General features: G+C 44.7%; 1 long non-coding RNA gene across 1 annotated transcript; it reads left to right on the forward strand.

Moving 5' to 3' along the window:
• The first annotated feature begins 11,214 nt into the window (after window positions 1–11,214).
• LOC140200880 (uncharacterized) lies at window positions 11,215–54,619 on the forward strand. Its single transcript, XR_011886747.1, has 3 exons — window positions 11,215–11,303; window positions 49,109–49,282; window positions 54,139–54,619. It is a non-coding gene; the product is annotated as an uncharacterized lncRNA (long non-coding RNA).
• Window positions 54,620–72,089: the final 17,470 nt, after the last annotated feature.

Here is a 72,089-nt window from a genome sequence, read left to right on the forward strand (position 1 = left end):
TTAAAGGACTTGTCACTCTGTGAATATTTTTCACTAGAGCTCGATGAATCCCTGGATGTAATGCAAACAGCTCAGCTTGTTGTATTTGTCAGAATGGCTTTCCAGGATTTTGCAACAAAGGAGGACTTCCTCACTCTTTTGCAACTAAAAGAGAGAACGAGAGGTGAGAATATTTATAATGAGTTTAAAAAATATATCCGTGAAAATGACATCCCCATTCATACACTGGTGGCAATTACTGCTGATGGGGCTCCAGCAATGGGCGGTGTACGCGTTGGTTTTACAGCACTGTGCCGTAATGACCCTCATTTTCCCAGCTTCCTGGATTGTCACTGTGTGATTCATCAGCAGGCCTTGGCTGGGAAGGTCGTGGACTTTTCTCATGTAATGACACTAGTGGTCAAACTGATAAACTTGATTCGAGCAAAAGCGCTTCAGCACTGCTTATTCAAGGTGTTATTGGATGAGCTCGATGCCGCTTACGGAGACATAATTCTTCATGCTGATGTTCGGTGGTTGAGTCGCGGCAAAGTGCTGCAACGATATCTTGACTTGCTGCTTGAGGTAAAGACTTTTCTGTCAACAAGAAACGAGGAGCATGAGGAGCTGTCAGATGATGCGTGGCTACTGGATTAGGGTTTCTGACAGACATAACGGCTAAATTAAAAGCACTTAACAACGAGCTCATGGGAAAAGACCAACACCTAACCCACACGATAAGTGCAGTAAATGTGTTTAAGGCCAAGCTCAGTGTTTGGATTTCAAATTTAAAGGATGGGAGGCTGACACACTTTCCCAACTTGGAAAAAATGTTACAGGCCATCAAAGAAAAAAATGTTTTTCGCCCTGAGCAGTACTGTGCTCACCTAGACAAACTGGCAATAGAGTGCAATTGACGTTTTCAGTAGTTAAATGTCATAAAAGATATTGCTGCATTTATTTCAAACCCATTTTTGCTGATCTATATAGGACAGATAGCAGCCACATTCTAGCAAGTATTTGGTATGCCAAGTGATACTGAAATGGAAATAATTGATTTGCAAAATGACATCTAGCTTAAAGCAAGATCAAGGGACAGTGACTTTTGGGGGCTTGTCAGCAGGGAGAAGTTTCCTCATTCACCACATGTGCACTAAAAATCAGTGCCTACTTCGGGTCAACTTATCTATGTGAAATTGCATTTTCACAGATGAAAATTATTAAATCTAAGTACAGGAGCTCTCTTACTGACAGACACCTCACAGACTGTCTCAGACTGGCTGTCTGTAGTTATGAGCCAAATTTCAGGGAACTAGCAGAAAGTATTCAGCCCCAGTTATCACACTGAGTGCAACAGTCAATTTTTATTCATTTGTTTTTCGCGTTGAAGTAAAACTAAATAATGAAACTTAGAATTAAAGGTGTGAAGTATTGTAATATTCGTAAAGAAAGACAGCTATGGCCTGTTAGATATGCTAGTTACAGTGTTTTCTTGTTTGAACTAATTTGAAAGTTTGACAAAAGTATTTTGTGTAATTCAAATACAATTAGCCCAAATAAAAGGCCTCAAATTGGAAGTACAATCTGAGCCGTGTTTTCTCTAAACAATTTAGTAGGTAGATCTTGCCTTTCGCTAAAGTCGAGGTAGGGGATCTTGGGCTTAAAAAGGTTGGTGATCACTAGTGTAGAATGTGTTCTGGGGCCATGAGAGTTTTTGTGAGATGTGCACTCCCAGGAGTTCGAAACTGCTTGCAGTTCCAACTGCTGTGCCGCTGATGTAAACCGGGGTCTGAGTGGTATGAGTTCTCCTGAAATCGATTACCAGCTACTTTGTCTTGTTGACATTGAGACAGAGTGTATTTACCTGGCACTGAGCATCATGTTCTTCCACCTCCTGTCTCTAGGTCATCTGGTGTCACCTGCGTACTTGAGTGATTACTTAAAGTCCCATAGTGAACCCTTTGCTTCCGAGATCTCCAAGGAGAGGAACTTCGAGAAATGTGAAGTCAGTGTAGAATTATCTGTTGTGCTGGAGCATGCTGAGGTTAAGAAAGAAGAAGTGTTGTTGCTTCTGTAAAAGATTAGTATAAATATACTAGGTAACTTTGGGAAGCAAGGGAAGAGGGGAAGGGACTGCTGGTGCAGTAACAATTATCTTTGTGCCTCCCTGGCCACAGGAGTAGTACTAGAAGATTGGGCAATGCCAAATGTTTTCCTTTGTTCAAGAGAAAAAAAGGGATACCCCTGAGAATTATAGACCAGTGATTCTTATGTCAATGGTGGGTAAGATGATGGGAAGGATTCTTAGAAACAGGATTTATGGGGATTTTAAAGTTTACATTCAAAGTAAATTCATGATCCATGTGCATATACGTATGCCACCGTATACAACCCTGAGATTGATTTTCACAGTAAATACAAGAAACACAATAGAATCAATGAAAGACCATCTCCAACCAATGTGCAAAAGACAATAAAATACAAAAGGGAAAAAAGAAATATTGATAATAATAATAATTATAATAATAACAACAACAATAAGTGAAAAATAAGCAATACATATTGAGAACGTGAGATGAAGAGTCCTTGAAAGTAAGTCCATAGGTTGTGGGAATAGTTCAGTGACAGGGTCAGTAAAGTTATGTGAAGTTATCACCTCTGGTTCAGGAGCCTAATGCTTGAGCGGTAATAACTGTTCTTGAACCTGGTGGTGTGAGTCCTGAGGCTCCTGTACCTTCTTCCTGATGGCAGCAGGAAAAAGAGAACATTGTCCGTATGGTTAAGGATTCTCTCTTGTGATAGTGTTCCACGTAGATATGCTTAATGTTGGGGAGGGTTTTATCTGTAATGGACTTTACTTTTTATAGGCTCTTCGATTCAAGGGCATTGGTGTGTCCATACTAGGCTGTGATGCAACCAGTCAATATTGTCATTGCCATTGTCAGAGAAGCATTGTCATATTAGGGATAGACAGTACGGCAGAGTGGGGGCAGCTCCTGCCTTACAACTCTTGTTAAGCGTTTCAAAGAGGTGACAAAACAAATGGATGCAGCTAGGGTGGTGGATGGTGGTGCATATGAATTTTAGTAAGGTATCTGACTAGGTTTCCAATGGTTGGCCTCTTTCAGAAAGTCATAAGACACGGTCTCCATGGAAACTTAGCTGCATGGATTTGGAATGAGCTTGACCGCAGAAGAAGTACTAGCCAGCTGGTGGTGTAATGGCATCAGCACCCGACTTCGAGGCTTTCTGTACGTGCTGGGTTGAGCATTGAGTTGGCAACCCAGCCTCATAAAAATCAGTCAAATGCTATGGAAGTGGCAAAAATGCTTCCTGATGCGCCGCAAGACATGTAAAGAAACAACAACAGGAGAAATAGAAGGCACAAATTCTAGCAACACACATCAAAGTTGCTGGTGAACGCAGCAGGCCAGGCAGCATCTCTAGAAAGAGGTACAGTCGACGTTTCGGGCCGAGACCCTTCGTCAGGACCAACTGAAGGAAGAGCTAGTAAGAGATTTGAAAGTTGGAGGGGGAGGGGGAGATCCAAAATGATAGGAGAAGACAGGAGGCGGAGGGATGGAGCCAAGAGCTGGACAGGTGATTGGCAAAAGGAATATGAGAGGATCATGGGACAGGAGGTCTGGGGAGAAAGACAAGGGGGGGAACACAGAGGATGGGCAAGGGGTATAGTCAGAGGGATAGAGGGAGAAAAAGGAGGGTGAGAGAAAGAATGTGTGTATAAAAATAAATAATGGATGGGGTACGAGGGGGAGGTGGGGCATTAGCAGAAGTTAGAGAAGTTGATGTTCATGCCATCAGGTTGGAGGCTACCCAGACGGAATATAAGGTGTTGTTCCTCCAACCTGAGTTTGCCTTCATCTTTACAGTAGAGGAGGCCGCGGATAGACATGTCAGAATGGGAATGGGAATGGGATGTGGAATTAAAATGTGTGGCCACTGGGAGATCCTGCTTTCTCTGGCGGACAGAGCATAGGTGTTCAGCGAAACGGTCTCCCAGTCTGAGTCGGGTCTCGCCAATAAAAGGCCACATCGGGAGCACCGGACGCAGTATATCACCCCAGCCGACTCACAGGTGAAGTGTCGCCTCACCTGGAAGGACTGTTTGGGGCCCTGAATGGTGGTAGGGGAGGAAGTGTAAGGGCATGTGTAGCACTTGTTCCGCTTACAAGGATAAGTGCCAGGAGGGAGATCAGTGGGGAGGGATGGGGGGGGACGAATGGACAAGGGAGTCGCGTGGGGAGCGATCCCTGCGGAAAGCAGCAGGGGGGGTGGGGGAGGGAAAGATGTGCTTAGTGGTGGGATCCCGTTGGAGGCACAAATTCTACCTTGATGCCAATAACTAGTGGTGTTCTGCAGAGATCTGTTTTATGGGCCCCTGCTCTTTGTGACTTCTAGAAATGAGTTGGACAAGGAAGTGGATTTGTAGGTCAGTAAGTTTGCGGATGACATACAGGTTGGTGGTGATTTAGGTAGCGTTGTCATGGGTTAACATGGGATGTAGAAAGAATGCCCAGCTGTGTAGAAGTAGCAAGATGGAGTGCAGGCCAGAAAATATTGAAGTGATGATCGAACTTGAAAGCAGAATATAGAGTTAGTACAGTTACTGTGATAAGGAAGGCAAATGTAACGTTAGCATTCATTAAAGAGGAATAGAATATAGAAGGAAGGATGCAATGATGAGACTTTGTAAAGTATTGGTTAGACTGCACATGGAGCATTGTGAGCTCTTTGGGGCCCCTTATCTAGGGAAAGTTATGCTGGCATTGGAGAGGGTCCAGAGGAGATTTGTGCGGATGATTTCAGGAACTCGGGAAGAGCTTTTCCTTAGCCAGAGGTAGTGGAATTGTGGAATTCATTGGCACAGACAGCTGTGATGCCAAGTCAATGGATATATTTAAAGTGGAAGTTGAAAGGTTAGGGCATCAAAGGTTATGGGGAGAAGGCAGAAGAATGGGAATTAAGAGGGATAATAAATCAACCATGATGGAATGATGGAGCTGACTTGATTAGCTGAAAAGCCTAATTCTGCTCCTATGTTTTATGGTCTTATGGTCTTGTGGTTTATTTATAGAAATCCATGAGTATTTTGAGACATACTAAATCTCAAACCCCAGGCGGAGAGAGGGTGGTGGATATCTGGAATGAGCTACCAGAGGATATGGTGGAAGCAGATACAATTACATTTGAATGGTGTTTGGACAGGTACTTATAGGGGAAATAAATTAAGGAATACAGGACTAAAGCAGGAAAATGGCATTCACATCACAATTGGAATGGATGGGGTGGGTCAATTTCCAGTTTCGTCGTCATTCAACCATAGATGAATACCCATGAATACAGCCAAATAAAACAGTGTTACTCCAGGTCTAAGGAGCAAAACACAGGGCACGTAGTCATGTAAAGCACAAGGCACCTGTAGCACATATAAAACAGCAAACACGTAGAAGATATCAGTAAAATACAGTCACGGAAAAAAATGTAGTCGAGGACCCTGAGCCCCATGAATGTTGCAGCAGTCTGCAGTCGAACACAATGCAGCCTGTCTTCTTCTGAGTGAACACTGGGGGCAGCACTGACTCCAGCTTGGATGCCGTGCCTTCATGCTCCGTCTCCTCCGACCCTTCCCTGACACAGGGAGCAGGGTCGATCAGCTCCGAGTTCAGCTCTCTGCAGTTTCTCTGTCAACGAGCAACCTGCTGATGGGATAGACCTGCAATACATTAAGTTCTTCATGTCTAGTAGGGGCTTGCGATCATCAAAAATACATATAAGGATTATAACACCTTCAGTAGGCCCTGTAGAAGCCTCCGTGGTCGAACGTGCTGCTATCTTACCAGAAGGAGCTCAAAGGATCCCATTTCTGTGCTGTACTCTCCGAGACGCTATAACTTCCCAAGTGCATCCATTTCTCAAAGGTCCTGCACGAACTCTAAACTCCTTTGCCTTCAGATGCTCAGTGGCACCAAATTAAACAAGCAGGCCAAGTGCTGAGCAATACGGGGTTGGCAATGGGGCGGGAGAAGTCCAATGAAAGGGACACACTGAGTTGAGTCTCACCACACCAGAGGCCCAGCGCAATTCTAACCCTGGGGTCTGTGCTGTGGAGCCTGCACATTCACCCTGTGAACTTCTGGGTTTTGCTTAGGTGACACTGTTCTCTCCCACATCCCAAAGGTGTGCTGCTTGCAGGTTACCACCACTGTAAGTTACCTCTCACTGATGACTGGCAGAATCTGAGTGTCGCTGAAGTGGCATGGCGGCGTAGCAGGTCGCGTAATGCGGTTACAGTATCAGTGAACAGGGTTCCATTCCCTCCGCTGCCTGCAAAGATTCTCCCGTGACCATGTGGGTTTCCTGTGGGTGCTCAGGCTTCCACTCACAGTCCAAAGCATACAGGTTAATTGGTAGCATGAGTTTAATTGGGTGACAGAGTCTCATGGGCTGGAAGGGTCTGTTTCTGTGTCATATCTCTAAATTAAAAAAATAGAAGTGGATGCGATGGAGCAGACTCGAGCGGCAAAATGGCCCATTGAGTGCTCCTGTGTCTCACAGAATGGGGATTAATGCAGGATTAGTGTAAATAGCTGTGTGGGCACGTGGCCAAGTGGTTAAGGTGTTCGACTAGCGATCTGAAGGTCGTGAGTTTGAGCCCCAGCCAAGGCAGCGTGTTGTGTCCTTGAGCAAAGCACTTAACCACACATTGCTCTGCGACGACACTGGTGCCAAGCTGTATGAGTCCTAATGCCCTTCCCTTGGACAACATCGGTGTCGTGGAGTGGGGAGACTTGTAGCATGGGCAACTGCCGGTCTTCCATACGACCTTGCCCAGACCTGCACCCTGGAGAGTGAAGACTTTCCAGGCGCAGATCTATGGTCTCGCAAGACTAACGGATGCCTTAATTAATTTTAAGTGTAAATAGCTGCTTGATGTCATGTGTGGATTCAGATGGTTGAAGTTTCAATACTTTATGACATTCGCCAGTGATAAACCTGATTCTTTCTCCGGCTCTGATTAAACCTAGTGGACTTCAGTATCCTAGATCTGCTTACACAGAAATATATTGCATGTTATATTATCTCACACCAGAAATAATTTACAGCATGGGGATAAAACCTTCATGCCTGGGACATTCTTGGGCATGTTCCAGTTTGCTGACAACACCACTGTTTTCAGGCGAATCGAAGGTGGTGATAAATCAGCACGGAGGAGAGAGATTGAATGGTGCCAAAACAACAGCCTCTCACTCGATGTCTGCCAAACCAAAGAGTGGATTTTTGACTACAGGAGGAGGGAATCAGGGGTCCATGAACCAGTCCTCACCAGGGGAATTGGAGGTGGAGAGGGTCAACAGTTTTAAATTTATTGGTACTATCATTTTAGAAGATCTGTCCTGGGACCAACATGTAAGCGTCTTTACAAAGAAGGCGCCGCACCGCCTCTACTTTCTTAGAAGTTTATAAAGATACAGCATGTCCTCTAAAATTCTGACAAACCTCCACAGACCCACAGTGGCGAGTATCCTGAATAGTTGTACCATGGCTTGGTATGGGAACACCAATACCCATGAACAGAAAAACGGACAAAATGTAATGGATATAGCCCAGTCCATCAGAGGAAAAGCCCTTTCTACCACTGAGCACATCTACAAGGAACATTGCCACAAGAAGGCACCGTCCATTATCAAGGACCCTCACCATCTAGGACATGCTGTCTTCTCACTGCTGCCATCAGGAAGGAAGTACAGGAGCCTTGGGTCCCACACCACCAGGTTGAGAAAGAGTTTAATCATCAGACTCCTGAAGTAAAGTGGATAACTTCACTCAACCCGATACTTAACTGATTCTTAACTTATGGACTCAGCTTCGAGGACTCTGCAACTCATGTCCTCCATATTTAATTAGTTATTTATTAATTATTATTATTTTGATTTTTTTGGTATTTGCACTATTTCCTTTTGCACATTGGCTGTTTGTCTGTCTTTGTTGTGTGTAGTTCTTCATTGACTCTTTTACTTTATTGTGATTACTGTGAATGCCTGCAAGAGACAGGTAGCTGGGTGACTGTCAGGAGAGGGAAGGGGAATAGACAGAATGAGCAGAGCACCCCTGTGGCCGTTCCCACCAATAATAACTACATCATTTTGGATACTGTTGATGGGGATGACCTACCAGGGACAAGTTGCAGTGGTTGCGTCTCTGGCACCGAGACTGGACCCTCAACTCAGAAAGGAAGGAAGGAAAAGAGGAGAGCAGTAGTGATAGGGGATTTGATAGTTAGAGGGACAGATAGGAGGTTCTGTGGAAGAGATCGAGAATCCCGGATGGACTGTTGCCTCCCTGGTGCCAAGGTCCATGATATCTCGGATCGAGTTCTCAGTATTCTCAAGAGGGAGGGTGAGCAGCCAGATATCGTGGTCCATGTAGGGACCAATGATGTGGGTAGGAAGAGTGAGGAGGTCCTGAAAGGTGAATTTAGGGAGTTAGGCGCCAAGTTAAAGGACAGGACCTCCAGGATAGCAATTTCAGGATTGCTACCAGTGCCACATGCAGGCGGGTTTAGAAGTAATAAGATAACGCAGATCAACCCGTGGCTGAAGACATGGTGCAGAAGGGAGGGCTTCAGATTTATAGATAATTGGGCAGTTTTCCAGGGAAGGTGGGACCTTTTCCGGCGGGACGGTCTACATCTGAACTGGAGGAGGACAAATATTCTTGCAGGTAGGTTTTCTGGAGAGGCTCCAGTAGATTTAAACTAGATACGGGGGGGGGGGGGGGGTGGAGAGGGGAACCAGAGCGTAGGAACAGATGCAAGGGAGAAGGAAGATAAAGAAAATAGCAAAGTTGTTTGCACTGTTAGTGATAACCAGAGAGTAAGAGGTGGAAAATTTCTTAAATACATTTATTTTAATGCTAGGAGCATTATAAGAAAGGTGGATGACCTTAAAGCATGGATTGATACCTGGAAGTATGATGTGGTAGCTATTAGTGAAACATGGTTACAGGAGGGGTGTGATTGGCAACTAAATATTCCTGGATTTAATTGCTTCAGGTGTGATAGAATCGGAGGGACAAGAGGGGAAGGTGTTGCATTGCTTGTCAGAGAAAATATTACAGCGATGCTCTGGCAGGATAGATCAGAGGGCTCATCTAGGGAGGCTGTTTGGGTGGAATTGAGGAACGGGAAAGGTGTAGTAACACTTATGGGGGTGTATTATAGAACACAAAATGGGGAGCGAGAATTGGAGGAGCAAATTTGTAAGGAGATAGCAGATATTTGTAGTAAGCACAAGGTTGTGATTGTGGGAGATTTTTATTTTCCACACATAGACTGGGAAGCCCATACTGTAAATGGGCTGGATGGTTTGGAGTTTGTAAAATGTGTGCAGGATAGGTTTTTGCAGCAATGCATAGAGGTACCAACTAGAGAAGGGGCAGTGTTGGATCTCCTGTTAGAGAATGAGATAGGTCAGGTGACAGAGGTTTGTGTTGGGGAGCACTTTGGGTCCTGTGATCACAATGCGATTAGTTTCAATATAATTATGTAGAAGGATAGGTCTGGACCCAGGGTTGAGATTTTTGATTGGAGAAAGGCTAACTTTGAGGAGATGCGAAAGGATTTAGAAGGCGTGGATTGGGACAATTTGTTCTCTGGGAAGGATGTAATAGAGAAATGGAGGTCATTTAAAGGTGAAATTTTGAGGGTACAGAATCTTTATGCTCCTATTAGGTTGAAAGGAAAGGTTAAAAGTTTATAGAAGTAAAGTTGTCTCTATGGATTTCAGTAAGGCCTTTGACAAGGTTCCACATGGAAGGTTAGTTAGGAAGGTTCAATCATTAGGTATTAATATTGAAGTAGTAAAATGGATTCAGCAGTGGCTGGATGGGAGGCGCCAGAGAGTAGTGGTGGATAACTGTGTGTCAGATTGGAGGCTGGTGACTAGTGGTGTGCCTCAGGGATCTGTACTGGGTCCAATGTTGTTTGTCATATACATTAATGATCTGGATGATGGGGTGGTAAATTGGATTAGTAAGTATGCAGATGATACTAAGATGGGTGGAGTTGTGGATAATGAAGTAGGTTTTCAAAGCTTGCAGAAAGATTTAGGCAAGTTAGAAGAGTGGGCTGAAAGATGGCAGATGGAGTTTAATGCTGATAAATGTGAGGTGCTACATTTTGGTAGGACTAATCAAAATAGAACATACATGGTAGGGCACTGAAGAATGCAGCAGAACAGAGGGATCTAGGAATAATGGTGCATAGTTCCCTGAAGGTGGAATCTCATGTGGATAGGGTAGTGAAGAAAGCTTTTGGTATGCTGGCCTTTATAAATCAGAGCATTGAGTATAGGAGTTGGGATGTAATGTTGAAATTGTACAAGGCATTGGTAAGTCCAAATTTGGAGTATTGTGTACAGTTCTGATTACTGAATTATAGGAAAGATGTCAACAAAATAGAGAGAGTACAGAGAAGATTTACTAGAATGTTACCTGGGTTTCATCACCTAAGTTACAGAGAAAGGTTGAACAAGTTGGGTCTTTATTCTTTGGAGTGTAGAAGGTTGAGGGGGGACTTGATAGAGGTATTTATAATTATGAGGGGGATAGATAGAGTTGACGTGGATAGGCTTTTTCCATTGAGAGTGGGGGAGATTCAAACAAAAGGACATGAGTTGAGAGCAGAAATTTAGGGGTAACATGAGCGGTAACTTCTTTAGTCAGAGAGCGGTAGCTGTGTGGAACGAGCTTCCAGCAGAAGTGGTCGAGGCAGGTTCGATGTTGGCACTTAAAGTTGAATTGGATAGCTATATGGACAGGAAAGGAATGGAGGGTTATGGGCTGAGTGCAGGTCAGTGGGACTAGGTGAGAGTAAGAGTTCGGCATGGACTAGAAAGGCCGAGATGGCCTGTTTCCATGCTGTAATTGTTATATGGTTTATATGGTTATAAGAACATGAATCTCTGGTGACAGAAATGCACTTTTCTGTGTGTATTCTTGGGCATGTTCTCTTTACCATCAGACTGCAGTGAATATATTGAGAACTCCCACCTCTGGCAACACTACACTGCTTCTGAACCACAGGTGGCAGCAACAGCTAGTATTTCAACATCATCTAGCACACTACTGCTTCAAGGGGACTGAATTCGTCTTACGAGTCCTACTTACTGAAATATTTTCTCTTGAAGAACAATTTCAAGAGCGCATGCCTTGTGAACGACGGCTCTAGAGATACATTGGCAAATGAATAGCTGCAGCTGGGTTACCTGTCGGGGTACTTCGAATGGAATCTGGGGTAGATTCAGGTAATGAATAGGTTGTTTTAAAGTCAGAACCTACTCTGCTTATTCAAAAGGGCATCAGTGGAGAATAAAGCAGAGTTAACATTGTATCATGACTTGAAAAGTGAGGAAATCCTTGCTTGGAATTTGCAAAATGGAGCTGTGGAAATAACAGAAATAATGTGAAAGGGTTGAGACTAATATTGCCTAGCTAATAGAAAATGCTTTCAAAGCTGCCTGAGAGATTAAGGTGAATGCTTATTAATCATAGTTGAAGACAGTGTAGGTTTAAGGAGATGAATGAGGGGATTAAAAGAAAATAAATAATTTTAAATTGTAGGATGAGATAGTTATTCATAAAGAGAAAAGATTATGCAGATTCTGGAAATCCAGAGCAATGCACACAGCATGCGTGAGCGACCCGATAGGTCAGGCAGCATCTATGGAAAGGAATAAAGAACTGATGTTTCAGTCCAATGCTGTTTGTCAGGACTAGAAAACAAGGGGGGAAGAAGCCAGAATTAGAAGGTGGGGGGAGCGGAAGAAGTCAGAGATCACACCGAAGAGTCGTGAGAGAGGGTCTCACTGAAATTCCACCTAAGTGAAGATTTAAACTTCTTCCAGCTAAGCATACTTTGAAGAGAGTTGGAGCAGAAAAGCATAAACACACAGGAATTCAGTAAGGGCATGCGTCATTACTTCCCTTCTGTGTCCAATATTCTCACAGGCAGGTTTACTAGAGTTGTTGGGAGTGGTTTAAACTAATATCAGAGGGGATGGGAACTAGCATGATAGAGCTGAGAATGAGCCACCAGGTTTACAAGTAGATGATGTATGTAACACGATGTAAGGAAGGACAAGCCAGTGATTGGGTACGAATGCAGACAGAGCGAAGAGTTAAATTGTACCACAGAGGCAAATTTCATAAGGGCGAAGGATACAGGACTGAGGGTGTTGCATTTAAATGGGTGTAGCATTCAGAATAAGATGTACGAGCTTGTGACGCAGTTAGAGATTGGTCATTATGATGTTGTGGACATCACTATGTCATGGCTGAAAGAAAGTCATAATTGGGAGCTTAACATCAAAGAATATACTTTGTGTCAAAAGGACAGGCTAGAAAGCATAGGTGGTTGTGTGGCTCTGTTGATAAGAGGTGGAATTATATCTTTAGAAAGGGTCAGAGAATGTTAAATCTTTGCAGGTGGAGTTAAGAAACCGCAAGGGTAAAAAAAAACATTATGGGAATAATATATAGGCCTCTAAGTAGTAGCTAAGATGTGAGATTGAGATTGTAAAGGAAGCTGGAAAAGGCATTTAATAAGGTTACTGACACAATTGTAATGCGGAAGATTCAATACGCAAGAGGATTGGGAAAATTAGGTTGGTGTCGGATCGCAAGAGAGGGAATTTGTTGAATGCCTAGGAGATGGCTTTTTAGAGCAGCTTGTGCTTGAGCCTACTGGGTGAAAGGTTATCTTAGATTGGATGTTGTGTGATAACTCAGATCTTATTAGGAAGCTTAATGTAAAGGAACCTTTTGAAGACAGTGATCATAATATGATTGAATTCATACAGCAATTTGAGAGGGAGAAGCATAAGTCAGGAAGGCACAAGAAGAGCTTCTTCCCTGAGGCTGTGACCCTGCTGAACCTCACATCACAGCATTAAGCAGTATTGCACCTATATTGTACTGTCTCAGTACTTTTACATTCGTGTGCTGTAGCACTTATTTTTTATTCACAGTTATTTTGTAAATAACATTACTCTTTGCATTTCTGGTTAGATGCTAATTGTATTTCATTGGCTTTGTATCTATACTCGGCACAATGACAATAAAGCTGAATCTAATCTAATCTAATCTAATAAATCGCATGTATCAGTATCGCAAAAGGAATTACAGAGGCATGAGAGAGGAGCCTGCCCAGGTGGATTGGAGGAGGATTCTGGTGGGGATTATGGCAGAGCAGAGATGGCTGAAGGTTCTGGGAATAGTTGTACAAGGTGCAGGGTAGATATGTTCCACAGAGGAAGAAGTTCTCAAATGGCAGGGGTAGGCAACCATGGCTGACAAAGGAAGTTAGGGACTGCATAAAAGCCAAAGAAAGGGCAAATAAAGGTACCAAAAGTGAGTTGGACATTGGATGATTTGGAAGCTTTTAAAATCCAACAAAAGGCAAATAAAAAAGCTATAAGAAGGGAAAAGATGAAATATGAGTGCAAACTAGCCAGTAATATAAAACAGGATACAAAAGTTTTTTCAGTTATATAAAGAGTAAAAGAGAGGTGAGAGTTGATATTGGACCACTGGAAAATGATGCTGGTGAGGTAATAATAGGGGACAAAGACACGGCAGATTAACTTAATGGGTACTTTGTATCTGTCTTCACTGTGGAAGACATAGAAACATAGAAAATAGGAGCGGGAATAGGCCATTCAGCCCTTCGAGCCTGCACCGCCATTCAGTATCATCATGGCTGATCATCTAACTCAGAACCCTGTACCTGCCTTATCTCCATACCCCCTGATCCCTTTAGCCACAAGAGCCATATCTAACTCCCTCTTAAATATAGCCAATGAACTGGCCTCAACTGTTTCTTGTGGCAGAGAATTCCACAGATTCACCACTCTCTGTGTGAAGAAGTTTTTCCTCATCTCAGTCCTAAAAGGCTTCCCCTTTATCCTCAAACTGTGACCCCTCGTTCTGGACTTCCCCAACATCGGGAACAATCTTCCCGCATCTAGCCTGTCCAATCCCTTTAGGATTTTATACGTTTCAATCAGATCCCCCCTCAATCTTCTAAATTCCAGAGAGTATAAGCCTAGTCGATCCAGTCTTTCATCATATGAAAGTCCTGCCATCCCAGGAATCAATCTGGTGAACCTTCTTTGTACTCCCTCTATGGCAAGAATGTCTTTCCTCAGATTAGGGGACCAAAACTGCACACAATATTCCAGGTGTGGTCTCACCAAGGCCTTGTACAACTGCAGTAGTACCTCCCTGCTCCTGTACTCGAATCTTCTTGCTATGAATTCCAAGGCACTAGCAGTATGCCAGAGGTTTGTGAGTGTCAGGGAGCAAGAGTGAGTTCTATTGCTATTACAAAGAGAAAAGTCCTTGGCAAATTCAAAGGTCTTAAGGTGAATAAGTAACCTGGTCCAGATGCACTACATCCCAAAGTCCTGAGAGAGGTTGCTGAAGAGATAAAAGATGCATTGGTCATGATCTTTCAAAATTCACTTGATTCTGGTGTGGTCCCAGAGGACTGGAAGATTGCAAGTGTCACTCCACTCTTTAAGAAGGGAGGAAGGCAAAAAAACTGAAATTATAGGACAGTTAGGCTAACAGTGGATGGGAAAATATTGGAGTCTATTATTAAGGATGAAGTTTCGGGGTACTTGGAGACTAATGATAAAATAAGTCAAAGTCAGCATGGTTTCTGTGAAGGAAAATCTTGCCTGACAAAACTGTTGGAGTTCTTCAAGTAACAAGCAGGGTGGAAAAAGGAAAGGCAATGGATGTAATTTAGTTGGATTTTCAGAAGGCATTTGATAAGGTGCCAAACATGAGGCTGATTAATAAGATAAAATCCTATGGTGATTCAGGAAAGATACTGGCATGGTTAGAGGAATGGCTGAGAGGCAGAAGGCAGGGAATGGGAATAAAAGGGACTCTTTCTGGTTGGTTGCCAGTGACTAGTGGTGTTCCTCAGGGGTCAGTATTGGACCACTACTTTTCACATTGTTTGTCAATGAGTTGGATAATGGAATTGATGGCTTTGTGGCAAAATTTGCAGATGATACGAAGATAGATGGAGGAGTAGGTAGTGCTGAGGAAGCAACACGATTGCAGAAGGACTTAGACAAATTGGAAGAATGGGCAAAAAAATGGCAGATGGAATACAGTGTTTGGAAATGTATGATAATGCATTTTGGTAAAAGGAACAGTAATGCGGATTATTATCTAAATAGGGAAAAGGTTCAACCATCAGAGGTGCAGGGGGACTTAGGAGTCCTCATGCAGGATTCCAAGAAGGTTAAGTTACAGGTTGAGTCTGTGGTAAAGAAGGCAAATGCAATTTTGGCATTTATTTCAAGGGGAATAGAATATAAAAGCAAGGAGATAATGCTGAGCCTTTATAAGACACTAGTCAGACTGCAGTTGGAGCATGGTCAACAGTTTTGAGCCTCATATCTCAGAAAGGATGTGTTGTCATTGGAGAGAGTCCAGAGCAGTTAATATATGTGGAGAGCTTGACAGCTTTGGACCTGTACTCACTGGAATTTTGAAGAATGCGGGGGGATCTCATTGAAGCCTACTGAATGTTGGAAGGACTAGATAGGTTGGGTGCAGAGAGGTTGGGGCACCCAGAACTAGACGGCACACCCTTATAACTGAGGAGCAATCTTCAGAACAGAGGTAAGGAGGAATTTTTTAGCCTGAGAGTAGTGAATCTGTGGAATGCCCTGCGACAAACTGAGGTGGAGACCAAATCCATGGGTATATTTAAAGCTGAAGTTGATAGTTTCTTGATGGGTCAGGGCAGCAAAGGATATGGTGAGAAGGCAGTTCTATTGGGTTGAGTGGGATCTGGGATCAGCCATGATGGAGTGGAAGAGCAGACTCGAATGGCCTTATTCTGCTCCTATGTCTTATGGTCTTACAGTATTATGCCCTCTAGTTCTTCATCCCCAGCTCGAGGGAAAAAAAAGACTGTGTGCATTCCTATCCATGCCTCACATGATTCTGTGCATCACCCCTCATTCTCTTACATTCCAATGAAAAGAGTCTCAATTTTGCTCATCCTCTCTCAGTAACAGTCCCTTGAGCCTTGACAATAATCTTAGAAACCTTTTCTACAATTGTAGAAATTTCAGTATCTTCTGCAATTGGATACTAGACTTCTTAACATAAGGCCACAGTCAGTCCATGTGGGCAGCAACGTCTCTCATCCCATTACGCTGAGCACTGGCGCTCCCCAGGGCTGTGTGCTCAGCCCGCTGATGCATGACTATGTCGCAGGATCCAGCTCAAAACGTTTCATCAAGTTTGTGCATGTCGCAACAGTGGTTGGCCTGGTCAAAGATCGGTGACAAGACAGAGTATAGAAGAAGCAGAGCACTTGGTGGATTGGTGTGAGAAGAACAACCTAAACCTGAATGTGGAGAAGACAAAGGAGGTCATTGTAGACTTCAGCAAAGTGCAGACAAACCATTCCCCTTCTGTGAATACATGACTCCTTCATAGACAGAGTTAAGTGCACCAAGTTCCTGGGATTTCACATTATGGATGACCTCTCCTGGTCTCTTAGTATCTCCTCCCTGAACAAGACAGCACAGCACCACCTCCACTTCTTAAGAAGTTCCTATCAAGTCTTGCACCCCCCCATCTTAGCTGATTTTTACAGGAGCACTGTTGGGAACGTCCTGGCAAGTTGCATCTCCATCTGGTATGGGAGCAGACGAACATCACACCAGAAGTCTCTACAAAAGGCTGTGAGAACAGCTGAAAGGATAATAGAGGTCACCCTACCATCCACCAGGGACATTTATCAGGAGTGCTACATTATTAAGGATCCCACCTATCCATCCAGTATCATCTTTGACTTTCTACCATCACACAAGAGACTATGATGCATAAAAGCAGGAAAGGTCAGGATGAGAACCAGTTTCTTCCATTAGCAGCATTTAAGAAAGCTATAGTTAGGGGCATAGATGATGGAAAAATGGAGGGCTATGTAAGAGGGAAGGGTTAGATTGATCTTAGAGCAGGTGAAGAGGTCAGCACAGCATCTTAGGCTGAAGGGTCTGTACTGTGCTGCAGAGTTATGTTCTATGTTCTATGCTCTAGGATCTCATAGACTAGTTACTCATACATTCTCCACTGTAACTGCTAGCAAGACAGCAGGAACCGGGCAATTGAGATGACACAGAATGGGATTTTGAGGGTGAAGTAATGGTCTGGTAACTATTCTGGGTCCTATTTCCCTCCCACTGTCACAATGGGGGGGCATTGGAAACAGATCCAAATGCAAGACACAGACACTGAAGTACCAGGAACAGGAACAGACAAAACTAAATGATGGGACAGTACACAGACTAGGAGTAGGGACAGGAACACAGACTAGACTAGGCTAGGGAAGCAGGACCAGGACAAGGGACTGGGAACAAGGAGCCTGGGTGTGGACTCCAAGTCAGGGACTGGACAAGGACTCAGAACCTGGGTCTTGACACAGGCTCAGACCCCAAAACTAGGTGAAGACGTGATGAGGCTTGGGTTCTTGGAGACTAGACAAGGACATGACAGAGTAAGGGTACTTCAAGGCAACTCCTGGGCAGGACACAGGACTCCACCCCACAGAGGCAAGGGACAGGAAGGGACAGAACCAATCACAGGGTAACAGCAATCAGCCTGGCTTACCCAACAGAGGCAAGGGACAGGAAGGGAGCTAGGTCCCAGGTGGCTCCAAGACTTGAGGCAGCCAGTAAACTCAGCAGGCTACAGAACAGCCAAATCCATGTCTCAATGACTGCACTAGCCTTCCACCAGTGAGTTGCTCCAAGGGAAGACTGACAAGACAACCTCACAACCACACCTAGTCACAGGGCCACTTATATTCCCAGCCCCAAGATGAGCATCAGGTGCTTATGGTTAAGTCCAACTGGAACAAGGGACAGCCAGAAGACCTGGAGTCTGGAGTCCATGGACCGGACCGGGATCTGGAATGCCGACTTCGGACCGGACCATGACACCCACAGTCCAAAGAAGTACTAAAATGTCCTCTTTCTTTAAGAATCGTGGTTTCCCTTCTCCTGTCATCAATGATGCCCTCACCCACATTTCCTCCATTTCCCACACTTCAGCTCTCACCCCATCCTCCTGCCACCACAACAGGGACAGAGTTCCCCTTGTCCTCACCTACCACCGCACTAGCCTCTGGATCCAACACATCCTCCGCAACTTCCGCCACCTTCAACAGGACCCCACAACTAAGCACATCTTTCCCTCTCCACCCGTCTCCGCCTTCCGCAGGGATCGGTCCCTCCGCGACTCCCTGGTCCATACGTCCCTCCCCACAGATCTCCCACCTGGCTCTAATCCCTGTAAGTGCAAGTGCTACACCTGTCCCTACACTTCCTCTCTTGCCACCATTCAGGGCCCCAAACAGTACTTCCAAGTGAGGCAACACTTCACTTGTGAGTCGGTTGGGGTCTTCTATTGCATCCGGTGCTCCCGGTGCGGCCTCCTCTACATTGGTGAAACCCAATGCAGATTGGGGGACTGCTTCGTCGAGCACCTCCGCTCCATCCGCCAGAACAGACAGGATCTCCCAGTGGCCACCCACTTCAACTCTGCTTCCCATTCCCATTCGGATATGTCCATACATGGCCTCCTCTACTGCCATGATGAGGCTAAACTCAGGTTGGAGGAGCAACATCTCATATACCGTCTAGGTATATTCCAGCCCCTTGGTATGAACACAGAATTCTCCAACTTCAGGTAATTCCCTCCCCCTCCCTTCCCCTATCCCTATGTCACTCTGCCCCCTCCCCCAGCTGCCTACCACCTTCCTCTTGGTTCCGCCTCCTCCTACTACCCATTGTGTTTTCCCATATTCTTTCTTCACCTTTCCTGCCTATCACCTCCCTGCTTCCCTTCCCCCACCCCTTTATCTTTCCCCTTACTGGTTTTTCACCTGGAACTGACCAGCCTTCTCCTTCCCACCCTCCCCCCACCTTCTTTACAGAGCCTCTGCCCCTTCCCTCTACAGTCCTGACGAAGGGTTCCGGCCCGAAACGTCGACCGATCTTTTCCACGGATGCTGCCCGACCTGCTGAGTTCCTCCAGCGTGTTGTGAGTGTTCCAAAGAAGTACTGGTTGTTAGATTAATGGGTGATTGTAAATTGTCCCGTGATTAGGCTAGCATTAAATCAGGGGGGATTGTTGAGCGGTGCAGCTTGAAGGGACAGAGGGCTTACTCCTTGCTGTATGTCAATAAATAAATAAATATGCTTCTCATCAGTGAACGATTATGAACTCCATTGGCTTGAAATATTAGCTCCTCAGTGAATTTCCCTCCCTGCTGACTGCCAAGGTGACCTTTAGTTTGATGTGTGCTTTATTCTCAATTTGTGTTACAACATTAGGTAGCAATCCAAAGGCTTCAAGGTTCAAAAAAATTTTGAAAGTAAAACTTATTATCATATATGTCACCCCATACAACCCTGAGATTCTTTACCCTGTAGGCATACTCAACAAATCTATAGAACAGTAACTGTACACACGAGGAAATCTGCAGATGCTGGAAATTCAAGCAACACACTCAAAATGCTGGTGAACACAGCAGGCCAGGCAGCATCTCTAGGAAGAAGTACAGTCGATGTTTTGGGCCGAGACCCTTCGTCAGGACTAACTGAAAGAAGAACTAGTAAGAGATTTGAAAGTGGGAGGGGGAGGGAGAGATCCAAAGTGATAGGAGAAGACAGGAGAGGGAGGGATGGAACCAAGAGCTGGACAGGTGATTGGCAAAAGGGATATGAGAGGATCATGGGACAGGAGGCCTAGGGAGAAAGAAAGGGGGAGGGGGAATCCCAGAAGATGGGCAAGGGGTATAGTGAGGGGGACAGAGGGAGAAAAAGAGAAAGAGGAAAAAAATAATAATAAATAAATAACGGATGGGGTACAAAGGGGAGGAGGGGCATTAATGGAAGTTAGAAAAATCAATGTTCATGCCATCAGGTTGAAGGCTACCCAGATGGAATATAAGGTGTTGTTCCTCCAACCTGAGTGTGGCTTCATCTTGACAGTAGAGAAGGCCGTGGATAGACATATCAGAATGGGAATGGGACATGTGGCCACTGGGAGTTTCTGCTTTCTCTGGCGGACAGAGCGTAGGTGTTCAGTGAAACAGTCTCCCAGCCTGCGTTGGGTCTGGCCAATATATAGAAGGCCGCATCGAGAGCACCGGACGCCGTATATCATCCCAGCCGACTCACAGGTGAAGTGTTGCCTCACCTGGAAGGACTGTCTGGGGCCCTTAATGGTGGTGAGGGAGGAAGTGTAAGGGCATGTGTAGCATTTGTTCCGCTTACAAGGGTAAGTGCTGGAAGGGAGATCGGTGGGAAGGGATGGGGGGAACGAATGGACAAGGGAGTCGCGTAGGGAGTGATCCCTGCGGAAAGCAGAGGGGGGGGAGGGAAAGCTGTGCTTGGTGGTGAGATCCCGTTGGAGGTGACGGAAGTTACGGAGAATTATATGTTGGACCCGGAGGCTGGTGGGGTGGTAGGTGAGGACAAGGGGAACCCTATTCCTAGTGGGGTGGCGGGAGGATGGAGTGAGAGCAGATGTGCGTGAAATGGGGGAGATGCGTTTGAGAGCAGAGTTCATGGTGGAGGAAGGGAAGCCCCTTTCTTTAAAAAAGGAGGACATCTCCTTCATCCTGGAAAGAAAAGCCTCATCTTGAGAGCAGATGCGGTGGAGATGGAGGAATTGCGAGAAGGGAATAGCATTTTTGCAAGAGACAGGGTGAGGTGAGGAATAGTCCAGATAGCTGTGAGAGTCTATAGGCTTATAGTAGACATTAGTAGATAAGCTGTCTCTGTAAACAGGATCAATGAAAGAACAAGAGCATAGAAGACAACAAACTCTGCAAATGCAAATGTAGGTAAACAAAGTAAATAACAATAAACAATGAGAGCATGAAATAACTAGATAAAGAGTCCTTAAAGTGAGATCATTGATTGTGGGAACACCAGAAAGAGAATGAGTGTAGCTATCCTCTTTTGTTCAAGTGCCTGATGGTTGAGGGGTAGTAGCTGTTCTTGAACCTGGAGGTGCAAGTCCTGAGGCAACCGTGCCTTCAACCTGATGGCAGCTGCAAGAAAAGTTCATGGCCTGGGTGGTGTGAATCTTTGAGGACGTATCAATGCTTGCTTACTCATTCAGAACTGTTCTATAGAAGTGCTATAGATGTTTGTTTTTCTTATACATAGTGCAAACAAATTACTTCAGGAATTACAATGAATTAGTAGCAAGCGTAGGTCAGGAAATGATTCATTGACGTGTTACATGCAATGGAAGGGAACTTGAAAAGTGAAGTATAAAAAGTAGTTAATGAATCATCTAAAAATACCTGGATGATTCTTGGTTTGTGTTGATGTTGTAGATTAGTGTGAAGAAGGAAACTTGGTTACTAATGGGGAATTTTATTTTGTAGTCTTTTATTCTTATTGCCAGGGAGTTCCCAAAGGGAGTATACATTGCACAGCCATTGACTCTGTCTTCTCTTCAGCTGGGAGATGAGGCTGAGGCTGTGAATGTTGGGTGGAAGGTCCCGATGGAGTACCTGGTAAGGCTCAGAAAACCTCTGCCAACCAACTAGCAGGAGTATTCAAGGACATTTTCAACCTCTCACTGCTACGGGCAGGTTCCCACTTACTTCAAAAAATCATACCAGTGCCTAAGGAGAATCATTAAGGCTGCCCTAATGACTATTGCCCGGTAGCACTCACATCGACAGCGATGAAATGCTTTGAGAGGTTGGTTATGACCAGACTGAACTCCTGCCTCAGCAAGGACCTGGACCCATTACAATTTACCTATTGCCACAATAGGTCAACGGCAGACACAGTCTCAATGGCTCTCCACACGGCTTTAGACCACTTAGACAACACAAACACCTATGTCAGGATGCTGTTCATCGACTATAGCTCAGCATTTAATATAATTTCCACAGTCCCGATTGAGAAGTTGCAGAACATGGGCCTCTGTACCTCCCTCTGCAATTGGATCCATGACTTCCTAACCGGAAGACCACAGTCTGTGTGGATTGGTGATCACATATCATCCTCACTGACGATCAGCACAGCCGCACCTTAGGGGTGCGTGCTTAGCCCACTAATCTACTGTCCATATACAGATGACTGTGTGGCTAGGCATAGCTCAAATACCATCTATAAATTTGCTGACGATACAACCATTGTTGGTAGAATCTCAGGTGGTGATGAGAGGGCATACAGGAGTGAGATACGCCACAGCAGCAACAACACAGCACTCAACGTCAAGTAAGATGAAAGAGTTGATTGTGGACTTCAGGAAGGGTAAGACGAAGGAGCAGATACCAATCTTCATAGAGGGATCAGAAGTGGAGAGAGTGAGCAGCTTCAAATTCCTGGGCGTCAAGATCTCTGAGGATCTAACCTGGTACCAACATATCGATGTAGTCATAAAGAAGGCAAGACAGTGGCTATACTTTTTTAGGAGTTTGAAGAGATTTGGCATGTCAATAAATACACTCAAAAACTTCTATGGTTGTACCGTGGAGAGCATTCTGACAGGCTGCATCACTGTCTGGTATGAAGGGGCTACTGCACAGGACCGAAAGAAGCTGCAGGAGGTTGCAAATCTAGTCAGCTCCATCTTGGGCACTAGCCTACAAAGCACCCAGGACATCTTTAGGGAGCAGTGTCTCAGAAAGGCAGCATCAATTATTAAGGACCTCCAGCACCCAGGGCATGCCCTTTTCTCACTGTTACCATCAGGTAGGAGGCACAGAAGCCTGAAGGCACACGCTCAGCGATTCAGGAACAGTTTCTTCCCCTCTGCTGTCTGATTCCTAAATGGACATTGAAGCTTTGGACAATACCTCACTTTTTTTTAATATACAGTATTTCTGTTTTTGCACATTTTTTTAATCTATTCAACATACGAAATTGATTTACTTGTTTATTATTATGTTTTATTTTATTTATTATTTTTTTTCTCTCTGCTAGATTATGTATTGGATTGAACTGCTGCTTATAAGTTAACAAATTTCACGTCACGTGCCGGTGATAATAAACCTGATTCTGATTCTGAATGAGCATCCACTTGGTAGCCTTTATCTTCCGTGTCTGCTCTCGGCTCTATTGGTCTGTTCTACCTGCTAGACGTGCTGAGTATGTCGAGCAGATGGTTCGTTGCTCACATTCCAGCTTCTTTCTTTATTTATTATTTTATTTGGAGATACAGCCTGGGACAGCCCACAGAGCCATGCGGTCCAGCAACCAGTGGATTTAACCCAAGCCTAATTACAGGACAACTCTGAATGGCCGATTAAACTACTAACTGGTATATTTTTGGGCTGTAGGAGGAAGTTGGAGCTCCCAGACAAAACACACACTCACACAGGAAGGATATATAAATTTCATTACAGAGAATACTGGAAATGAACTCTGAGCTGTAATATCATTGTGCTCGCTGCTATGCTAACATGCTACTCCCTGTAGTCACTTGTGTTTCCAGAACAGCCATATTGTTTTTCAGTCATTGTGACTGAGAGATATATATTCACAAGAATAATGAGCATAATCTACAGGTCCTTATATAATGTAATATATTAACTCTGGTTCCTTAATGTGGTTATAGCAGGGAGTGGTACTGGGGACAAGCTCCCACTAGCTATTAAATGCTCCCAATGTGTGTACCTCAAATAGCCTCTGACAACCAAGTCCAGCTCCTGGCCTTCACGTGTGGCTTAGCTCCTAAGCCAGGCAGAACTGTTCCTACTGACAGGAGAAGGGGCAAAAATTGGTTACTGGCACCTTAAAACCAATCGCTTGGGGCAGATGGGGTGCATCAGCTCTGGTTAGTGGCCCTTCTAGGAGAAGGAAAACTCTGATCTCAAACCTCCACTGCCTTGTGGCTATACTCACTCATGGGGAAGGATTCAGGAGCAAACCCTGAAAGAAAATCCAGAGCTGGAATCCCTAAGGCAGTCGTACATTGAGTTCTATGCTGACTGGCAAATCCTGCAATGCTGCTGGTACTAGACTGTATCGGTCTCTAACGTTACTTTGCGTTCATCAGGTGTGTGGAGAGAGGGAGCTTGCTACATGGGCAACAGCTCGCTCTCCATATCATATTGTCCAGGCTTGTACTTCTAGGACAGCTAGGACACAATATCCATGGTCAACTTGGACTGACGGAGGTCCTCACCTCACCTCACACATTAACACTAATATAAGTGCACCTGCTACATCTAACAGAGAAGCCAAAGAGGTCCATGCCTTAACAGTTCATTCTCAAATTGATACCTTTGACTCAAGAGTTGTGTTAAGATTCTGACAATAATTTAGTTCCTTTTAGTTCCTTAATGATGGTATTTTGTTCAGATTTTATTCATTTATATCATTTATGCATTTAATGCATTTGCTTACTAAACACTTAACAGTGTCATTGAGTGATAGAACACTACAGCACAGAAGCAGGTCCTTCAGCCCATCTAGTCTGTGCCGAACTGTTGTTCTGCCTAGTCCCATCAACCTGTGCCTAGATCACAGGACTCTTTACCCATCATGTACCTATCCAAACTAAGTTTAAATTAATTTGGCAGGGGTATTGGAACCAAAATGATAGGGCTAAGGATAGGGATATTGGTTTACAAGCAGAGGTAGTGTATAGTGAGACTGTCAATAAGGGCAGGCAGATGATAGGGCAAAATTGTAGTCAGTGGGATGGATAGCAGTGTAAAATGAGGACAAAATTGAAAAGGCTGACAAATTCACAGTATATGAAATAAGGTAGACGATCTTGTAGAGCAGTTAAAGATAGGCAGGTATGACATTGTGGGATCACGGACTCGTTGCTAAGGGACGACTGTAGTTGGGAGCATAATATCAAAGGACACACAATCTATCGAAAAGACAGAAAGCTAGGCAGAGGGGTTGGTGTGGCTCTGTTGGTAAAAAAATGATATTAAATATTTAGAAAGAGTTGACATAGGATCGGAAGATATTGAACCCTTGTAGGTAGAGTCAGGAGAATACAGAGTTAGAAGACCCTGCTGGTAGTTATTTACGGGTCTTTGCATAGTAGCCAGGATGTGGTCTATAAGTTACAGTGAAAGATGGAAAAAATCTGTCAAAAAGATAATGGTACATTAGTCAGGATGAAGGGTTCTGGCCTGAAACGTCGACTCATCGTTTCCACTGATGCTACCTTACCTGCTGAGTTCCTCCAGCGTGTTGTGAGTGTTGCTTTGACCCCAGCATCTGCAGATTATTTTGTGTTTGAGAGAATTTGTGGAATGCTTCTGAGATGATTTTATTGAGTATAATGATGTCCTGCATGACATTTAATAGTGTTGTACAATTTACTGTGGAATTCCTACTCTCTTTAGTCACCCCAAGACACATCATCTTACATTTGTCAGGATTAAATTCCATCGCCATCGTTCTCTGAGATTTTTTTTAACTGATCTATATTATGCAGTTTAGACAAGCCCCCCCACTCCCATTACCAACAATGCCACTGCTTTTTCTGTCATCATACAAAATACTTCAGCAGTTCAATTCCCACTGTTGTCTGTAAGGAGCTTGCATGTTTTCCCCGTGACCACTTAGGTGTCCTCTGCTGTAGTAGCAGAATTAAGTCATTTGGCACATTGAGTCTGCTCCACCATTTCATCATGCCTGATCCATTTTACCTCTCAATCCCAATCCTCTGCCTTTTCCTGAATCCCTTCATGCCCTGGCAAATCAAGAATGTAACAACCTCTGCCTTAAGTATACTTAAAGACTTGGCATCCAAAGTCGACTGTGATACAGAATTCCACAGATTCACCACTCTCTGGCTAAAGAAATTCTTCCTCACCCTCATTCTAAAAGAGCACTCCTCTAATTTGAGCCTGTGTCCTCTAGTCCTAGGCTCTCCCACCATGAGAAACATGCACTCCACATCCACTCTATCGTGGCCTTTCAACATTTGATAGGTTTCAATTAGGTCACATTTCATTCTTCTGAATTGCAGTGAACACAAGCCCAGAGCCATCAAATTCTTTTCATGACAAGCTGTTCAATTTTGGAATCATTTTTGTGAACCTTCTTTGAATCCTCTCCTGTTTCAGCACATCTTTTCTAAAATAAGGGGCCCAAAACTGCTCACAAACCTCCAAGTGAGACCTCACCAGTGCTTTATACAGCCTCAACATTACATCCTTGCTTTTATATTCTAGTGTCTAGTCCTCTAGAAATGAATGTTAACATTGTAGCGGTGTGCTACACACAGCGCTAAAATAACCACACGTAGTCGGTGAGTTGGAGTTGCAATGAAAGAGATTTATTCAAACTTGGTGGCCTGCTTTAAAGCCTTCCCATTCCCGCCCTCCCTGGGCGGGACTGCTGTGGGGAATGCATATTCCCAGACCCTTTCCGTGCGCGGATTTTCCCCCTGCTGGTGAAGATGGCCTGGCGCCCTTTTTGGGGCCGGCCTTCTGCCTGCGCGCGCTGTTTCGTGAGCCGGTTCGTGTGTGCTAGAAAGTGGGTCGCCACAACATCACATTTGCATTCCTCACCACCAACTCAACCTGCAAATTAACCTTTAGGGAATCCTGCACAAGGACTTCCAAGTCCTTTTGTGCTTCAGTTTTTTTTTGAAATTTCTCTCCATTTAAAAAATAGTCTACCCTTTTATTTTGACTGCAAAAGTGCACTTTGTACACTTCCCAACATTGCATTTCACCTGCTACTTCTTTGTCCATTCTCCTAAACTATCTAAGTCCTTCTTTAGCCAATCGGTCCCAACACAGACCCCTGTGGAGCACCACTAGTTTCTGGCAGCCAACCAGAAAAGCTTCCCTTTCTTCTCAATCTGCCTCCTGACAATCAGCTGCTGCTTTATCCATGCTAGAATCTCTCCTGAAATACCATGGGCTCATAGCATGTTAGGCAGCCTCATGTATGGCACCGTGTCAAAGGCCTTCTGAGAATCCAAGTACACAACATCCACCAATTCTCCTTTGTCTACTCTACTTGTAATTTCTTTGAAGAGTTTGAACAGGTTAGTCAGGCAAGATTTTCCCTTGAGGAATCTATGCTGACTATGGCCTATTTTATCATGTGCCTCCAAGTATCTCGAAACAACATCCTTAACAATCGACTCCAACATCTTCCAAATCACTAAGGTCAGACTAACTAGCCTATAATTTCCTTTCTTCTGCCTCTCACCCTTATTGAAGAATGGAGTGATATTTGAAAATTTCCAGTCTTCTGGAATCATTCCAGCATCTAGTGATTCTTGAAAGATCATTAGTCATGCCTCCACAATCTCTTAATCCACTTCTTTCAGAATGTTGGGGTGTGCACCATCTGGACCAGGTGAATCATCTACCTTCAGACCTTTCAGTTTCCCAAGAACCTTCTCACTCGAAGTGGTAAATTCACACACTTCATGACCCCTGACAACTGGAACTTACACCATACTGCTCGTGTCTTCCACAGTGAATCCTGATGAAAAATATTTAGTCAGTTCTTCTGCTATTTTGTTATCCCCCTTTACCAACTTCCCAGCATTGTTTTCCACTTTCATCTCTCTTTTACATTTTTCATATCCTTTTTAATGTTATTGGCTAGCTTACTTTCCTATTCCATCTTTACCTTCTTAATGACTTTTTAGTTGCCTCTAATCCTCTAATTTCCCACTAATGTTTGGTCTATTATATGTCCTCTCTTTGGCTTATGTTGGCTTTGACTTTTCTTGTTAGCCACAGTTGTGTCATCTTTCCTCAAGATTAATGCCTCCTCTTTGGGATGTCTTCTGAATTGCTTCCAGAAATTTCAGCCATTGCTGCTCTATTGTCTTCCCTGCCAGTGTTCTTTTCCAATTAGTTCTGACCAACACCTCTCTCAAGACTCCGTAATTCTCTTTACTCCACTGTAATACTGATTCATCTGATTTTTTTTTTGCTAGAGGATAGTGAATCTTTAGTATTCATTGCCACGGACAGCTGTGAGGAGAACTAATTTGGTATAACCATATAACCATATAACAATTACAGCACGGAAACAGGCCATCTCAGCCCTTCTAGTCCATGCCGAACTCTTACTCTCACCTAATCCCACCGACCTGCACTCAGCCCATAACCCTCCATTCGTTTCCTGTCCATATAGCTGTCCAGTTTAACTTTAAACAACAACATCGAACCTGCCTCAACCACTTCTGCTGGAAGCTCGTTCCACACAGCTACCACTCTGAGTAAAGAAGTTCCCCCTCATGTTACCCCTAAATTTTTGCCCTTTAACTCTCAACTCATATCCTCTTGTTTGAATCTCCCCCACTCTCAATGGAAAAAGCCTATCCACGTCAACTCTACCTATCTCTTTCATAATTTTAAATACCTCTATCAAGTCCCCCCTCAACCTTCTACATTCCAAAGAATAAAGACCAAACTTGGTCAACCTTTCTCTGTAACTTAGGTGATGAAACCCAGGTAACATTCTAGTAAACCTTTTCTGTACTCTCTGTATTTTGTTGACATCTTTCCTATAATTCGGTGACCAGAACTGTACACAATACTCCAAATTTGGCCTTACCAATGCCTTGTACAATTTCAACATTACATCCCAACTCCTATACTCAATGCTCTGATTAATAAAGGCCAGCAAACTAAAAGCTTTCTTCACCACCCTATCCACATGAGATTCCATCTTCAGGGAACTATGCACCATTAGTCCTAGATCCCTCTGTTCTACCACATTCTTTAATGCCCTACCATTTACCATGTATATCCTATTTGGATTAGTTCTACCAAAATGTAGCACCTCACATTTTTCTGCATTAAACTCCATCTCCCATCTTTCAGCCCACTCTTCTAACTGTCCTAAATCTCTCTGCAAGTTTTGAAAACCTACCTCATCGTCCACAACACTACCTATCTTAGTATCATCTGCATACTTACTCATCCAATTTACCACCCCATCATCCAGATCATTAATGTATATGACAAACAACATTGGACCCAGTACAGATTCCTGAGGCACACCACTAGTCACTGGCCTCCAATCTGACAAACAGTTTTCCACCACCACTCTCTGGCGTCTCCCATCCAGCCACTGCTGAATCCATTTTACTACGTCAATATTAATAACTAACGATTGAACCTTCCTAACCAACCTTCCATGTGGAACCCTGTCAAAGGCCTTACTGAAGTCCATATAGACAACATCCACTGCTTTACCCTCGTCAACTTTCCTAGTAGCCTCTTCAAAAAATTCAACGAGATTTGTCAAACATGATCTTCCATGCACAAATCCATGTTGACTGTTCCTAATCAGACCCTGTCTATTCAGATAATTATATATACCAGACCTAAGAATACTTTCCATCAATTTACCCACCACTGACGTCAAACTCACAGGCCAATAATTGCTCGGTGTACTCTTAGAGCCCTTTTTAAACAATGGAACAACATGAGCAATACACCAATCCTCCGGCACCATCCCCGTTTCTAATCACATTTGAAATATTTCTGTCAGAGCCCCTGCTATTTCCACACTAACTTCCCTCAATGTCCTAGGGAATATCCTGTCAGGACTCGGAGACCTATCCACTTTTATATTCCTTAAAAGCTCCAGTACTACTTCTTCTTTAATCATCATAGTTTCCATAACTTCCCAAACCTGTTTCCCTTATCTTACACAATTTAATATTCTTCTCCTTAGTGAATACCGAAGAAAATAAATTGTTAAGAATCTCCCCCATCTCTTTTGGCTCCACACTCTTTTGGTATATTTGACGCAGAGGTTGATAGGATTTTGATTAGTTAGGGCACCAAAAATTTCAAGAAGAGGGCAGGAGAATAAGTTGAGAGGGAGCTATCAGTTGTGATGGAAGTGGTGGAGCAGGCTCAAAGGCTCAAATGGCTTACTTTTTCTCCTTCATCTTATGGTCTTATTTCTGTTGAAGTCCTTGTGAAATATATACTGGGTTATTAGTTTACTCGTTGTTAGAACTCGTTGACTTTATTAACTTTGCCTCCAACTTTCACCCTGCCCTCAAGTTTACTGGTCCATTTCCGACACCTCCCTCCCCTTTCTAGATCTTTCTGTCTCTGTCTCTGGAGACAGCTTATCCACTGATGTCTACTATAAGCCTACTGACTCTCACGGCTATCTGGACTATGCCTCTTCTCACCCTGTCTCTTGCAAAAACGCCATCCCCTTCTTGCAATTCCTCTGTCTCCACTGCATCTGCTCTCAGGATGAGGCTTTTCATTCTAGGACGAGGGAGATGTCTTCCTTTTTTAAAGAAAGGGGCTTCCCTTCCTCCACTATCAACTCTGCTCTTAAACGCATCTCCCCCATTTCACGTACATCTGCTCTCACTCCATCCTCCTGCCACCCCACTAGGAATAGGGTTCCCCTTGTCCTCACCTACCACCCCACCAGCCTCCGGGTCCAACATATTATTCTCCATAACTTCCGCCACCTCCAACGGGATCCCACCACTAAGCACATCATTCCCTCCCCCACTCTCTCTGCATTCCACAGGGATCGCTCCCTACGCAAATCCCTTGTCCATTCGTCCCCCCCATCCCTCCCCACTGATCTCCCTCCTGGCACTTACCCGTGTAAGCGGAACAAGTGCTACACATGCCCTTACACTTCCTCCCTTTCCACCATTCAGGGCCCCAAACAGTCCTTCCAGGTGAGGCAACACTTCACCTGTGAGTCGGCTGGGGTGATATACTGCGTCCGGTGCTCCCGATGTGGCCTTTTATATATTGGCGAGACCCGACGCAGACTGGGAGACCGCTTTGCTGAACATCTACACTCTGTCTGCCAGAGAAAGCAGGATCTCCCAGTGGCCACACATTTTAATTCCACATCCCATTCCCATTCTGACATGTCTATCCACGGCCTCCTCCACTGTAAAGATGAAGCCACACTCAGGTTGGAGGAACAACACCCTATATTCCGTCTGGGTAGCCTCCAACCTGATGGCATGAACACTGACTTCTCTAACTTCCGCTAATGCCCCACCTCCCCCTCGTACCCCATCTGTTACTTATTTTTATACACACATTCTTTCTCTCACTCTCCTTTTTCTCCCTCTGTCCCTCTGAATATACCTCTTGCCCATCCTCTGGGTCCCCCCCCCCACCTCTTGTCTTTCTCCCCGGACCTCCTGTCCCATGATCCTCTCTTATCCCCTTTTGCCAATCACCTGTCCAGCTCTTGGCTCTATCCCTCCCCCTCCTGTCTTCTCCTATCATTTTGGATCTCCCCCTCCCACTCCAACTTTCAAATCCCTTACTCACTCTTCCTTCAGTTAGTCCTGACGAAGGGTCTCGGCCTGAAACGTCGACTACACCTCTTCCTACAGATGCTGCCTGGTCTGCTGCGTTCACCAGCAACTTTTATGTGCGTTGCTTGAATTTCCAGCATCTGCAGAATTCTTGTTGTTTAGGTTATTAGTTCACTGTTTTCCATTTTACACAATTGCGGAAAGATCTACACCAGTGACTTTGAGGTCTGTATGTATGACTGCAATATCTTATCTTAGCACTTAACAAGTTGTGCTAATAAGAAGATATTCACACAAATGATTGAACAAAGAACATTGGAAAGTACAGGACAAGAACAGGAACAGGACTGTGACAAACATGATGCCAAATTGAATTAAATCTCTTTCATAATCCCAGTCCCTTCATATTCATGTACCTCTCTAAAAGACTCTTTAACACCAACATCACATCTGTTTTCATCATTACTCCTGGCAGCCTGCCCTGTATAAAATAAAAATATGCCCTGCATAACACCCTCAACCTTTCCTCCTCCAGAGAAAATAATCTAGTTTCGACAATCTCTCTTCATGGTATAAACTTTACTCTCTAGTCTAATCCATGCAGAGTTGTGGTAAACCTCATCTGTACCCATTTCCAAAACCTCCACATTTCTTGCAATGGGGGTGACTGTAACTGCACACAATACTTGAAGTACAGTCCAATCAGAGTTTTAAACAGGTACAATGTGACTTCTGTACACTTATACTCAGTGTTCTAACCAATAAAGACAAACATGCTATGCACATTTTTTTTTAACAACCGTATCTACTTGCTGGCTGCTTTCAGGGACCTATGGACTTGGATCCCAAGATTCCTCAGTCCATCCCATGATGGGTTATCTCAATGAAACAAATAAACTGGGAGGAGGTTGACAGGGCAGATGCTGCGAAATTGATGGCACAATCTCGGGTGTGTGGCACCAAGGAATATAGAACTACACACTAGAATGTGATGGTTGTCATTTGGTACTGCGGTGAGAACAACTTGCTTTGCTCACTTGCTCACACAGCTTTTAAATTCTCTATCCGAGAGAGAGGTGCATTTTCAAAATCAGGATGTGGGTTACTTGAAAAAGTTTGGCATGACAGCACTACTCATAGAGATGCTGCTTCACAACTCCAATGACAGAGTTCTACCCTGATTTCCCGTGATATTTGTGATTGCCAAGGGTAATAGTGGAAGCTGATGTGATGGTGGTGTTTGAGAATATTCAGGGGGTGGAGGGACTGGGATTACAGAAGAGATTTAGTTTAATTTGGCATCATGTTTGGCACAGTCCTCTTCCTATTTCTGTCACATACTTTTCAATGTTCTTTGCTTGAGCATTTGTGTGAACAAAGGCTCTTAGTAATCAATATCTTCTTATAAACCCAACTTGTTAAGTGTTAAGCTTAGATAGTGTAATGATGACTGCAGTTCCCACAATCACTGTTGGAGATCTTTCTGCAATTCTGTAAAATGACTTTCAGTGAACTAATGACCCAGTTTACATTTCAGACTGACTACAAAAGAAATAACATGCTGCAGTAATGTAAAAATGATCTCTTGGTGTAATTTTTTTAAAACTTTATTGATCAAAAACATCTAAAGGTTAACAATAAAAGTAAGTCATCAGCTATGCATTGTAAAATTTCTTGAACTTGTGTCTGACTTGAAACATCTCACCAGTATTTTGATAAGCACAGAATGCAATCAACACTGTATATTCTCAGCTCAGTATCAAGTGGCTGAGTTCACTAAGGGTTCCACTATTCTGAATTGGGTGTTGTGCAATGAACCAGAATTGATTAGAGGGCTTAACGTAAAAGAGCCTTAGGGGTGGGTGATCATAATATGATCGATTCACCCTAAAATTTGAGAAGGAGATGCTAAAGTCAGATGTATCAGTATTACAATAGAGTAAAAGGAAAATACAGAGGTGTGAAAAATAAGTTGGACAAAACTAATTGGAAAAGAACACTGGCAGGGATGATGGCAAAGCAACAAAGGCTAGAATTTCTGTGAGCAATTCGGAAGATGCAGGTACATCCCAAAGAGGAAGGAGAATTCTAAAGGCAAGTTGACATGACTGTGCTGACTATAGAAGTCAAAGCAAACATAAAAGCAAAAGAAAGTGCATATCTTGTAATAGTGCAAAACATTAGTGGGAAGTTAAGGGTTTGGAATGCTTTAAAAGCTAACAGAAGGCAACTAAAAAGTCATAAAGAAAGAAAAGATAGAATACATAGGTAAGCTTGCCAATAACATTAGAAAAGATAAGAAAGTTTCTTCAGATACATGAACTGTAAAAGAGAGGCAATGGTAGATGTCAGACTACTGGAAAATGATGCTGGAGAGCTAGTAAAGCGGGACAAGGAAACGATGGACAAACTGAACAAGCATCATTCTTCACTATGGAAGAAGATAACAGTATGCCAGAAGTTCAAGAGTGTTAGGAGGCAGAAGTATGTGAAGTTGTTATTACATGTTTGGGAAACTGAAAGGTCTGAATGTAGATGAGTCACCTGGACCAGACGGTACACAGCCTAAGGTTCTGAAGAGATTATGGAGACATTAGCACTAATCTTTCAAGAATTAATAGATTCTGGCATGGTTCTGGAGGACTGGAAAATTGCAAATGTCATCCTAATCTTCTAGATGAGACAGAGGCAAAAGAAAGGAAATTGTAGGCACCCTAGTCTGACCTTAATGGTTGGGAAGATGTTGGAGTCGATTATTAGGGATGTGATTTTGGGGTACTTGGAGGCACAAGTTAAAACAGGCCAAAGTCAGCGTGGTTTCTTTAAGGGAAAATCTTGCCTGACAAATCCGTTGGAATTCTTTGGAGAAATAACAAACAGGATAGATAGAGGAGAATTGGTTGATGTTGTATACGTATTTTCAGAAGGCCTTTGACAAGGTGCCACATATGAGGCTGCTTAACAAGCTAAGAACCTATGGCATTACTGGAAAGATACTAGCATGGAGAAAGCATTGGCTAATTGACAGGAGAACAAGAGTGGAAATATAGGGATGCTTTTCTGGTTGGCTGCTGGTGACTGGTGGTGTTCCAAAGTGGTCTGTGCTGGGACTGCTTTTTTTTTTTACGTTACATGTCAATGAAAAGGATGATTAAATTGATGGCCTGTGGCCAAGTTTGTGGATGATACAAATATACCTGAATGGGCAGGTAGTGTTGAGGAAATAGAGAGGCTAGAGAAGAAAGACAGATCAGGAAAATGGGCAAAGAAGAAGCAGATGGAATTCAGTGTTGGGAAGTCATACACCTTGGTAGAAGAAATAAAAACATAGACTATTTTCTAAATTGAGAAAAAATTTGAAAATCTGAGGTGCAAAGGAACTTGGGAGTGTTCATGCAAGATTCCGTAAAGATTAATTTGCAGGTTGAGTCAGTGGTGAGGAACACAAATTCAATGTTAGCACTCAGTTCAAGAGGAATAGAATATAAAAGCAAGGATGTAATGTTGAGGCTTTATAATGCACTAGTGAGGCCTCACTTGGAGTATTGTGAACTGTTTTAGGCTTCTTATCTAAGAAATAATGTGCTGACACTGGAAAGGATTCAAAGGAGGTTCATGAGAATGATTCTGGGACTGAAAGGCTTGTCATATGAGGAAAGTTTAATCGTTCTGAGTCTCTATTCGCAAGAATTCAAAAGAATGAGGTGCGACTACATTGATACCTATTGAATGTTGAAAGACCTCGATAGAGTGGATATGGAGAGGATGTTTCCTATGGTGGGGGAGTTTAAGGCCAGAGGACATAGCCTCAGAATAGAAGGGTGTCCTTTTATAACAGAGAGGGCGAGCAATTTCCTTAGCCAGGGAGTGGTGAATCAGTGGAATTTGTTGCCTCAAATGGCTGTGGAGGCCAAGTCATTGGGTACATTAAAGGCAGAGGTTGACAGATTCTTCATTAGTCAGAGATGAAGGTATACAGAGAGTAGAGAGGAGATTATGGCTGAGAGTGAAAAAGGATCAGCCATGATGAAATGGTAGAGCAGACTCAATCTCCATATGGCCTAACTCTGCTCCTACATCTTATGGTTTTAGGGTATAATATAGGGGCTCCTTACGATTAACCGAAAGGTCCATGGACCCCAGGCTCGAAACACCTGGGCTAATATAAAAGATATTTTTCAGATAAAGGGAGACATATCCCATGTCAGTGATTTGGACTATGGGATTATTGGATTTGTGGCTAAATTTGTCAATGCTACAAAGATAGGTGGAGGAGCGGGTAGTGTTGAGGAAACAGAGAGCCTGCAGAGAGACTTAGATAGTTTAAGAGAATGAGCAAAGAAGTGGCAAATAAAATACAATATTGGAAAGTGCATGGTCATGCACTTTGGTGGAAGAAATAAATAGGCAGACTATTATTTAGATGGGGAGAGGATTCAAAATGCAGAGATGCAAAGGGACTTGGGAGTCCTTGTACAGGATACCTTAAAGGTTAACCTTCAGGCTGAGTTGGTGGTGAAGAAGGTGAATGCAATGTTGGCATTCATTTCTAGAGGTATAGAATATAAGAGCAGGGATGTGATGTTGAGGCTCTATAAGGCACTCATGATACCACACTTGGAGAATTGTGTGCAGTTTTGGGCTTCTTATTTTAGAAAAGATATACTGACATTGGGGAGGGTTCAGAGAAGATTCACAAGAATGGTTCCAGGAATGAAAGGGTTACTGTATGAGAAACATTTGGCAGCTCTTGGGCTGTATTCCCTGGAGTTCAGGAGAATGAAAGGGTATCTCATTGAAATATTCCGAATGTTAAAAGGCCTGAAAAGATTAGATATGACAAAGTTATTTCCCATGGTAGGGGATTCTAGGACAAGAGGGCACAACTTCAGCATTGAAGGATGTCCATTTAGTACAGAGATGTTGAGAAATTACTTTAGTCAGAGGGTGGTAAATCTGTGGAATTTGTTGCCAAGAGTGGCTGTGGAGGCCAAGTCATTGGGTGCATTTAAGGCAAAGATAGATAGGTTCTTGATTAGCCAGGGTATCAAATGGTATGGGGAGAATGCCAGGGAGTGGGGATGACTGGAAGAATTGGATCAGCCCATGATGGAATGGCGGAGAGACTCGGTGGGCCCAATGGCCTATTTCTGCTCCTTTATCTTATATAATAAATACACAGTCCAGGACTCAAGAATTTAAAACTTGTTCTTTATTATGACTAAGGCTATGTTTACAAAGTATGAGAAACAAAAAAAAGTAGAATATGAAACACGATAATTAATTTGCTTTACTCAGAGTGACATCATCGGATGAAGATTTTTGTGTGTTATCGTAGAACCAACCATAGAATCATAGAAACTACAGCACAGAAACAGGCCCTTTGGCCCTTCTTGGCTGTGCCGAACCATTTTCTGCCTAGTCCCACTGACCTGCACATGGACCATATCCCTCCATACACCTCCCATCCATGTATCTGTCCAATTTATTCTTAAGTGTTAAAAAAGAACCCGCATTTACCACCTTGTCTGGCAGCTCATTCCATACTCCCACCACTCTCTGTGTGAAGAAGCCCCCACTAATGTTCCCTTTAAACTTTCCCCCCCTCACCCTTAACCCATGTCCTCTGGTTTTTTTCTCCCCTTGCTTCAGTGGAAAAAGCCTGCTTGCATTCACTCTATCTATACCCATCATAATTTTATATACCTCTATCAAATCTCCCCTCATTCTTCTACGCTCCAGGGAACAAAGTCCTAACCTATTCAACCTTTCTCTGTAACTGAGTTTCTCAAGTCCCGGCAACATCCTTGTAAACCTTCTCTGCACTCTTTCAACCTTATTTATATCCTTCCTGTAATTTGGTGACCAAAACTGAACACAATACTCCAGACTCGGCCTCACCAATGCCTTATACAACCTCATCATAACATTCCAGCTCTTATGCTCAATACTTCGATTAATAAAGGCCAATGTACCAAAAGCTCTCTTTACGACCCTATCTACCTGTGACGCCACTTTTAGGGAATTTTGTATCTGTATTCCCAGATCCCTCTTTTCCACTGCACTCCTCAGTGCCTTACCATTAGCCCTGTATGTTCTACGTTGGTTTGTCCTTCCAATGTGCAATAACTCACACTTGTCAGTATTAAACTCCATCTGCCATTTTTCAGCCCATTTTTCCAGCTGGTCCAAGTCCCTCTGCAGGCTCTGAAAACCTTCCTCACTGTCTACTACACCTCCAATCTTTGTATCATCAGCAAACTTGCTGATCCAATTTACCACATTATCATCCAGATCATTGATATAGATGACAAATAACAATGGACCCAGCACTAATCCCTGTGGCACACCACTAGTCACAGGCCTCCACTCAGAGAAGCAATTCTCTACCACCACTCTCTGGCTTCTTCCATCGAGCCAATGTCTAATCCAATTTACCACCTCTCCATGTATACCTAGCGATTGAATTTTCCTACCTAACCTCCCATGCGGGACCTTGTCAAAGGCCTTACTGAAGTCCATGTACACAATATCCACTGCCTTCCCTTCATCCACTTTCCTGGTAACCTCCTCGAAAAACTCCAACAGATTGGTCAAACATGACCTACCATGCACAAAGCCATGTTGACTCTCCCTAATAAGCCCCTGTCTAGCCAAATGCTTGTAGATTCTGTCTCTTAGTACTCCCTCCAATAACTTACCTACTACTGACGTTAAACTCACTGGCCTATAATTTCCCCGATTACTTTTCGATCCTTTTTTAAACAACGGAACAACATGAGCCACTCTCCAATCCTCCGGCACTTCACCCGTAGACAGTAACATTTTAAATATTTCTGCCAGGGCCCCCGCAATTTCAACACTAGTCTCCTTCAAGGTCCGAGAGAACACCCTGTCAGGTCCCGGGGATTTATCCACTTTAATTTTCCTCAAGACAGCAAGCACCTCCTCCTTTTCAATCTGTACAGTTTCCATGGTCTCACTACTTGATTCCCTCAATTCCATAGATTTCATGCCAGCTTCCTTAGTAAATACAGACGCAAAAAACCTATTTAAGATCTCCCCCATTTCCTTTGGTTCCGCACAAAGCCGACCACTCTGATCTTCAAGAGGACCAATTTTATCCCTTACAATCCTTTTGCTCTTAATATACTTGTAAAAGCTCTTTGGATTATCCTTCACTTTGACTGCCAGGGCAACCTCATGTCTTCTTTTTGCCCTCCTGATTTCTTTCTTAAGTATTTTCTTGCACTTCTTATACTCGTCAAGCACCTGATTTACCCCCTGTTTCCTATACATTTCTTACAACTCCCTCTTCTTCTTTATTAAAGTTGCAATATCCCTTGAGAATCAAGGTTCGTTATTCCTATTCAATTTGCCTTTAATCCTGACAGGAACATACTAACTCTGCACTCTCAAAATTTCCCCTTTGAAGGCTTCCCACCTACCAATCACATCTTTGCCAGAGAACAACCTGTCCCAATCCACGCTTTTTAGATCCTTTCTCATTTCTTCAAATTCGGCCTTTTTCCAGTTCAGAACCTCAACCCTAGGACCAGATCTATCCTTGTCCATGATCAAATTGAAACTAATGGTGTTATGATCACTGGAACCAAAGTGCTCCCCTACACAGACTTCTGTCACTTGCCCTAATTCATTTCCTAACAGGAGATCCAATATTGCATCCCCTCTAGTTGGTCCCTCTATATATTGATTTAGAAAACTTTCCTGAACACATTTTACAAACTCTAATCCATCTAGACCCCTAACAGTATGGGAGTCCCAATCAATGTATGGAAAATTAAAATCCCCTACCACCACAACTTTATGTTTCCTGCAGTTGCCTGCTATCTCTCTGCAGATTTGCTCTTCCAAGTCTCGTTGACTATTGGGTGGTCTGTAATACAATCCCACTAATGTGGCCATACCTTTCCTGTTTCTCAGCTCCACCCATAAGGACTCAGTAGACAAGCCCTCTAATCTGTCCTGCCTGAACACTGCTGTAATATTTTCCCTAACAAGCAATGCTACTCCCCCACCTTTCATTCCTCTGCCTCGATCACATCTGAAACATCGGAACCCTGGAATATTAAGCTGCCAGTCCTGCCCCTCCTGTAGCCAAGTTTCACTAATTGCTACAACATCATAATTCCACGTGTCAATCCACGCCCTCAACTCATCCGCCTTCCCTGCAATACTCCTAGCATTGAAATATATACACCTCAGAAGATTTTTACCACCACTCACAACCTTTCTATCAGCGGATTTGCTTGAACTTTCAACATCATTTATTTTCACCCCAGCCACACTGTCAGCTCTGGCACTCTGGTTCCCAGCCCCCTGCAAATCTAGTTTAAAGCCTCCCCAATAGCACTAACAAACCTCCCTGAAAGGATATTGGTCCCCCTGTGGTTCAAGTGTAACCCGTCTCTCTTGTACAGGTCCCACCTGCCCCAGAAGAGGTCCCAATGATCCTGAAATCTGAAACCCTGCCCCCTACACCAGTTCCTCAGCCACTTGTTCCTCCTCCAGAGCATCCTATTCCTACCCTTACTGGCACCTAGCACAGGTAGCAATCCTGAGATTACCACCCTTGAGGTCCTGCTTTTCAACTTCCTACCAAGCTCTCTATACTCACTGTCCAGGTCCTCTTCACTCTTCCTTGCTATGTCATTGGTACCGATGTGCACCACGACATCTGGCTGGTCACCCTCCCACTTCAGAATGTCAGGCAATCGATCAGAGACATCCTTGACCCTGGCATCAAATTGAAAGAATACAAAATGAAAGTGCACTTGCTTTTCCTATGTTTTTTTCTGCTACTTCTTGTAGTTTCTAAAGCTGAATTATAAGCAAAGGGGCAGAAGAACTAATTTTCTTCTTCTAATAAGACTGCAAACAACAAAGCTCCACTTTAGTGGTATATAATGCAAAAAGGTTCCAAGAAAATTGTTGAAAATATTTTCAATCACCAGATGGACCACAGGATAATTCAGAATGAAATATAATAATAAACCTACTTTAAGCTTTGAACTTTAATCTTTGAAGTCTAACACGGCAGTATGACAAAAATCATGATGTCCTGGTTAAGACAGAAAAAAACAGGAGGTGCATCGTACACTAATGCTGAAGGAATTACCTATGCATCATCTATGGAAAAGAGTACAGCCGATGTTGCGGACTGAAATCCTCCGGCAGGACTGGAGAAAAACAAAGTTCTCCCGAATGGTTTCGGCCTGGAACATCGATTGTACACTTCTTCATTACTGCTGCCTGGCCTGCTGAGTTTCTCCAGCATTTTGCATGTTTTGCTCAGATTTCCAGCATCTGCAGGTTTTCTCTTGTTTATGATAGGAGATGCATAGCAGGTACAGGCATGCAAGAACAAATAAGGAGCTTAAGGAGTACAAGAATGTCAGGGAGCTGGAGCAGGGATCCAATCGCAGACCCAGTACTGTGCACACAGTGATATTAATTGAGTAACAAATCCCGAGGTGCAAACAAAGTCAGCGTCAAAGTTCAGGCAGAGATGAAAATATCCAAGAAATCCAAAAAACCAGAATCAGGGAACAGGCAGAGTCAAAATTCAGACAGACAGAGTACAGATACTAATGCTGGAAAGGCTCAGGAAAATTTACTGACGCAATCTGGGAAAAAAAGCATGTGAAAACACAGGACTGAAATACACTGAGCAATAAACAGAGGGGTAGGTGATAGGTGGAGCACGATGAGACACAGGTGGCAGCAATACAAGTGATAATGAGAAACAGATGAGAGATGGAGTACTCGGTAATACAGGGTCCGGAGTAGAGCAGGAGTGGGGACAGGAGCACATGACAATACAAAACCACCGACTGACAGCTAGGGGAAAACACACAAACAGACAGAGTTCAACTGGAAGTACTGACAAAGAATTGCAAGAGAACACTTAAGAAAGAAGTCAGGAAGACTAAAAGAAGGCATGAAGTTGCTCTAGCAGTCAAGGTAAAGGAGAATCTGAAAGGATTCTACACGTATATTAAGAGCAAAAGGATTGTAAGGGACAAAATTGGTCCTCTGGAAGACTAGAATGGTTATCTATATGTGGAACCAAAACAGATGGGGGAGACCTTAAATGCATTCTTTGCATCTCTATTTACTCGGGAGATAGATACAGAATTTATAAAAGTAAGGGAAAGCGGCATCAATGTCATGGATCCTGTACAGATTACAGAGGACGAGGTGTTTGCTACCCTGAGGCATATCAGGGTGGATAAATCCACAGGGCCTGACAAGATGTTCTCTCGGACCCTACAAATATGCAGAAATTGCTGGTGCCCTAGCAGAGATATTTAAATCATTCTTAACGACAGGAGAGGTATCAGAGGATTGGAGGATAGCCAGTGCTGTTCCACTGTTCAAAACAGGCTCTAAACATAAACCAGGAAATTATAGACCGGTAAGTCTGACATTCGTTGTGAGAAACATATTGGAAAGTATTTACTGGATATATAAGTATTTGGACGGACATGGATTGATTAAGGATAAATCAGTATGGCTTCGTGCATGGAAGGTCATGTCTAACCAACCTTATAGAGTTGTTCGAGGAAGTTACCAGGAAAGGAATGAACACAAGGCAGTGGATGTTGTCTACATGGACTGTAGAAAGGCACTTGACAAGGTTCCACATGGAAAGCGGTTCAAGAAGGTTCAGTTTCTTGGCATTCCAGATGAGGTAGTAAATTGGATTAAACATTGGATTTGTGGGAGAATACAGAATGTGGTAATAGAGGGTTGCCTCTATGACTAGGAGCCTGTGACTAGTGGTCCATGGGTCCTTAGTTGTTTGTTATCTAAATCAATGATCTGGATGATAATGTGGTTAACTGGATCAGCAAATTTGCGGACGACCCCAACCTGGTACTCCAGCTGCAGTGCTGTCGACAAAAAAGCTTTGCAGAGGGTGGTTAGGGGAGCAGAGAAGGTTATTGGGGTCTCCTTACCTTCTATCCAAGACCTCTTTCAGAGTCAATGCCTCCAGAAGACATGGTACATCATTAAAGACCCCTCACACCTTCTCCATGAACTGTTTGTTCTTCTGCCATCAGGCAAATGTTACAGGAGCATCAAAACTAAAACCGCAAGGCTACTAAACAGCTTCCTCCCACAGGCAGTCAGACTGCTAAATAGCTGCTCTATCTGACTATGCTTTTGGACACTGTTAACTCACACTGAGCACTTATAACTGATTTTAACTGACATGTGGCTGTTGTGTTTTACTATTTATTGTTATGTTTATTATTTAGTGTTGCGTTTGTTATGTTATGATTGCACTGCTCCTGGGAAATGCTGTCTCATTCTGCCCTGCAGAGCTGATGTGCAGTTGAATGACAATAAAGTTTTTTGAATTTTGAATCTTGAATCTTGATTGTGGATGTAGTGGACAGTGAGGAAGGCTATCATGGCTTGTAGAAGGATCTGTATCAGACGGAAAAAATGGCTGAAAAATGGCAGATGGAATTTAACGCAGCAAGTGCAAAGTTTTGGCACTTCGGTAAGACAAACCAGGTTAGATCTGACGCAGTGAACAGTAGGGCACTGAGGAGTGCAAAAGAATAAAGGGATCTGGGAATACAGGTCCATAATTCAATGAAAGTGGTGACACAGGTACATAGAGTCTTAAAGAAAGCTTTTGGCACCTTAGCCTTCATAAATCGATGTTGAAATCAAACTTCTTATGTTGAAGTTGTATAAAACATTGGTGAGGTATAATCTGGAGTATTATGTACAGTTTTGGTCACCTATCTATAGGAAAGATGTAAATAAGGTTGAAAGAGTACATAGAAAATTTACAAGGATGTTGCCAGGTCTGGACAATCTGAGCTATAATGAAAAGTTGAATAGGTTAGGACTGTATTTTTCAGAATGTAGAATATTGAGAGGAGATTTGACAGTATACAAAATTATGAGTGGTATGGACTAGGGTCAAAGTAAGCAGGCTTTTTCCACTGACGTTAGGTGGGACTACAACCACAGGTCATGGGTTAAGGGTGAAAGATGAGAAACTTAGGGGGAACATGAGAAGAAACTTCTTTATTCAGAGGGTTGTAAGAGTGTGGAATGAGATGCTAGCCCAAGTGGTGCATGCAAGCTTGATTTCAACATTTAAGAGAAGTTTGGATAGGAACATGGACAGTAGGGGTATGTTGGGCTACAGACCTCATGCAGGTTGATCGGAATAGGTAGAGTAAGTGGTCTCAGCATGGACTAAGTAGGCCAAAGAGCCCGTTTCTATGCTTTACTTCTCCATGACTCTATGACTCTAAAAATAAGGTTGAATTGTTTTGTAAGAAGTCTACGTGACACCCAAACTCTCATCTCTTGATCTCCTTATCAGATCAAACCAAAAGCCATCGATGAAACAGGAGATTCAAGGTCAGCTAAGGGCTAGATTTGCAGCATTCAAGAACAGTTATCCAGAACTATACAAGAAGTTCAGGTGCATCCTATTCCGATTGACGTTAAGGTACAATGCACATCAGCTCTGGCAAGGTTTGAATTACATCTTGCAAGGCAAAACCTAACATTATGAGTATCTGTGATACTTCAATCCCAGATGAGCTAATTGCCTTTTATAAGCACTTTGGAAGGGAAAATTAAACTACATCTGTGCAAATCCCTGCAGCATCTGGTGACCCTGTAATCACTGTCTCAGAACATCTTTCAAGAGGGACCCTTACAAGGTGTCAGGCTCTGACGGTGTTACTGGTAAGGCACTAAAAACTTGTGCCAATCAACTGGCTAGATTGCTGAAGGAGATCTTCAGTTTCTGTCTGCTGCATTTGAAGGCTCCCACCTGCTTCAAAAGGGCAACAATCATACCAGTGTCCAAGAAGAATTGATTCTGGCCATGACCAGCTTCTCAATGCACTTCATTACAGTGGACGTGATGCAACTTGCCGATAGTCACTGAGGCAGCTCACCCTGCTCTTCATAAATATCTAAAACTATAAGGGATGCAGACTTAGATGGTACTTTTAAACGCCAACTCAAAGCCCATCTACTTAACCTTGCTTTGAACTAACACCTTTTTGTCTTTTTCCTAATTTGTTTTTTATCCACTCATCCTGAGACCACTAGAGTTAGCTTTAGTCTTGAAGATTGCATTTTCTTATGTACAAACTGCAAGGTGGAACAAGGGTGTATAATGGCTGTTCAGTGGTGATTAACTCCAAGGATTATCAGCTGCAAGCTCATGAACGAAATGATTAGTGGTGCGATAAAGAATATCATAAAGGCTATGTGGAAATTACTCACACAGTTGGGTGCATTTCTGAGAATAATCTCTCCAAACGAGTTGTGCAGTGACTTATTTCATCTTTTTCAAAAGTACTTCTCAGGCCTGCAGCCACTTCCAGCCACAAAAGGAAGATCTTTAGAGGTAATGAATGGACTCCCCTATATTGAGTCATATATTATTCGAGTTTGGAAAGATATGGCATTTCCATCATTTCACCTGAGTCTAAATCATTGGACTCATGATCATAGTTCTCACTAAACTGTGCGCGTGTACACGTGCACACACGTTTTCCAACCAGCGCACAAAGGAAATTAGTGTGTACACAAAAGGTTAGTTACCTGAAATAATGTAGTAGTTAATAATTATACTTATCGAAAATGATTTTTTAGCTAACTGTTTCTGTTAACTAGTTAGTCAGTTTTTCAAATACCACAATGCACATCACTAATTTACGCCACCTCACCTATCCTGTTCCAGTTTGTACAGCTGCATCACAGCAGCAGCTATATTTGGCGGACAGTGTTCATATCATAAAGTTTACAAGGATCTGTTTCAAATCCTGTAGATAGCTTACTAAGTTTTTATTGGAAAAAATATTGATTCACTATGTCGAATTCAAAAGAAGCGAAGGGCATGAAGCACAAAAGAACTGCAAATTTGTTTAAAGTTGAAAGGCTTAACAAAATAGTAGAAACTGCTACACTGAAAGCTTATGAGTTCATGAGCGTTCAGCTACGAGAAGTATTTATGTATGATTCGGAAACTGGAGTGATCTGTTTGTATTGTTGTGATGCAAGAATTGCTGGAGAATTTGCTAGTGGAAAGAAGTGGGATGATATTTGGAAACTTGACTTTTTGAAGCATCATTTGGCAAGTAAATTGCATTTGGATGGTGTACAAAAGCTCAAGCAACAGAACCCGTCATTACCCGTTACAGGAGTGCTATGCATGTTAGAGTTGAGTGCAGATGAGCAAGAGCGAAAATGATCAAACCCAGAGGAGATCAAAGTTGAGATACAAGAATGGTCAGCTTTTGATTGCTCCGCAATTGCAGATTGTGACTTCACACTTGGTGATAAACAAGTTAACGCCTTATGTCTAACGTATCATGATCTTCTAGCTGAAAATATTGTAATAGTTAGGCAGTTTAATGATTTCAAATTTTTTGTGCAAGAAAAAATTAAATCCAAACTGATTTCAAACTTTGCTCAAATGGTGACATTTGTACTTCAAAATGAACAGTTTTGCGACCCTGCACAGTTGATGGACATTGGGAGAACCTTTCTTGTGTCCAGAGCACATTGTGAACGAGGTTTTAGCCTAATGAATCAACTCAAAAACAAGTTGAAAAACCGTTTAGGTCAATGTCATGTGGATATGTTAATGAGAATCAAAAGCTATCAATGGGATGGAAGTTCTATTAGTCGAGATAGAGTTTATAAAGAATGGGTAAATGCCAAAGACAGGAGAGAGAAAAAATAACTGAGTGACTTAAATACAATAAAAATTAAATATCTCCAACCTGATGGCATGAACATTAAGCCTTCTCCTTCCCACCCTCCTCCCACCTTCTTTATAGGGCCTCTGCCCCTTCCCCCTTTGTCCTGACGAAGGGTTCCAGCCCGAAACGTTGACTGATCGTTTCCACGGATGCTGCCCAACCTGCTGAGCTCTTCCAGCTTGTTGTGAGTGTGGGCATGAACATTGACTTCTCTAACTGCCGTTAATGCCCCTCCTCCCTTTCGTACCCCACCCCTTATTTATTTATTTATTTGTTTGTTTGTATGTTTGTTTATTATTATCATTTTTTTCTTTCCCCCTTTTTCCTCTCTTTTTTTCCCCCTCTGTCCCTCTCACTATAACTCCTTGCCCATCCTCTGGGCTCCCCCCCCTCACCCACTTCTTTCTCCCTAGGCCTCCTGTCCCATGATCCTCTCCCTTCTCCAGCCTCGTGTCCCTTTTGCCAATCAAATTTCCAGCTCTTAGCTCCATCCCTCCCCCTCCTGTCTTCTCCTACCATTTCTGATCTCCCCCTCCCCCTTCCACTTTCAAATCTCTTACTATCTCCTTTGTCAGTTAGTCCTGACGAAGGGTCTCGGCCCGAAACGTCAACCGTACCTCTTCCTAGAGATGCTGCCTGGCCTGCTGTGTCCACCAGCACTTTTTGTGTGTGTTTGACTTAAATACGTGTGTTATCTTGTTGTTATTCTGTGCGGTTTTATGTCGAATATTTTGTAAACCTACATAAACTGTCCCATGTGTGCATTCAGTGTGCTCATACTTCTGTCACAGGAAAAAGAATTGCACAATATAAGATTTTTGCACGCACTGACTACTAAAAATTAGAGGGAACATTACTCATGACCCAATAGCACCATGGGAAGACTTTAAACCTGTCATGTAGTTAGTGCATCATCAGCATCTCAAGCTGAAAATGAATGCTGCAGGAGTCCTCACAGAACTAGATAAAATAAAAATATTTTGGCGACAACATTTATATGCCGTATTTACTCATGGCTTGCTTTATAATAATAAGAAGAAGAACATTATTTATAGAGCAGTTTTCATGCAGATGATATAGTTTACAGTGTTTTACAACAGGATAAAAGCGCAAACATTAAAATAAAAGACAAAAAGACGTTAGCTAAAAGCAAGGTTAAATAGAGAGGTTTTGAACTGGTTTTGAAAAGAGTTTTCCGCGTCTGCATCCCTTATATTTTTAGGTTTTAAGTTCTACAGTTTAGGGGCATAGTTAAAAAAAGATGATCTGTCAATTATCTTGTGAGGGAGATTGTTTAAATTTAAGACACTGGAGGAAGAAGACGTGAAAGCTCAAGCAGGATTATAAAATAAAAATGATTCTGTAATAGATGGGTGTCCCCCAGCTCTGCTCTCAGCAGATAAAATTAAGAATGTAGTGTGTATTCTTATACTGTGGGTAATAAGGCTATAAGAAATAGGAGCTGAATTAGGTTATTTGGCCCATCAAGTCTGCTTCACCATTTCAACATGACTGATTCATTTCACTCACAGTTCCAATCTCTTGCCTTCTACCTGTAAACATTCAGGCCTTGACTAATCAGGAAATTACTAACCTCTGCCTTAAATATACCAAATGGCTTGGCCTTCACAGCCCTAATCTCCTCTCTACTCTCTATATCCCTTCATGCCTGACTAATGAAGAATCTGTCAACCTCTGCCTTTAATATAGCCAATAACTTGGCCTCCATGGCTGTCTGTGGCAACAAATTCCACAGATTCAGTACTCATTGCACAACACAACCTGCACTCCCCCTGTCCTTTTGTTGTCTGAAAACCTGGCCGCAAGGTCATCAGTCCTGTCATCCAAATGATTGTCGTGTAATGTAAAAAGAAGCAGTCATCTTAGCATCACTTTCCTGCAGAAATCTCATTGCCTCTCAATCTTTTAACATGAAAAAAGACTTACGATTCTCTGTCCTCAATATGCTCAGTGACTGAGTCTCCACGGCCTTCCTGCATTGAAAATTTCAATGATTTAATATCCTCTGGATCTAGGTTTCTTTTTTTTAAAAATTTCATTCAAGAATATCCCTTTTATTTGAGGTGTCTGCTTCAAGATATCACATCCAGGAGAACCATTATTGAAATAACTACCTTATCAAGCCCCTGAAGAGTATGACATGTTTCAAAGAGTTCACTTGTCATTCTCCCAGACTCCAGAAATTAAAGGCCGGGTGTGCTTAGTTTCTTCTCGAAGGACAAAGCTCAAGTTAATTCCATGAATCAGTCTGGTGATCCTTCAATGTACTCTGCATTATGCGAATATAGTGGAGAAACTGAAAGGCCTGGGTACTGTAAGATTAAGTACTGTGGTTACTTCCATTGGCTGGAGTGTCTAAGATCTGAGTGCAAAGCCCTAGAATAAAAGAATGTTGTTTTAAAACTAAGCTGAGGAGGAATTCTTTTGGCCAGGGGGTGGTGAAACTGTGGAATTTGTTGCTACAGAGTGTAAGTCATGGGTGTACTTAAGGCAGAGACTGATTCTTGACTAGAAATGGCATTAATGGTTATCGAGAGAAGGTGAGAAAATGAGGTTAAAAAGAAAGAAGTCAGCATGGTTGAATAGGTGAGATGACCTGATGTGCCAAATGGAGGTTAATTCTCCTCCTATGTCTTGTGGCCTTTTGGTCTTATATTGGAGACTATTCACAACTTCAGTGCTTACAGTATAGCTGGTAAAGCATCATGTGCACTCCCACACAGTTGAACTTATTTCACTTGTGCCCAGTATAAAGTTTCCCTAAAGGGCTATTCCCTGAATGGGGGAAGCCTGTGTGTGGCTTTGTTTAACGTAGGGATGTTGGTACATGGGCAACCACCACATTACCCTTGACAGATAAAGGTCAGGGTCTAGTTAAATGGAAAGCAAGATGACTAGGAACACTTAATTGCTGCAACCTTTCTCCACCTTCACTGCCATTATAATGTGTCATTATCTACTGCCAGTTCCACCGTTCAGGTCTTGGTTGGATTGCTTCTTGTCTGGAGCCTCCCCTTTGACCATACCGCAATGGATGACCTACCAAGAGCTAAGCTCTAGATGGCTTTCCTTTTGAATCTCAGGAACTCACAACAAGGTGACGATTCTCAGAGGTTTGGCTTCACTTGATAATAAAAACAGTAAGTTTATCTCAATAATAAGTTTACTCTTTGAGTGGGGAACTGCAGAATTGCAGTAAAAGTGGAACAAGGGCCTGTAGGCAACGAAACGGAGATCTAAATGGATAATTGGATAGGTGTGTGTGTGTGTGTGTGTGTGTGTGTGTGTATGTGTGTTTCTGTGTATGATTTGCTTGTTTTTTTTTCCCCCTAATTCTGCTCCTAGATCTTATAGTTTATGGACAGCAGCATCCATCATCATTGACCCCCCTCCATCCAGGCAATGCTCTCTTCTCACTGCTGCCTTCAGGAAGGAAGTACAAGGGCCTTAGATCCCACACCACCATGTTCAACAACAGTTCTTACCCTCAAGCATCAGGCTCCTGAACCAGAGTGGGTAACTTCACTCACCTCAATACTGATGCTGGAAATCAATACAATTTTCCATGTGTACAATATTCCAGGTAGAGTCTCATCAGGGGCATTAATTGTTGAAAAGTTGAGTACTTCCCTTTTTTCCTGAATAATCTTTACTAACTCTGAGTTCTGAGTTTCTAAATGTCCATGCCTCGCACCATAATACTTTTAAAGTGGTGTTGTAAACACAAGATTCAAGAGACACACAGATCTGAAGAAGGATGTTGGCCTGAAACTTCGACAGTTTGTAAATTTCCATGAATGCTGCCTAACCTGCTGAGTTATACCAGTATTTTGTGTGCTATAGTATTGTAAAGACAGTTTTGTGAACAAGGTATGATTTGCTGGAGTGAAATGCATCCACAAAGAATTAAGTATTATAGTCAACCAATCAATACATAAACATGTTGACATTACCTCTCTGTGAGATATGAATTGAATCACTCTATGCTAACAAAGGGTTCTTTCTTTGATGGGTTTCCCCTTTTCTATCCATTTTCCATATCATATATCATCCCTTCTATGCATGAAATAATTCAGCATTTAATTATTTCTCATGGCAGAAGAAAATTTAAACTATTTATAAGAGAAAACAAAAAATCTAGTTCCATGACTTTCAACAAACTGCAAGTATTTGCTAATATACTTGGAAATAAGTCAATAAGGATTTTTGGAATTTTATGGGATATAAACTAAAATGTCATTCTGGGAATATTAGTCATGGATAATATTTCCTTCGACTGCTGCAAATCCTTCATAGCAGAGAGGTAGCATCATCAGATATTCAGATTATTTAATGGCAATCCCCATTCATTTCATAGCGATCAGATACCAAGGTGCATGAGACTAATGATATTTAGATATCGTGTAAAAATATCTTTGTTAAGCTCCCTTATCTTGTTTGAATTGCAGACAGTTTGATGAGGAAGGAAGCAGATTAACTTGTGGGGCCTCATTTCTAATTCAGTAAATACATGCAGGGCCAGTTCTCCTGTATCGAATAAAGTGGCTGCAGAGCATATGTTCATGCTCATATGTTACAGTAGCCCATCCACTGCAAGATTCAATGTGTTGTGTATTCACAGTTGCTCTTCTGCACAGCACTGGGCATGGTTATTTGAGTTATTGTCACCTTCCTATAAGCTTGATCCATTCTGGCCATTATCCTCTGACCTCTCTCATAAACAAAGCATTCTGCCAACTGAAATGCCATTCAATACATATATTTTTTTGCTTTTGGCACCATTCTCTATGAACTCCAGAGACTGCAGTTTGTGAAAATCCCAAAAGATCACCAGTTTCTGTGATACGCAAACCACACCATCTGACACAACAAACATTCCATGGTCAAAGTCACTTCGATCACATTTCTTACACATTCTGATGTTTGGTCTGATCAACAACTGAACCTCTTGGCCATGTCTGCATGCTTTTATGCATTGAGTTGCTGCCACATGATTGACAGATTAGATATTTATATTAATGAGCAAGTGCACCAGTGTATCTAATAAAATGGTCACTAAGTATTGTCTCATAAAGTGGCCACTGAGTATAGTTGGTAGATTGTTATAATTTAAAATTGCAGGTGGCTTACTTTTCCTTCTATTTAATTTCCCCCCCTTTCTTTCTTTCAAAACAGTATTTTCCTCTAATTTTTGAATTTGATCCAAATTGAATTTCCTCACTTTCCTTTTATACAGTTATTTGAGTTCATTCTCACTCTTCAAGACCTGGTATTGAACTGGCAGCATTAGCTTCTATCTACAATCTACTTCCTCTATACCACTCAAGAGATCCTGCAGATGCTGGAAATCTTGACACACACACACACACACACACACACACAATGCTGGAGGAACTGAGTACATCAGGTAGCATTGATACAGAATATGCTGTTTATACTGTCCTCTGCCCGACCTGCTGAGTTCTTCCAACATTTTGTGTGTGTTGCACTGTGCTATGGTCAAGTTACTCATTAAGTAATTTGTAGAAATAGTTTTTGTGCCGAAATTTGGAGAAGACAATGAAGTGAAGTATACCATGCACCAATAAAAATTTGGTCATTATTTTTAAAATATATATTAATAGCACTTTCTTGAGAAGGTGCCATTATAACATGCAGAACTGCAGTTGGAATGGGACAAGGGCTTACAGGAAATGACAATATAAGTGGATATGAGAAACATAGAACAAATCGTGTGTGTGTGCATGTGTGCCGTGTCCGTGTGTATTACAGACTGTGTGAGTCTGTGGGGGTGTGTTTTTGTTTGTGTGTCTGTGCATGTGTCTCTGTGTATGTATCTGTTTGTGCTTGTGTGTGTGTGTGTGTGTGTGTGTGTATGTATGGGTCTCTGTGTGTACATGTCTGTCAGTATGTGTTTGTGTATGTCTGTATGTGCACGCATGTGTGTCTCTAAGTGTGTGTGTGTGTATGTGAGTCTGTGTTTGTCCATGTATATATGTATACAGTATATATATATATATATATATATATATATATATATATATATATATGACTGTATGTCTGTTTTTGTGTTTGTGTGTGTGTGTGTGTGTGTGTGTGTGTGTGTGTGTGTGTCTGTGTGTGTATGTGTCTGTATGGGTCTCCATGAGCACATGTCTGTGTGTATGCGTGCGTGTGTTGTGTGACGGTGAGTCTGACTCTGTGTCTCTGTGTCCATGTGTGTATCTGTGACAGAGTGTGTGAGTGTGTCTGCTTACGAGTGTGTGTGTGTTTTTGTATGAGAATGTGTTTCTGTGCCTATCTGTGTCTGAGTCTGTGTGCTTACAAATGTGCTCATGTGGCTGTATGTTTGTGTGTATGAGTTTGCGTGTGTGCCTGTATGGTGTTGTGATGGAAATGAGACAGATTCTTTGGGTCTCAAGGCAAGGATTCTGGACACACAGTTTTAACAATAAGGGGTTTATTTACAAGGGGGGAAGAGCTTGGGGACAATACAAGCGGCTACAATATTCGTACAAACGCGCTTACAATAGGCAAGCGTGGGAAAAGTCGGGTCGGCAGTACAAAACACAGGAAAACGGTGTGGGGACAGAGTACAGGTACATATACAAACAAAGGAAAAGTAACTACGATACCTGCCACCTCTTGGCTATGGGCAGGCACGGCTCTCTGCTACAGGGACAACAATAAACATTATTAAATGCACAGCTCACCACATGTCTCCAGCACTGTTCTGCAATCTTCAGCCTGGAGTGAAGCAGGGTGGTCCCTCGAGGATGGCAAAAAAAGAGAGTGAGCCAAGCACATGTAGCACCCTTTACTGGTCAGGGGGCTGGAGCGTCCAGCCCAGGTGATTCACCGGGGGGCCAACGGCTTGGTGCTAGACGGGTTAATCCAATTAAGGTGGCCAGTGGTTAAGTGTGCATTGATTAGTTGGGAGGGGTGAAATGTTGACTGGCATGTGGTGTGCCCTCTGACCAGATAGAGGGGCATGCTGAGCCGTGACAGGCACGGTTCTCTGGATACATATGGGTACGGGTGTGTGTGTCTGTTCGTGTGTGTGTGTGTGTGTGTGTGTACACACGTGTGCGTGTTTGTCTGTCTAGCTGTGTGTCATTGTGTGTGAGTGTGCCAGTGTCTCTGAGTGTGTGTATGGCTGTTTGAATCTGTAACTCTGTGTGTGTGTGTGTGTGTGTGTGTGTGCGCGCGCGCGCGCGCCGAAGTCAGTGCATTTGTATGTGACAATGTGTCTCTGTGTCTGAACCTATGTGTATATGTGTCTGTGTGATTGTGTGTATGTATGTGTGTATGAGTGTTTGTGTTTGTGTGCATGCCATTCTACATGTGGAGTGTGTGCGTGTTTGTGTGTCTGTGACTGTGTGTCTGTCTGAATGTGAGTCTGTGCGTGTTCTTGTGTGTGTGTGTGTGTATGTGTGTGTGTGTGTACCCATGTTTGTGTGACTGTGTATCTCTCTGTGCATGTGGTCTGTGTGTGTGTGTGTGTGTGTGTGTGTGTGTGTGTGTGTGTGTTTGTGTGTGTGCGTCTCTCTGTGTGCGCATGTTTGTGTGTATGTATGCATCTGTGTGTGTTTGTGTGTGAGTCTGTGTGTATATGTGTTTGTGTGTGCACATGTGGGTGTCTGTGTGAGTGTGTGTGTGCGTATGTGATTGTGTGTAAGTATGTGTCTGTGCTTATCTGGGTGTGTGACAGTGTGTGTGTGAATCTACCAGTGTGGTTTTATTTTTGTGATTATATGCATGAGTGGGATATGTTTGTCTGTGTGTGTGTGTTTTGGTTTGTTTGTTTGTGTGTGTGTTTGTGCATGTGTGTGTGCAAGTGTGTGTATGTGTCTGAGTCTGTGTCTGTGTGTCTTTGTATGTGCATCTGTGTGCCTGAGTGTGTGTTTGTGCTTGTGTGTTTCTGTTCATGTGTGTGACTGTTTGTGTGCCTGTATGTGTGTATTTAATTGTTTATTTTGCCTTGTTCTTCTCCTAGATCGAGATCTTATGATTATCTGTTTTATGGAAAGCAGCATCCATCATGACAGACCACCACTTTCCAGGCCACGCTTTCTTCTCTCTTCTGCCATCAGGAAGGAGATACTGGAGCCTCAGTTCCCACACCACCAAATTTGGGAACAGTTATTACCCCTGAAACGTCAGGCTTCCTGAACCAAAGTGAATAACTTCACTCACCCAACACTGATCTGCACAACCAATGACTCTAGAATGACTTTCAACGCATGTTCTCATTATTTTTATTACTTGCTTATCTATTATTATTATTTTGCTTTTCTTTTTGTACTTGCAGAATTTGTTATCTTTTCCATGCCTTTGTGAGTAGTTTTTCATTTATTCCGTTGTGTTTCTTTGTATTGTTCTGTGAATGCCGAGGGAAATGAACCTCAGAATTGTATATGGTGACATATATACACTTCGACAATGAAATTGCTTTGATTTTATGGAAACCAGCCTTGTACACAGTATAATAAACACAACAATTTCTGCAGATGCTGTACACCAATATTATTGATACAGCACACAATATTCCAGGTACAGTCTCATCAGAGCCATTAATTAGCAAAGGGAGAGTATTTCCCTTTTCCTCCTGGAAATATTTTTAGTAATTCTTTAAGTGTTCTTCGTTTCCCGTGTTCATGGCTTGCACAGTGGAGAATTAAGTATGAGATTCAGAGGATGCACAGCGCTGAAGAAGGATATCTGCTTGAAACGTCAACAGTTTGTTCCCTTCCATGGATGCTGCCTAACCTGTTGAGATCCTCCAGTATTTTCTTTGTCTTGCTATAGTATAGTACAAACAGCTTTGCTAAAGAAATTTAATTTGCTGGAGCAAGTAGCACATTCGCAGAGATAAGTATTATCATCAGCCAATCTATCAACAAACATGTTGAAGTTATCTCCATGTCGGATATTAGTTGAATCATGTGTGTTTATTTAGCAAAGTATGCTAGCAAAGGGTACTTTCCTCGCTGGTTTTCCCTTTTCATATACACTTCTATACCTTGCATCATCCTATCTATGTATGAAATAATTAACTATTTAATTATTACTCATGATGGAAGAAAATTTAAACTATTTATAAATGAAATTTTAAAAAAAGCTAGTTGGATGAATTTCAACCAACTACTGGTCCTATGAGCAAGTATTGATTAATATAGTTGGAAATACCTCAATAAGGATTTTTGGAATTTTATGGGCTTGTCATAGTCCGGTCTGTGAAGTCCGTATTCCAGTTCACGGTCTGGTCCATCGACCCTTGCTCCAGGTTTTCCTATCTACCCTGTTTCTGTCCTTGTTGAACTAATGGAGACAACTGATGCTAGTTGGGGCTGGCTGCATAAATACCTTCAGAGACCAGGGCGTGGCTGCTGGATTGTTCTTGTCCTTACTCCTTGTATCTCTTCCCCTGCCTTCTGTTTCCTCACCTGAAGCCTTGCTTTGTCTTGCCGGTAACTCTCACCCCACCTGAAGTTCTCGTCTTGCCTTGCTTTGCCAGTAGCCTTGCCTTGTCTTGCTGTCTGGTCCTGGAACCACCCTATACCTAGCTCCTTTCCTGTCCCTTGCCTCCGCCCAGGTAAGCCAGGCCGTCTTGCCATTACCTGGGGTGGGTTCTATCCCTTCCTGTCCCTTGCCTCTGTCGGGTGGTGATCCGCGCCCTGCCCAGGAGATCTGCGCCCAGCCCAGGAGGAGCCTGCCAAGCCTCACCTCAAGTCTCCAGTCTGCAGCCTCGCCTCACCTCAAGTCTCCAGCCTCCAGCCTCCAACCTCGCCTCACCTCGTCTCCAGCCTCCAGCCTCGCCTCGCCTCAAGTTTCCAGCCTCCAGCCTCGCCTCACTTCAATTCTCCAGCCTCACCTCGCCTCCAGCCTCCAGTCTCGCCTCAAGTCTCCAGCCTCCAGCCTTGCCTCAAGTCTCCAGCCCCTAGTCTCGCCTCGCCTCGAGTCTCCGTTCCCCAGCCTCACCTCACCTCAAGTCTCCGGCCCCCAGCCTCGCCTTGTCTCGAGTCTCCGGCCCCCAGCCTCGCCTTGCCTCAAGTCTCCATCCCCCGGCCTCGCCTTGCCTCGAGTCTCCATCCCCCGGCCTCGCCTTGCCTCGAGTCTCCGTCCCCCGGCCTCGCCTTGCCTCGAGTGTCCGGCCCCCAGCCTCGCCTTGCCTCGAGTCTCCGGCCCCCAGCCTCGCCTTGCCTCGAGTCTCCGGCCCCCAGCCTCGCCTTGCCTCAAGTGTCCGGCCCCCAGCCTCGCCTCACCTCAAGTTTCCAGCCTCGCCTCGCTTCAAGTCTCCAGCCTCCAGCCTCCAGCCACACCTTGCCTCGAGTCTCCGGCCTCCAGCCACACCTTGCCTCAAGTCTCCAGCCTCCAGCCTCGCCTCACCTCAAGTCTCCAGCCTTCAGCCCCCAGCCTCGCCTTGCCTCGAGTCTCCGGCCCCCAGCCTCGCCTTGCCTTGAGTGTCCGGCCCCCAGCCTCGCCTTGCCTTGAGTGTCCGGCCCCCAGCCTCACCTTGCCTTGGGTGTCCAGCCCCCAGCCTCATCTCGCCTCCAGTCTCCGGCCCCCAGCCTCGCCTCACCTCGAGTCTCCAGCCCCCAGCCTCACCTCACCTCGAGTCTCCGGCCCCCAGCCTCGCCTCACCTCAAGTCTCCAGCCTCGCCTTGCCTCAAGTCTCCAGCCTTCAGCCTCCAGCCTCGCCTCAAGTCACCAGCACCAGCCTCCAGCCTCGCCTCGAGTCTCCGGCCTCCAGCCTCCAGCCTCGCCTCGAGTCTCCAGCCTCCAGCCTCCAGCCACACCTCGCCTCGAGTCTCCGGCCTCCAGCCTCCAGCCTCGCCTCGAGTCTCCAGCCTCCAGCCTCCAGCCACACCTCGCCTCGAGTCTCCGGCCCCCAGCCTCGCCCCGCCTCGAGTCTCCGGCCCCCAGCCTCGCCCCGCCTCCAGTCTCCGGCCCCCAGCCTCGCCCCGCCTCGAGTCTCCGGCCCCCAGCCTCGCCCCGCCTCGAGTCTCCGGCCCCCAGCCTCGCCCCGCCTTGAGTCTCCGGCCCCCAGCCTCGCCCCGCCTCGAGTCTCCGGCCCCCAGCCTCGCCTCACCTCAAGTCTCCAGCCTCACCTCGCTTCAAGTCTCCAGCCTCCAGCCTCCAGCCACACCTTGCCTCGAGTCTCCGGCCTCCAGCCACACCTTGCCTCAAGTCTCCAGCCTCCAGCCTCGCCTCACCTCAAGTCTCCAGCCTTCAGCCCCCAGCCTCGCCTTGCCTCGAGTCTCCGGCCCCCAGCCTCACCTTGCCTCGAGTGTCCGGCCCCCAGCCTCACCTTGTCTCGGGTGTCCGGCCCCCAGCCTCATCTCGCCTCGAGTCTCCGGCCCCCAGCCTCGCCTCACCTTGAGTCTCCAGCCCCCAGCCTCACCTCACCTCGCGTCTCTGGACCCCAGCCTCGCCTCACCTCAAGTCTCCAGCCTCGCCTTGCCTCAAGTCTCCAGCCTCCAGCCTCACCTCAAGTCTCCAGCCTTCAGCCTCCAGCCTCGCCTCAAGTCACCAGCACCAGCCTCCAGCCTCGCCTCGAGTCTCCGGCCTCCAGCCACACCTCGCCTCGAGTCTCCGGCCCCCAGCCACACCTCGCCTCGAGTCTCCGGCCCCCAGCCTCGCCCCGCCTCGAGTCTCCGGCCCCCAGCCTCGCCCCGCCTCGAGTCTCCGGCCCCCAGCCTCGCCCCGCCTCGAGTCTCCGGCCCCCAGCCTCACCTCGTCTCGAATCTCCGGCTCCCAGCCCCGCCTCTAGTCTCAATTCTCCAGCCTCCTGACAAGCCTCGCCTCGTCTCTTGCCTAGCCTTGAGCCTGAAGACTCCAGACTCTAGCCTCTAGCCTGTTGCCAAGCCAAGCCAAGTCTCTCGCCTCTAGCCTCTTGCCAAGCCAAGTCTCTAGCCTCTAGCCTCTAGCCTCTATCCTCTTGCCAAACCAAGCCAAGTCTCTAGCCTCTAGCCTCAAGCTTTAAGCCTGTAGATTTCTGCCTCGCTCTGCCTGCCTGCCAAGCCTCGTCCTTGCCTAGTTCTGGGGTCCGAGCCAGAGGCAAGACTCAGGTACTGGGTCCTTGTCCAGTCTCTGGCTTGGAGTCCAAGCCCGGGCTCCTAGCTCTTTTGTCCAGTCCTGTTCCAGGTTCCGTGTTTTCCTGTCCTTGTCCTTGCTATCGCCCTGTATCATTGTCCTGACCCTAGTACTTCAGTGTCTGTGTCTTGCACTTGGGTCCATTCCCAGCCATGCCCTTATGACAGAACAATCCAACCAACCATGGACCCAGAGACACAGACACTGTTGTTTTCCTCTTGCCACCCAGGGTTCCTTTGTGTTACATACCCTCCCACCCGCCCGGGTCGTCCATTGTCTGAATACCCTGTTTGGTCGCCCAGAGGCTCCCATGGGGGGGGTACTGTTATAGTCCGGTCCGTGAAGTCCGTATTCCGGTTCACGGTCCGGTCCATTGACGCTTGCTTCAGGTTTTCCTATCTACCCTGTTTCTGTCCTTGTTGAGCTAATTGAGGCAACTGATGCTAGTTGGGGCTGGCTGCATAAATACCTCCAGAGACCAGGGCATAGTTTCTGGATTGTTCTTATCCTTACTCCTTGTATCCCTTCCCCTGCCTTCTGTTTCCTCGCCTGAAGCCCTGCCTTGTCCTGCCGGGAACTCTCGCCTCACCTGAAGTTCTTGTCTTGCCTTGCTTTGCCAGAAGTATTGCCTTGTCTTGCTGTCTGGTCCTGGAGCCACCCTGTACCTAGCTCCCTTCCTGTCCCTTACCTCTGTCAGGTGGTGATCCGCGCCCTGCCCAGGAGATCCGCACCCTGCCCAGCTGATCTGCGCCCAGCCCAGGAGGAGACTGCCAAGCCTCACCTCAAGTCTCCAGCCTCCAGCCTTGCCTCACCTCAAGCCTCCAGTCTCCAGCCTCGCCTCAACTCAAGTCTCCAGCCTCCAGCCTCCAGCCTTGCCTCACCTCAAGTCTCCACCCTCCAGACTCCAGCCTCCAGCCTCGCCTCGCCTCAAGTCTCCAGCCTCCAGCCTTGCCTCGCCTCAAGTCTCCTGCCTCCATCCTCGCCTCAAGTCTCCACCCTCCACCCTCCAGCCTCGCCTCAAGTCTCAAGTATCCAGCCTCCAGCCTCCAGCCTCGCCTCGCCTCAAGCCTCCTGCCTCCATCCTCGCCTCGTCTCCAGCCTCCAGCCTCAAGTCTCCAGCCTCCAGCCTCCAGCCTCGCCTTAAATCTCCAGCCTCCAGCCTCACCTCGCCTCAAGTCTCCAGCCTCGCCTCGTCTCCAGCCTCACCTCAAGTCTCCAGCCTCCAGCTTCCAGCCTCGCCTCGTCTCCAGCCTCGCTTCAAGTCTCCAGCCTCCAGCCTCCAGCCTCGCCTCGTCTCCAGCCTCACCTCAAGTCTCCAGCCTCCAGCTTCCAGCCTCGCCTCGTCTCCAGCCTCGCTTCAAGTCTCCAGCCTCCAGCCTCCAGCCTCGCCTCAAGTCTCCAACCTCCAGTCTAGCCTCAAGTCTCCAGGCTCCAGCCTCCAGCCTCGCCTCAAGTCTCCAGCCTCCAGTCTAGCCTCAAGTCTCCAGCCTCCAGCCTCGCCTCGCCTCGTCTCCTGCTTCCAGCCTCGCCTCAAGTCTCCAGCCTCCAGCCTCGCCTCAAGTCTCCAGCCTCCAGCCTCGCCTCAAGTCTCCAGCCTCCAGTCTAGCCTCAAGTCTCCAGCCTCCTGCCTCCAGCCTCGTCTCCTGCTTCCAGCCTCGCCTCAAGTCTCCAGCCTCCAGCCTCGCCTCAAGTCTCCAGCCTCCAGTCTAGCCTCAAGTCTCCAGCCTCCTGCCTCCAGCCTCGTCTCCTGCTTCCAGCCTCGCCTCAAATCTCCTGCTTCCAGCGTCGCCTCAAGTTTCCAGCTTCCAGCCTCCAGCCTCACCTCAAGTCTCCAGCTTCCAGCCTCCAGCCTCACCTCAAGTCTCCAGCCTCCAGCCTCGCCTCACCTCAAGTCTCCAGCTTCCAGCCTCACCTCAAACCTCCAGCCTCCAGCCTCACCTCGCCTCAAGTCTCCAGCCTCCAGCCTCACCTCATCTCCAGCCTCCAGCCTCCAGCCTCACCTCATCTCCAGCCTCGCTTCAAGCCTCCAGCCTCCAGACTCACCTCAAGTCTCCAGCCTCCAGCCTCACCTCACCTCAAGTCTCCAGCCTCCAGCCTCGCCTCTAGTCTCCAGCCTCGCCTCAAGTCTCCAGCCTCCAGCCTCCAGCCTGGCCTTAAATCTCCAGCCTCCAGTCTCCAGCCTCGCCTCTAGTCTCCAGCCTCGCCTCAAGTCTCCAGCCTGGCCTTAAATCTCCAGCCTCCAGCCTCACTTTGCCTCAAGTCTCCAGCCTCCAGCATCACCTCACGTTTCCAGCCTCAAGCCTCCAGCCTCAAGTCTCCAGCCTCCAGCCTCCAGCCTCACCTCAAGTCTCCAGCCTCCAGCCTCGCCTCAAGTCTCCAGCCTCCAGCCTCACCTCGTCTCCAGCCTCGCCTCAAGCCGCCAGCCTCACCTTAAATCTCCAGCCTCCAGCCTCACCTCGCCTCAAGTCTCCAGCCTCGCCTCAAGCCTCACCTTAAATCTCCAGCTTCACCTCAAGTCTTCAACCTCCAGTCTCCAGCCTCGCCTCAAGTCTCCAGCCTCCAGTCTCCAGCTTCGCCTCCAGTCTCCAGCCTCCAGCCTCCAGCCTCGCCTTAAATCTCCAGCCTCCAGCCTCGCCTCGCCTCAAGTCTCCAGCCTCCAGCGTCGCCTCACGTTTCCAGCCTCAAGCCTCCAGCCTCAAGTCTCCAGCCTCCAGCCTCACCTCGCCTCGTCTCCAGCCTCCAGCCTCCAGCCTCACCTCAAGTCCCCAGCCTCCAGCCTCGCCTCAAGTCTCCAGCCTCCAGCCTCCAGCCTCGCCTCGTCTCCAGCCTCCAGCCTCACCTCACCTCGTCTCCAGCCTCCAGCCTCGCCTCAAGTCTCCAGCCTCCAGCCTCCAGCCTCACCTCAAGTCTCCAGCCTCCAGCCTCGCCTCACCTCAAGTCTCCAGCTTCCAGCCTCACCTCAAGCCTCCAGCCTCGCCTCGCCTCAAGTCTCCAGCCTCCAGCCTCACCTCAAGTCTCCAGCCTCCAGCCTCCAGCCTTGCCTCTCCTCGTCTCCAGCCTCCAGCCTTGCCTCGCCTCAAGTCTCCAGCCTCCAGCCTCGCCTCAAGTCTCCAGCCTCCAGCCTCCAGCCTTGCCTCTCCTCAAGTCTCCAGCCTCCAGCCTTGCCTCGCCTCAAGTCTCCAGCCTCCAGCCTTGCCTCGCTTCAAGTCTCCAGCCTCCAGCCTTGCCTCAAGTCTCCAGCCTCCAGCCTTGCCTCTCCTCAAGTCTCCAGCCTCCAGCCTTGCCTCGCCTCAAGTCTCCAGCCTCCAGCCTTGCCTCGCTTCAAGTCTCCAGCCTCCAGCCTTGTTTCGCCTCCAGACTCACCTCAAGTCTCCAGCCTCCAGCCTCGCCTCATCTCCAGCCTCACCTCAAGTCTCCAGCCTCCACCCTCCAGCCTCTCCTCAAGTCTCCAGCCTCCACCCTCCAGCCTTGCCTTGCCTCAAGTCTCCAGCCTCCACCCTCCAGCCTCAGCTCAAGTCTCCAGCCTCCACCCTCGCCTCACGTCTCCAGCCTCCACCCTCCAGCCTCCAGCCTCGCCTTAAGTCTCCAGCCTCCACCCTCCAGCCTTGCTTCAAGTCTCCAGCCTCCAGCCTCGCTTCGCCTCAAGTCTCCAGCCTCCAGCCTCGCCTCACCTCGTCTCCAGCCTCCAGCCTCCAGCCTTGCCTTGCCTCAAGTCTCCAGCCTCCAGCCTTGCCTTGCCTCAAGTCTCCAGCCTCCTGCCAAACCTCGCCTCATCTCTTGCCTAGCCTTGAGCCTGAAGACTCCAGCCTCTAGCCTCTAGCCTTTTGCCAAGCCAAGCCAAGACTCTAGCCTCTAGCCTCAAGCTTCAAGCCTGTAGAATTCTGCCTCATCCTGCCTGCCTGCCAAGCCTTGTCCTTGCCTCGTTCTGGGGTCTGAGCCAGAGGCAAGACCCAGGTACTGGGTCCTTGTCCAGTCTCTGGCTCGGAGTCCAAGCCCAGGCTCCTAGCTCTTTTGTCCAGTCCTGTTCCAGGTTTCGTGTTTTCCTGTCCTTGTCCTTGCTATCGCCCTGTATCCTTGTCCTGTCCCTAGTACTTCAGTGTCTGTGTCTTGCACTTGGGTCCATTCCCAGCCGTGCCCTTATGACAGGGCTTTAAACCAAAATATCACTCTGGGAATGTTAGTCATGGATAATGTTTCTTTCAGCCACTGGAAATCCTTCTCAGCAGAGTGGTAGCACTAAAGATTCTTTATTGGCAATCCCCAATCATTTCATAGTGATCAGGTACAAAGGCGCATGAGAAAATGATAACAGTTAGATGCTGTCTGAAAATATCACCTGAAGCTCCCTTATCTTGTTTGAATTGCAGTTTGACGAGGAAGGAAGCAGATTAAATTGTGGAGTCTCACTTCTAATATAGTAAAAACACTCAATGCCACTTCTCCTGCACCTAATAAAATGGCTGTTGAGTGTATGTTTATGGTCTTCTGTTGTTGTAGCCCATCCACTTCAAGGTTTGAAATGTTGTACATTCATAGTTGCTCTTCTGCACACCACTACACTGTTATCTGATTTACTATTGCCTTCCTGTCAGCTTGAACCAGTCTGGCCATTCTCCTCCGACCTGGCTCATAAACAAAGATTGTTTGCTCACAGAATTGCCATTCACTGGATTTTTTTTTTTGTTAATCTTTAGAGACTGTTGTGTGTGAAAATCCCAGGAAATTAGCAATCTCTGAGATACTCAAACCAACCCATCCAGCCCCAGCAAACATTCCATGGTCTAGGTCACTTAATCACATTTCTTACCCATTCTGATGTTTGGTCTAAGCAATAACTGAAGCTCTTGACCACGTCTGCATGTGTTTATGCATTAAGTTGCTGCCATGTGATTGACTGATTAGATATTTGCATTAATGAACAGGTGCACAGGTGTACCTAGTAAAGGGGCCACTGAGTATTGGGAGATTGCTATATTTTAAAATTGTAAATGGCTTGCTTTTCCTTCTACTTCACTTATTTCCTTCTCCTTTTTATATACAGTATTTTCTTCTCATTTTCTTTTTGGATTTGACCCAAACTGAATTTACTCACTTTTCTTTTGTACAGTCGTGAGTTCATTCTCACTCTCCAAGAGAAGGCACTAACCTGTCAGCGTTAGCTTCTATCGACAATCTACTTCCTCTATATCACTTGTAGACACAAGCGGTTCTGCAGATGCTGGAAATCTTGAGCAGCACACACAAAATGCTGGAGGAACTGAGTACGTCAGGTAGCATCAATGCAGAATAAGCTGTTTATACACTCTTCACTGATGCTGCCCGACCTGCTGAGTTCCTCAAACACTTTGTGTGTGATGCTATATGCAACAGTAAGCTTGCACTTTCAGTAATTTGCAGAAAGAGTTTTGTGCTGATATTTGGAGAGGAAGATGAAGTGAAGGATTCCACACTCCAAAAAAAATGGTCATGTTTTGTTATTAAAATGTTAATAACAAAATATTGATGCAAACACTCTTACAAAAGTACAGTCCGATACATAGCTTTCCCTAAATCTGCTCATTTAAGAAGTATTTTCTCAAAACTGCCCTTTGCAATTGGATTCTCAGGTGTCAACAAAGCAAAAGAGCTGGTATTGACATCAGGAAAAGAGGACAGTGCAAATGCTGTTGTTACCTCAACTGTGCCCAATTGACGCCACCGCCAAGAAAGCTCACTAAAGCCTTTATTTCCTCAGGAGGCTGATGAAATTTGCTATGTTCCCGCTGACCATCACCAATATTTCAGTGATGCACCACAGAAAGCATTCTATTTTGATGTACCATGGCTTGGTGTGGCAGTCGCAAGAAACCAGGATGGCAATGCTTAGTTGTTTGTAGGTAGGGTTAATACTTGACTTTCAAGAGTTATGTTCCGGCTGGACTTAGTCCTTAAACTGCTGGAGAACAGTGCGGAAAGAATGGGTGCTGTTTTCTCCCGGTAGGGATTAGTTTTTAGTTCCAAGTGCTCCTGTCACGTTTTGTCATCCTGCAACCTTATCCTTCAATCTCTTTGAATTATGGAGGACAGCATGTGTATAAATGTCTCTCTCCAGCAGACTTCATCATGACTCCAGTATTTATACTATTTTTTAATGTTTCTTAATTGTACATATGACTTTTTTTTGTGTTCTATCGCTGAGCAGCAGAGAACTATCTTACTGGCCTCTCAAAGTTCTCCTTGGGAACTAGTTGACTTGATCAGCATTTCTGATCTGGCTATTGTTCACGATTGCATTTAATAAAAAAAACTACTGAGAGCTTCAGACATCACAGAAACTAGCCCCCCTCCCCCATGGACTCATGATATATTGATGCTAGTACAGTGTCAACAGTTCTAAAGGAGAGAATTAAGTTACAGACAATAGACAATAGGTGCAGAAGTAGACCATTCGGCCCTTCGAGCCTACACCGCCATTCTGAGATCATGGCTGATCATCTACTATCAATACCCGGTTCCTGCCTTGTCCCCATAACCCTTGATTCCCCTATTTATAAGATACCTATCTAGCTCCTTCTTGAAAGCATCCAGAGAATTGTCCTCCACTGCCTTCTGAGACAGCGCGTTCTACACCTCCACAACTCTCTGGGAGAAGAAGTTCCTCCTCAAGTCTGTCCTAAATGACCTACCCCTTATTCTTAAACCATGCCTTCTGGTACTGGACTCTCCGAGAATCTGGAACATATTTCCTGCCCCTATCTTGTCCAATCCCTTAATAATCTTATATGTCTCAATCAGATCCCCCCTCAATCTCCTTAATTCTAGCGTGTACAAGCCCAGTCTCTCTAACCTCTCTGCGTAAGACAGTTCGGACATCCCAGGAATTAACCTAGTGAACCTACGCTGCACCTCCTCCACAGCCAGGATGTCCTTCCTTAACCCTGGAGACCAAAACTGCACACAATACTCCAGGTGCGGTCTCACCAGGGCCCTATACAAATGTAAAAGGAATTCCTTGCTCTTGTACTCAATTCCCTTTGTAATAAAGGCCAACATTCCATTAGCCTTCTTTACTGCCTGCTGCACTTGCTCATTCACCTTCAGAGACTGATGAACAAGTACTCCTAGATCTCTTTGTATTTCTCCCTTACCTAACTCCACACCGTTCAGATAATAATCTGCCTTCCTGTTCTTGCTCCCAAAGTGAATAACCTCATACTTATTCACGTTAAACGCCATCTGCCAAGTTTCTGCCCACTCACCCAGCCTATCCAAGTTACCTTGAATTCTCCTAACATCCTCATCACATGTCACACTGCCACCCAGCTTAGTATCATCAGCAAACTTGCTAATGTTATTCACAATGCCTTCATCTAAATCATTGACGTAAATCATAAACAGCTGTGGTCCCAATACCGAGCCCTGTGGCACCCCACTAGTTACCACCTGCCATTCCGAGAAACACCTATTCGCTGCTACCCTTTGCTTTCTATCTGCCAACCAGATAACCAAGTTATAAGTGTCTTGCATTTACTTTGGATTTCATTGGGTTGATAGAAATATATTTGATTGTTTTTAAATATTTTCTATTATTTCTGCATTTTTGTATATTTCGCATATTTTGTAATCTTCTGAGTCCTATTAGTATTTGTAATAGATTTTGCATGTTCCACAATGAGGGTAATTTATAATTTTGACAGCTGTAAAGAAAAAGCACTTCAATGGGATTTCTTAAAAATGGAACGTGCCAATGGCCTACAGGACCTTATGAAATACACCAGAACTGCTTTTGCTCAGTTCTCGACTAGACAAAAGCATAGTTAGCAGGAAGGTGAACTGCTCTTCTAGAAATTTCTAGATCATCATTTCTAGTAGCTGAGGCTTCAAATCCAAGGGAACCAGAAGAAAAAAAAACAGAAACATAGCTTTAGAATGGTAAACTCCTGTGCTAGAGAATTCTGAGACTGCAGAATTCATTTTGCGTGAATGTTATTTCAAGAAATCTCCGGTAGTATTCTGGGTGAATGAAATTGGGTTGTTCGGGAATGGAAGCAGTTGTTAGATGTGATGGAAAGATTTAGTGCTATGGAGGATAAACACAGAATGATTGCAAGGACTCAGTGTTTTGCTCCTATGTTGGAGGAAGCACAAAATAATCTGCAGATGCTGTAAAACTTTCTGTACACTGGATGAACTCAGCAGGTCGGGCAGCATCGGTCAGAAACGATGAGTGACGTTTTGGGCCGGAACCCTTCGTCAGGACTGAAGAATGAAAGATGGGGAAGGATTTGAAGAATGCTTGTAGCTTCAGTTGATAGACCAGTAATTTGAAAGACAAAGGGGTGGGGGAGGGGAAGCAATGATGTCATAGCCCTGAAAACAATGGGTAGTAGAAGAAGGAGGCGGAACCATGAGGGAGCTGGGGGAGGGGGCAGAGTGAAATAGGGATAGAGGAAGGGAGGGGGAGGGAATTACTGGAAGTTGGAGAATTCTATGTTCATACCAAGGGGCTGGAGACTACCTAGACGGTATATGAGGTGTTGCTCCTCCAACCTGAGTTTAGCCTCATCATGGCAGTAGAGGAGGCCATTATTGGACATATCTGAATGGGAATGGGAAACAGAGTTGAAGTGGGTGGCTACTGGGAGATCCTGTCTGTTTTGGCGGACGGAGTGGAGGTGCTCGACGAAGCGGTCCCCCAATCTGCGTAGGGTTTCACCAATGTAGAGGAGGCCGCACCGGGAGCACCGGATGCAATAGATGACCCTAACAGACTCACAAGTGAAGTGTTGTCTCACCTGTAAGGACTGTTTGGGGCCCTGAATGGTGGCAAGAGAGGAGGTGTAGGGACAGGTGTAGCACTTACGCTTACAAGGATAAGTGCCGAGTGGGAGATCAGTGGGGATGGACGTGTGGATAAGTGAGTCGCGGAGGGACCGATCCCTGAGGAAAGCGGAGAGGGGTGGAGAGGGAAAGATGTGCTTAGTGGTGGGGTCCTGTTGAAGGTGGCGGAAGTTGCGGAGGATAATGTGCTGGAACCGGAGGAGTTTCCTTGTACATGATCGATTGTTTGTCCATTGTATCTGATGACCTGTGCAGTGCTTCTTTTAGATGATGTGAACTGCGTGAAGAAACCTGTGTTGGAGAGATTTAAAGTGGAAAAGCCTTTGCACTGGAGAAGTTCCACTCTTGACCTCAGAGATCTGAGTCTAGTGGCAAAAACTGGGGTTTTCCTTGATTACAGTAGATGATTACGTCTTCGTCTGTCACACTGTTCTCTCTCAATGAAGCATTACGGAACCACCTTCCTGGCGGTTGAACCTCACTGTTAATCTCATCTGCCCAATCTGCTGGAGCTGGCTTTGAATGCTACGACATGTAGCCACTGGCTGCCCTCAACTGGTTTAGCCAGTCTGTCAAAGTGGATTACCAGGCTGTGGCCGCTGTTGCATGCAAAGAGGCTGCTTATCAGTCCTGTATCATTCTGACTTAGTCCTACTCATCTGACCTGGAACATCTACCAAGTGTTGTCCATTTTATCTGTCGAGGGAGTTTTCTGCCAACATCTTGGAAGCAGTGTACATTCCACCTCAGGTCAATGTCATATTCTAGAGGACTTCATGAAACAGTGCTCCCGAATGCCTGGTTGCAGGGGATTCCAACCTGGCTAGCCTGAAGAGGTCTCTGAACAACTACCACCAACATATCACCTGTGGTACCAAAGGAAGCAACACACTTAACCACTGTTATATCACCATCAAGAATGTCTGAACAACTGGCTGTACTTTTACTCCCGGTGTATAGGCAGCAGCAGTTATAAGGATCAAGAAGGTATGGTCAGGGGATGCAGAGGAGAACTTCAGAAGTGCTTTGAGTCAGTGCACTGAAGGATGTTCAGGGATTCATCTTCAGATCTGAATGAATATACCATAGTTTTCACCGACTTAACCAAAACCCATGTGGATGAGTGTGTGCATTCGAGAATACACGAATTAAAATCTGTGGGTGAACCAGGAGATTCATAGTATGCTGAGGGCTAGGTTGGTGGCATTCTAGACTGGCAATGCAGAACTTTACAGGAAGTCAGCTCTGACAAGTTTCACTTTCTAGAAGGCAAAACGTAACATAATGAATATCTGTGATGCTTCATGCCCAGATGAGCTGAATGCCTTTCATGCACACTTTGAAAAGGAGAGTAGAACTACACATGAGCAAGTCCTTACAGCGCCTTGTGACCCTGTAGTCGGTGTCTCGGAAACCAACATCAGAACACCTTTCAAGAGGGTGAACCCTCACAAGGCATCACCCCTGATAGTTAGCTGGTAGGGCTCTGAAAACCTGTGCCAACAGACTAGCTGGAGTGTACAAGAACACCTTTGATCTCTCTCTGCTGCAGTTAAAGATTCCCACCTGCTTCAAGAGGACGACAATCACACCAGTGCCCAAGAAGACTAGGATGAGCTGCCTGAACAATTATCACCCAGTGGCACTCACATCTACGGTAATGAAGTGCTTTGAAATGTTGGTTCATGGCCAGAATCACCTCCTGCCTAAGCGAGGTCCTAGACCTACTACAATTTGCCTGTCACAACAGTAAGTCTACAGCTGATACACTCTCATTGGCTCTTCACTTGGCCTTGGATCACATGATTATTGTTTATTGATTACAGAACAGAGTTCAACATAATCATACCCTCAATGCCAGTCATCAAGTTCTAAAACCTGGACCTTTGCACTTCTGTCTTCAGAAGGATCTTTGACTTCCTCATTGGGAGACGACAATCAGTGCAGAGGAAGCAACATCTTCTCTTCACTGGCAATCACCTGGTGCACCTCAAGGTTTAGCCCACTGCTATACCTTGTTAGAACACACGATATAGAATTTGCTCATTGATCAGAATTTATAGCACATTAATCTTTAAAATATTTGATCTAAGATTGGCACCTTACTCTGTGCAACATTTTTCTCAGTAGTATTGTCCTGAAATTATTTAGGATTTTGCTGAGGTCCTTGTTATAATAATGTTTTGAACTCAAATTGTTTTTAAACCAAAGGTTCAAAAGGTTCAAAGGTTCATTTTATTGTCAAAGTATGCATGTACAATACAACTCTGATATTTCTCTTCTCCAGGTAGCCATGAAATACAGAAAAACCATGGGTGTTGTTGAAAGAAAAAGCATCAAATTCCCACCCCGAACATGAAAAAGAAAAAGAAACAAAACTTGCAAACCCCCAGCAACCCCGCTCCCTCACAGAGAGAAAAACAGCAGCAATAGCAGCAAATCCCACACCCCCTCACTTGCAGAATAGAACAGTGACAATAGCTTCAAAGCCCCTGGCCCCTTCTCTCACACACAAAACGTACCAGATCGCCCACACAAAGAAACACCAACAAGAAAGTAATATCCCAATTCCCTAACCACTCCCTCTCACAAACACTAATATATCGCCCACCCACAGATCAGCCACAAGAAACAGAACACCGAAAACTGCCGGAGACTATAATTCCAATCATTACGTAAATCTCAGAATTTCAAAAACATCTTCCTGTCAGCATTCGACAGAAATCAGACAGAAATTGCCAGAATAATTGAGAGAAACACATACAAATTGCTGTTAGAACTCAGCAAATCAAGCAGCATCTATGGAAATCAATAAACAGGTGATGTATCGGACTGAGGCCCTTCATCAGGATTGACTAATGAGTCCACATCCAGTGGAACTCATCCACATTTATAATCCAGCAGCTTGAATCAGAATCAGATTTATTATCACTGGCTTATATGATGAGAAATTTGTTGCAGAGTAGTACATGCAAAGATATAGAGTTAAAAATAAAGAAGAGATGCAAAAATAGAATAATAGATGGTGTTCATGAGTTTATCAACCATTCAGAAACCTGATAGTGGAGGGGAAGAAGCTGTTTCTCTAACTTTAAATATGGGTCTTCAGGCATCTGTGCCTCCTCCCTGTTGGTAATTATGGGAAGAAGGCATGTCCTGATTCTTGGTGTTCTTCATGATGAAAGATGTTGTTGATTGTGGGAGAATATTGTGCTTGTGATGGAACCATCATTATGACCTCTTTAAGCTTTGGATAATTTAAGGGAAACTACAACAAAAATGGGTGATGGATGATGGGAATAAGAAACCAATTGGGGGAGGGGAAAGGATGAGTTATAAACTATAAGATCAACATCTCAACTGCCTGTGTAGTGAAGAACCCAGTGGTTTGAACATTGAGTTTTACCATTTTCAGGTACCCTTTACCTCTTGAGCTCTCTTCTCTTTATCTGCTTACAATCCACCTCATTTTTCTTCCACTTCTCATTCTGCAGCAAGCTGCACCTCCCAGCCCTCCATCACCCATTTTAGTTTTCATCCACTTACTGGCCATTCACTTCACCCATTAGATCCTCTTTACCATTTGGTTCCATCTGCCCCTTATCTCTCCATTGTCCCTTCCTTACTTAACAGATTCCATCACTTGACACCTTTGTGTCCCTGCTTTTCACCCTCCATCTTCCCTTATCCCACCTAACTCACAGTCTTTTCTTTAACTCTTTCATTATCTGCTTCCTCCTAACACCTACCTGCCTCTGTCATCCAACTCCACTCCTGCTCCCAGCTGGTTCCATCCATTCATCATCCATTATCCATCCAATCAGACCTTTCTCATGCCTTCCCCCACCCCCTCACTCTTTCACCTTCAGACTATCCTCCCTCTACACTTTCAACCCTGATGACAAAGGGTCTCGGCCTGAAACGTTGACTGTACCTCTTCCTATAGATGCTGCCTGGCCTGCTGCGTGCACCAGCATTTTTTACGTGTGCTGCTTGAATTTCCAGCATCTACAGATTTCCTCTTGTTTGTGTACATCTTCAGTTCCTTTTCTTCCCCACAAATGCTGTTTAACTTGCTCAGTTGCCCGAAAAGTTTGTTTTTTTTTTCACTTGTGTAGTTGGCAAAGTAGCCTTGATATCAGTGACTGTGAATAGCTGTACTGGGCAGAAAGATTAACAAGGCCTCATACGCTTTGAGTAACACAACGTTAGATAGAGCAGAAGAAGTTCCGGGAAAACAGATATAGTATTCATAAAAATACTGATGTTATCAGATGGTAAAATAAGTTAGCACAGCACTGGCATTCATTCTTGGGGACATTGAACGGAAAAGCAGAAAGACAAAACAAACATGCTTCTTCATGTTTGCACAGTTCTACACATATTAAAAATAACGATAAAGGCATTGATGGAGGCATGAAACAAATTGTATGGAATGTATTAGAATTGCTGGTTATGTATAATTATTAGGAAAGGCTAGTTTCTTTGAAAAAGGCTGAAAAGGTGTTTTTTATATTGAAAACTTGATCCTGAATTGATAAGCAAGTGAAGAGAAAACAGTCAAAAAACTTCATTCTCCCTTAATAAAATTACCAGATCACCACAGTCTTAGAACATTAGTTTCCATTCAATCTGACATTAAGTGTGCACAGTCTCTGTGCTCACAGGCATTGTAAGGCTGACAATGTTGCACTGGTGTCAGTTTTTAGTCATTGCTGTGATGCCTTGCTTGAATTTTGAGTAAGCACTTGCTAAAAAAATTGGGCCTTTGGGTGAGAGTGCCCAGCTGCTTGCTTCAACCGCAGGGTTTTGTATTTGAAGGGTTTAAAGCTTCCTTGTAATATTCTCTGCAATGATTACCTATCATTCACCCGCCATAAATTAGCAAGGTTTACAATTAAAGATAAAAGACTGAACAAGTTTATATATACTTTTGGCAATATAAAACAGACTACAAAACTAAAGTCAGTAGTGTTTTAAGCCAGGTGGTTGTGTAAGGCCAAACTTCAATAAGTACTGCAATAATATCAA

This window comes from Mobula birostris, chromosome 7, assembly GCF_030028105.1.
Source record: "Mobula birostris isolate sMobBir1 chromosome 7, sMobBir1.hap1, whole genome shotgun sequence".
Lineage (NCBI taxonomy): Eukaryota > Metazoa > Chordata > Chondrichthyes > Myliobatiformes > Myliobatidae > Mobula > Mobula birostris.